At 51.0% G+C, this 60,948-nt stretch overlaps 1 protein-coding gene across 1 annotated transcript; it reads left to right on the forward strand.

The window, feature by feature from the left end:
• Positions 1-52,594: 52,594 nt before the first annotated feature.
• On the forward strand, positions 52,595-60,659 carry LOC542600 (ubiquitin-conjugating enzyme protein E2). Its single transcript, NM_001112135.1, has 6 exons — positions 52,595-52,666; positions 52,766-52,868; positions 59,207-59,304; positions 59,383-59,483; positions 59,852-59,929; positions 60,336-60,659. The coding sequence occupies exons 1-6, from the start codon at positions 52,615-52,617 to the stop codon at positions 60,411-60,413; spliced, it is 510 nt and encodes a 169-aa protein (NP_001105605.1). The 5' UTR covers positions 52,595-52,614; the 3' UTR covers positions 60,414-60,659.
• Positions 60,660-60,948: the final 289 nt, after the last annotated feature.

Consider the following 60,948-nt stretch of genomic DNA (forward strand, 5'->3'; position numbering starts at 1 on the left):
CCCGTTCAGAGGCCAGTCTACTTCGTCAGCGAGGTACTGTCCGAGACCAAGATCCGCTACCCACAAGTTCAGAAGCTGCTGTACGCGGTGATCCTGACGCGGCGGAAGCTGCGACACTACTTCGAGTCTCATCCGGTAACTGTGGTGTCATCCTTCCCCCTAGGGGAGATCATCCAGTGCCGAGAGGCCTCGGGTAGAATCGCAAAGTGGGCGGTGGAAATCATGGGCGAAGCAATCTCGTTCGCCCCTCGGAAGGCCATCAAGTCCTAGGTCCTGTCGGACTTTGTGGCTGAATGGGTCGACACCCAGCTCCCAACAACTCCGATCCAACCGGAGCTCTGGACCATGTTCTTCGACGGGTCGTTGATGAAGACAGGAGCCGGCGCAGGCCTACTCTTCATCTCGCCCCTCGGGAAGCACCTACGCTACGTGCTACACCTCCATTTACCGGCGTCCAACAATGTGGCTGAGTACGAGGCTCTGGTCAACGGGTTACGGATCACCATCGAGCTAGGGGTTCGACGCCTCGACGCTCGCGGTGACTCGCAGCTCGTCATCGACCAAGTCATGAAGAACTCCCACTACCGCGACCCGAAGATGGAGGCCTACTGCGATGAGGTTCGGTGCCTGGAAGACAAGTTCTACGGGCTCGAGCTCAACCACATCGCCCGGCGCTACAACGAGACTGCGGACGAGCTGGCTAAAATAGCCTCGGGGCGAACAACGGTTCCCCCGGACGTCTTCTCCCGAGACCTGCCGTGGCTCACCCCATGTCGAATGGGCAAGTAGAGCGTGCCAACGGCATGATTCTACAAGGACTCAAGCCTCGGATCTACAACGACCTCAACAAGTTCGGCAAGCGATGGATGAAGGAACTCCCCTCGGTGGTCTGGAGTCTGAGGACAACGCCGAGTCGAGCCACGGGCTTCACGCCGTTCTTTCTTGTCTATGGGGTCGATGCCATCTTGCCCACAGACTTAGAATACGGTTCCCCGAGGACGAGGGCCTACGCCGACCAAAGCAACCAAGCTAGTCGAGAAGACTCGCTGGACCAGCTGGAGGAGGCTCGGGACATGGCCTTACTACACTCGGCGCGGTACCAGCAGTCCATGCGACGCTACCACGCCCGAGGGGTCCGGTCCCGAGACCTCCAGGTGGGCGACCTGGTGCTTCGGCTGCGACAAGACGCCCGAGGGCGGCACAAGCTCACGCCCCCCTGGGAGGGGCCGTACGTCATCGCCAAAGTTCTGAAGCCCGAAACGTACAAGCTGGCCAACAGTCAAGGCGAGGTCTACAGCAACGCTTGGAACATCCAACAGCTACGTCGCTTCTACCCTTAAGATGTTTTCAAGTTGTTCATATACCTCGCTCCCACGCAAAGTTTAGTCATCAAGGAAGGGTCAGCCTTGCCTCGGCAAAGCCCGACCCTCCCTCGGGGGCTAAAAGGGGGGAACCCCCTCTGCGTCGAAATTTTCCTCAAAAAAAGATCTTTTCTGCTAGAATGTCTTTCGTGCTTTTCGACTACTTCGAAAGTGGATCCTGAAAACGACGGAGTACACGTAAGCAGCCAAGGCTGACCGAGCCGAGGGACTCCTACGCCTCCGGGATACGGATACCTCACTCATCACCTTCTGCGATAAGTAACTCACGTTCGGATAAGTGATTCCGCGGACCGAACAAGTCTTCACGTTCGAAAGCTCCTCTGCCGAAGCGATTCTTCGAGCCTTCTCGACTGCGTCGGTGGCAGAACCCTATGGACGGATAAGAGTGCGCGTAAGCGGCAAGGCCGACCGAGCCGAGGGATTCCTACGCCTCCGGGATACGGATACCTCACTCATCACCTTCCGTAAGAAGCAACTCTTGCTCGCACAGACAATTCTGTTACCGACGAAGAAGTTCAGATACTCGAAACAAGAGGAAAAGAAACACAGCTTTACAACACGGCGAGGGTGTGTTCGGGCCTCGGCGGCCGCAGAAAACACACGCTACAAGATAATCCGATCCTGCAGGCGCGGATCTTGACGGTTGAAGGGAGCAGCGGCACCCTCGGCGTCGACAACACCCTCGGCGAGGTCCGACCTAGCCTCGGACGGCGACGCGGTCCGAGGATCTCCACTCTGAAGGACGATTTCGTCATCACGCTCAGGCCATCGCCGCCCGGGTCTTCTCCGAGAATCCGGCCCGAGCAGGCGGCTCGGCTGGTCACCCCGAGGCCTCGGCCAGCTGTCCCCCGAAGACATCAGCCCGACCCGAGGCCTCGGCAGATCAACTCCGGCATCGGTCCCGCTAACGGACGACCCGGCCAGGCTCCGGCCGACCAAGTCTTCTTTTCGAGCCAACTCTGCCTCTGTCCATGCTGACACCACTACCCCTGGCCTCGGCTCATCGAAGAGCGGCCGAGGGGTTCCTTTAACTAAGCAAGAGAAGCCTCGGACAACAAGGCTGACTGAGCCGAGGGACTCCTACGCCTCCGGGATACTGATACCTCACTCGTCACCTTTACATGGGGCGACTCACGCTTGGTGAAGCGGTTCAGACAACCAACAGGCGAGACTTAGTGCTCGAAAATGAGGAAAAAACACGGCTCCGTACCTAAAATTACATACATGTTCAGGCCTCGACAGCCACAATGAACAAAAAGACCGGCATTCAAAGTGCCATTACAAACGGAACTCCGGTTCCACCTCCGCAGGTACGAACAACCCCACTCGACGGGGGGGGGGGGCTGCGGAGCAACAGAAGACCGACGAACGGCGCGCTGTCACCCGCTTCAGCAGCGGCGGCGACGACGACTTCTGCTCCGGGGGGCCGAACAGCGGCAGCGATGACCTCAGGGCGGATGCTGCTGCCGGGAGGCCCCCGCCCATGCCCAAACTCGTGAGGCAAGGACGGGCAGAAGGCCGTAGAGTTGGAGGTCGGTCCATAGGTGGCCCCGGCTATCTCGTCGGCGGAAGAACCTCTTCCAGCTGTCGTGGCGGGAGCCGGCGCCGAGAGCGGCTCCGAAGCCACTCGGGTCCGAGAGCCAGGCACGCGGCAGCTGCCAGCGCCACGGACGGCAACCGCCCTTCCCCCAATCACTGAGGGAATGAGCGGGCCACCGCCCACGCAGGGGCCGACCCCAACTCGGCACACTCCCCTCCCCAGCCCTGGTGATGAAAATCCTTGAGGCTGAGGGAGGGGCAGAGGCCACAGCCCGGCTTGCTTTCCCCCGCCATCGAACTGGAGGTCACCATCTTGGGTGACCGCCGGCGGAGGGGTGCAGCCGGGCTGCATGATGAAAATCCTTGAAGCCGAACGATGGCTGAAAGGTACCAACTCCCACGGAGTTGCGTTCCCCCAACGACAAGGCAGAAGGACTGCAGGCATCCCCCATCCGGGGGCTCGGAAGGTGGAAAGACACGATGCATAAGGGAGCACGAAGACATGGTCACCTTTCAAGGGGGTCACCCTCCTTTTAAAGGCGACTCTCCCTACTTGCGTCCCCAGCCGACGTGGGCTGAGTCTTCTCCAACACGCTCCAAGGTCCTCCCCCTGCGGCGCGGGGGCTGGGTCCCACGTGTCATGCAAGCGGACCCAGAGCAGAAGAAGTCGAACCGCCGCGCGCGGTGCATGCAACCGCCCAGCGGTTACAAGTGGCCCTCCACTTTTGCCCAGACCAACGGGCGAAAGGGCGGGCAGCTGTGCAGGCGGCATGCAAACCGCGCCAAGTGGGCGCACTTCTCCGACTTCCAACACGCCCAGCATGGAGGCCCAGGCCCACGCGTCATGCAACCGGCGCGCCGGATGCTGCGTGCGAGCAACTGCACCGCCGCCCGCGCCACTACCGTGCCTCCTCGACTGCGAAACCAATACCGCGACTCGAGGCGACCCAGCGCACGACCCAGCAGCGCCAGCCTGGCGCGACGGTCAATGCGACCAAAAATGGGCCGGCAGTAATGGCGGTGGCAGGCGGGCAGGAGCAGCGGTCACGTCGTCAAGCTTACGTCCCATCCGGGGGCAGCGAGAGAACCCTCTCTCATGGCGTGAAGACGGCCGCCCCGCGAACCACTCGCCCCGTCGCATTAACTCTGCGGCGGGACAGGCGGCGCCTCTGGCAGGGGAAGCGAGCGACGCTTCGCCTTCGCCATAATGACCGCGTCAAAAAATGTACGCCACGTCGTTCAAATTCCGCATCCTTTTTCTTTTCCTATTTCTCTCTCTTACAACAGGGACCGGGAAAGGGGGATACCCCGAAAAGGATCCTTCCCCGTGAAGGAACCAGGCTCCGAGCCTCTCTACTGATCAGAGGTTCGAAGGCTGGCCCCTCGGAGGGGTTCAACAGCCGCCTCAGAGCGCGTGGGCTCCACACCCACTACTGGTCAGAGGTTCGAAGGCCGGCCCCTCGGAAGGGTTCAACGACCGCCTCAGGCTACCCGGGCTCCGCGCCCACTACTGATCAGGGGTTCGAAGGCTGGCCCTCGAAGGGTTCACAGCCGCCTCAAACACAGAGCGAGGGATGGCCATGGGTACGTTCGATACATAACCAAGGCTCGGGCTGCGCTCCCGAGGTACCATAGGACATTTCCGAGACCAGCGGGAACGATCTTGTAACGGAATCCCATCAGAGGGAGGCATCGAGCCCTCGGACCCCGTCGACAGGGGACCGGGTCCGGCAGATCACCCGCAGGTACTTTTGGGCGCGCCTCTGGGCCTCTAGCCGACCCCTAGCAAATGGGGCACGGACGTCCGCTCGGATTACCCGCCAGCAGCTCACCGGAGACACCATGTTCGGCGCCCACCGAGGGCAACATGGCGCTTTCCCCCCCTCCTCCTTGCGGAAAGGCGACGCAGGGGCGTATGTAAAGAAGTCGAGTCTGTCCCTGATCGTCCTCTCGCCCTGTGCAGAGGCTCGGGGGCTGCTCTCGCAAACCCGGCTCCGGCCAAACCATTGACAGCGTCAACATACCAGCCCGAGAATTTGGGACCCGACCGTGCACCCGGGCTACGGCCAGCTCGCATGAGGGAACGACCAGACCAGCCAAGGCATTGCGCGAGGCATTAAGACCTCGGAGGAGTCAAACCACTCCTCCGAGGCCTCGGGGGCTACACCCGGCGGGTGCGCTCGCGCGCACCCACCGGAACAAAACGCAACCGAGAAAGGCTGGTCCCCTTGCAAAAAAGTGCGACAAAAGCCTCCAAGCGAGTGTTAACACTCCCTTCGAGGCTCGGGGGCTACTGTCGGGGACCATAATTAGGGGGTACCCTCAAGGCTCCTAATTCTCAGCTGGTAACCCCCATCAGCACAAAGCTGCAAAGGTCTAATGGGTGCGATTAAGTCAGGGATTGGTCCATTCGAGGGACTCGATCACGCCTCGCCCGAGCCTAGCCTCGGGCAAGGGCAGCCGACCCCGGAGGATCTCCGTCTCGCCCGAGGCCCCCCTCCAGCGACGAACATACTTCCGGCTTGCCCGAGGCCCTGTCTTCGCCAAGAAGCAACCCTGACCAAATTGCCGCACCGACCGACCAAATCGCAGGAGCATTTAATGCAAAGGTGGCCTAACACCTTTATCCTGACGCGCGTCCTTCAGTCGATAGAGCCGAAGTGACCGCAGTCACTTCGCCGCTCCACTGACCGACCTGACAGAAGGACGGCGCCGCCTGCGCCGCACCGACTGCAGTGCCACTTGATAGAGTGAGGCTGACAGGCAGTCAGGCCCGACCTCAAGCACCATAGGAAGCTCCGCTCCGCCCGACCCAGGGCTCGGACTTGGGCTCAGCCCCAGAAGACGACGAACTCCGCTCCGCCCGACCCAGGGCTCGGATTCGGGCTAAGCCCCGGAAGACGGCGAACTCCGCTCCGCCCGACCCAGGGCTCGGACTTGGGCTAAGCCCCGGAAGACGGCGAACTCCGCTCCGCCCGACCCAGGGCTCGGACTTGGGCTCAGCCCCAGAAGACGACGAACTCCGCTTCGCCCGACCCCAGGGCTCGGACTCAGCCCTGGCCTCAGCCGACGGTCTCCGCCTCGCCCGACCCAGGGGCTCGGACTCGACCACGGCCACGGAAGACAGACTCGACCTCGACCTCGGAGGAGCCTCCACATCGCCCAACCTAGGGCGCGGACCGACCACGTCGACAGCAGGCGCCATCATTACCCTACCCCAAGCTGGCTCAGGCTACGGGGAACAAGACCGGCGTCCCGTCTGGCTCGATCCGCCAGATAGGCAATGATGGCGCCCCGCACGCTCCCTGACGACGGCAGCTCTCCGCCCCCTTACGGAAGCAAGAGGACGTCAGCAAGGACTCGACAGCCCCGACAGCTGTCCTTCCGACAGGCTCTAGCGCTCCTCCGACGGCCACGACACCACACGAACCGGGTGCCAAAACCTCTCCGGCTGCCACGACGACATGTACTTAGGGCGCTAGCTCTCCCCCGCTAGACACGTAGCACTCTGCTGCACCCCCCCATTGTACACCTGGATCCTCTTCTTACGCCTATAAAAGGAAGGACCAGGGCCCTCTTACAGAGGGTTGGCCGCACTGGGACGAGGATGGGACAGGCGCTCGCGTGAGGTCGTTCGCTCCCTCTCCCGCGTGGACGCTTGTAACCCCCTACTGCAAGCGTACCCGACCTGGACGCGGGACGAACACGAAGGCCGCGGGATTTCCACCACTCTCACGCCCATCTCCGGCCACCTTACTTCCCCCTTCGCGCTCGGCCTCGCGCCGACCCATCTGGGCTGGGGCACGCGGCGACATTTCACTTGTCGGCCCAGGGACCCCCGGTCTCGAAACACCGACAATATATAGACAATATATACACACATATGTATTCTGTATTTGTAAAAAAAGGATATTAAAAAAATCAAATGGCACGCTCGATTTCATCCCAGTCCCACCCGTGCTCCCCTCATTTCTCTCACTTCTCTATATGACATGCAGGCCCCAACCGTCAGCAGTACTATTTATCTTCTTCATTGCTCGTCGTACGCTCTGTTTGTCGAATCGCGACTGTCACCTGCTCCATTCGCTGGCCATCCCGCCTCATCGCATCCCTGTCCCCTCGCCTGACGTCGTGGGAGCGCCATCAAGCTGCCGACCGTGAACCGTCCCTTCTTATTTCTCCCTCCACTCACACCATCTGTTTCCCCTCCACTGATCTGACTGTCATCAATGGAGTCCGCTGATGCTCACCCAGCAGCGTCCCTTGCATCCTCTCCTTGGCTAAGGGTATGTATAGTGGAGAGACATCAAAACGGTTCTCGAAGCACAAGAGACAACTAAGAGACTCTATTATATAATGGAGTGTCTATAAATATAGTCTGTTAATAAATACATAATTAAATGTATTTGTACAGCATCAGATCGATAGAACAGACAACAAATTCGTACACTGAGAAGTGATGCGTCTGTTGCTACTTAGTTTACGAGCCAAAGGCGTCTCTTCACGGAGAGACGGCTCTAAGATTGTTTCACAAATACCCCTTTAAAATACCTTAAGAGCCTCTACATTAAACACCATTGTACATGCCCTAATGTCTCGACGTCGCGCTTCTCTCCTTTCCCGATGCTGCTCTCTCTCTCTGCTCTGCCAGTGTTATTTGTCGTCGCCGCCACGCCCCCTCACTGGAGTTCAACGTTGTGACGTCGCCAGGGTCACTGCAGCATGTACCGCTGCTACTCACCCACACAGCGACGTCGTTGGTGAAAGGGAAATCATTTCTCGTAAACGATTTTGGTGTTTGATGTCCATCACAAACTACATGTACTAACTAGTTTGTCTAGTTATCATTTATCTCAGCTACATAAAATTCAATATAAACCAACAAAGAAGTTAAGTTGGGGACTCAACAAAGATTAGAGCATAGACTAGCAATGGTGCTTCCAGTGGCACACCGGACACACACTACACCAAAATCATACACTTCCTACGGTTTTTTAACTTCCTACAGCTTTTAAAACAAACCGTAGGAAATAAATAACTTCCGAGAGGCAAGTGATACCTCTAGGAAATAAACATAACTTCCTACGGTTTCTTATGAAAGCTGTCGGAAGTTAAAAAAAACCGTAGGAAGTTAACTAACTTCCTACGGCCTCCTCTAGGAAGTTAGGTTTCATCAGTTCACAATCCAATCGAATAGCTAACTTCCTACGGTTGGCTCTAGAAAGTTAGCTGCCCAGTTAACTTCCTACGGCCTCCTCTAGGAAGTTAGGTTTCAGATGTTGACCAGTCAAACAAAAATCTAACTTCCTACGACCTCCTCTAGGAAGTTAGCTGGGTAGCTAACTTTCTACGGCATCCTCTAGGAAGTTAGGTTTCAGTTGTTGACCAGTCAAACGAAAATCTAACATAAAATTTTTGAGAGCCAAACTTCCGACGGGATGGCTTAACTTCCGAGAGTTTCGCTAACTTCCTAGAGTTTAGGCCTAACTTCCTAGGGTTTAGGCTCTAGGAAGTTTACTATTTTGGTGTAGTGACACCACGAACTGGTCACTCTCGTGATTCTCTGAGAGACGCTCCACTATGCATCGGACATGTCCGGTGAGCCAACGGAGCAACGATTAGATGGGTCAACGGTCGACTATGGTGAACAAGAAAAGGTGAACAGTGCAGAAGTTAGAAGTCAGAACACACCGGATTGTCCGGTGTCGCAAGAGGACAAAGGACTTCAACGGTCAACCACTCCAAACTCCAACGATCTGCTGACGTGGTAGTCACGGACAATGAACAGTACCTTGTCCGGTGCACCACCGGACTGTCTGGTGGTGCCATTGACTGCAACAGCTAGAATAGTGGTAACCAACACATAGCTCACATAACCATTTTAAATCACAACAATGGTTGAGATAAATTAAGTGTTTTGTTCACCAAAACACATACATTCAAAGTGTAAGACCAAATACCACCACGGAATGGTTGAAGCTACCCAGGGACATCCATAATTTAAGAACCAAAAACAAATAAAAGTAGCATACTCATGGACAACCACTTGAATGGTTTGAGCTTTGGCTGCTGCCACCACTAGGAGGAGGGTATGTGAAGAAAGATTCAACAAAAGAAGTTCCCACTGGTTCAGTCCACTCCCACCTGCTCCAGGCGTAGCCTATGTAAGAATGCAAATATGAACAAGTTAAATTCAAATCTCGACAAAAATGTACAAAATAATCATAAGAATGTGTCGAGAGTTATAAAACGTACCCTATCTCCAGGTGCATGGATATGTGTGGGGTATTGAACTGTTGAGTCCCAGGTCCCTGTTTAATGGGTATTTGATTAAGTTTAGATATAGATAATGTTTTGCTACTACAATAACTAGATAAAATGCTAGGTTAGAAAATGTTATACGAGATTTTGCTAAAATTAGCGTACCTGAGCTGGTGTGGATGCAAACTGGCTCCATTGTGGCGGCGATGGAATGTTTGTTAGTATTGTGCCTTATTCATGCATTGACTGTTAAACATATGTGTTACTATTGAAGATGTTGTTTTAGAATATATGAACTTAGAGTTTGCATCATCTATACTTGAAACATCACTTATTGATGTTGCAAGTGAGTCTAGAAATATTCCCTTTGTCGTCTCATCCCCTCACACAATCTCATAATCTCCAACTCCTGCTCATTCGGTCGACGAGAGCACGAGCCATGGGACAATGAACCTGTCCTCTGAGCTCTCACCGACGACGAGTCAATCAATCTGTCGAATAGTGTGTCTCTACAAGTGGTTTGAAAAGTGTGCTTAGTGCATGATCAATTTATATCATCTGTGCAATTTTGTAAGTTAGAGATAATTGTCCATGCGCTTTCGCCACCACTAGCGTACACCACTGAGGGATCCAACAGTTCATGTTGCTAGTCGAAGTCAGGGCTATGACGTCGAACCATCTCCTCCCCATATGTTGCATATACATCATTTATGAACTTACAAATCCTTAATATTTTTATAATTTGAACTTCTATAATTTTTAGCCAAAACTCACCAGTCGATTCGTGGTCATCTAGCTGCACAACTGCTCGAGGTTACTAGGGTCTGTTTCTTTGTGGCCCTCTATGAACACCTCAATATCTCTAGGCTTTTGGCCACTCATAGCTTCATGTATAAACAAAAAAACTTCCATAAGTAAACATACTAATTGGTGATCAGCATAGCTACATCAATCTTACCATTCTTCTAGCTTTTCAGAGGTAGACGTCACCGTCGAATTTGTGGTTAGGATCGATGCTTCGACATTGCCTGTGATGCGTCGATGCTTTCTGAAAGCCTTGTGAAGTCTAGCATCTACACCAAGCATGGCAAGCATCTGGTCTGGGCGCCATCCATGGAACCATCACCTGCACATATAAGGTTACATATTATATCAATCACAACAATTAACAAAAAGAGTAAAACAAATTGAATACTAACCTCACAGTATTCTTCTCAGTTAGGTATATCTTTGAGGACCATTCCTTTCTGTTCAAGGGACCTTCTTCTTTTGGATGCAATTGAAAATAAAGATTTGTTGCCTGAATTCACGCATAGTATACTGCATGCTTCACCAACTTCTTTGCATTCCTTTGGAACACGCGTTCAACGTGCCCCATGTAATCCATGTCGTCAGGCAACCAATAATGAAGCGAGAACATAAATAATACAAATACAAGGTTATAAGTCAAAAAATAAAAATATTAAGAAATAGAACAAAAAATAGATAATTCATACCCAAAAGTTATGTTGCATCAGTCCCTGTCTGTCGGTGTGGTCCCCTTCTATTTTCAACTTGTACTTATCCTATTTTCTAATGAGCACCTCCTCCACGCCATCTTTGCCTAACACCTTCACTAGACCAGGGCAGTGAAGGCGGCAAAGGGCACCCAACACAAGGCTAACTTGTGTATGGTGCCCCTGGCCGGTAAAGGATAGGTCCTCCCATAGCCTGCATTACACAAAAAGCATTAACAATGCACATAATACTTATATGAGACAAGTTAACATATTTCACTCACTAATCTCCAAGAGGCCTGATTAAGGTCCTATTGGCCTCTCGGTCTATTGCGAGAGGACGCTTTACTGAGTGGCTCTTTCTAGAGTGATGTGTGTGTGTGGCATAGTAGAGCCTCCTAAAGTGAAAGGGAATTAGGCTTACACCTATTTCCTAATTGATTTTGGTGGTTGAATTGCCCAACACAAATAATTGGACTAACTAGTTTGCTCTAGTCTATAAGTTATACAGGTGCCAAAGGTTCACACTTAGCCAATAAAAGACCAAGAAATGGGTTCAACAAAGAGAGCAAGGGATAACCGAAGGCTGCCCTGGTCTGGCGCACCGGACTGTCCGGTGTGCCACCGGACATGTCCGGTGCACCAGGGGACTCCAAGCCAAACTTCGCACCTTCGGGAATTTTCAGAAGCGCTCCGCTATAGTTCACCGGATTGTCCGGTGCACCACCGGACAATGTCCGGTGCTCCAAAGGAGAGAGGCTCTGAACTCGCCAGCTTCGGATTTCTGCTCCGCTATAATTCACCGGACATGTCCGGTGAGCCAGCGGAGCAACGACTACTTCGCGCCAACGGTCGACTGCAACGCATTAAATGCGCGCCAGCACGCGCGGGTGGCACACCGGACAGTCTACAGGACATGTCCGGTGCACCACCGGACAGCCAGGTGGGCCCACACGTCAGAGCTCCAACGGTCGGAACCCAACGACCTGGTGACGTGGCTGGCGCACCGGACAGTGTCCGGTGGCGCACCGGACTGTCCGGTGCGCCATGCGACAGCAGCCTCCACCAAACGACTAGTTTGGTGGTTGGGGTTATAAATACCCCCAACCACCCCACATTCAAGTCATCCAAGTTTTCCAACTTCCAACCACTTACAAGAGCTAGGCATTCAATACAAGGCACACTCAAGTGATCAAATCCTCTCCCAATTCCACAAAAGCTTTAGTGTTGAGTGAGAGAGATTTGTTGTGTTCTTTTGAGCTCTTGCGCTTGGATTGCTTTCTTTCTCATTCTTTCTTGAGATCAAACTCACTTGTAATTGAGGCAAGAGACACCAATCGTGTGGTGGTCCTTGTGGGAACTTTGTGTTCCAAGTGATTGAGAAGAAAAAACTCACTCGGTTCGAGGGACCGTTTGAGAGAGGGAAAGGGTTGAAAGAGACCCGGTCTTTGTGACCACCTCAACGGGGAGTAGGTTTGCGAGAACCGAACCTCGGTAAAACAAATCCGCGTGTCACACTCTCTATTCGCTTGCGACTTGTTTTGCACCCTCTCTCTCGAACTCGATTATATTTCTAACGCTAACCCGGCTTGTAGTTGTGATTAATTTTGTAAATTTCAGTTTCGCCCTATTCACCCCCCTCTAGGCGACTTTCAATTGGTATCAGAGCCTGGTGCTTCATTAGAGCTTAACCGCTCGAAGTGATGTCGGGAGATCACGCCAAGAAGGAGATGGAGACCGACGACAAGCCCACTACAAGCCACGGGAAGGACACATCGGAAGAGTCCCGCAACAAAGGGAAGGGGAAGGAGAAGAAGGCCTCCTCCCACAAGTCGCATCGGAGTGGCGACAAGAAAAAGAAGATGAGGAAGGTGGTCTACTACGAGACCAACACTTCATCGCCTTCCACCTCCGGCTCCGACGCGCCCTCCATAACTTCTAAGCGCCATGAGCGCAAGAAGTTTAGTAAGATCCCCCTACGCTACCCTCGCATTCCTAAACATACACCTTTACTTTCCGTCCCATTAGGCAAACCACCAACTTTTGATGGTGAAGATTATGCAAGGTGGAGTGATTTAATGCGATTCCATCTAACCTCACTCCACAAAAGTATATGGGATGTCGTTGAGTTTGGTGTACAGGTACCATCCGTAGGGGATGAGGATTTTGATGAGGACGAAGTGGCCCAAATCGAGCACTTCAACTCCCAAGCCACAACTATACTCCTCGCCTCTCTAAGTCGAGAGGAGTATAACAAGGTGCAAGGATTAAAGAGCGCCAAGAAAGTTTGGGACGTGCTCAAGACCGCGCACGAGGGAGATGAACTAACCAAGATCACCAAGCGGGAGACAATCGAGGGGGAGCTCGGTCGCTTCCGGCTTCGCAAAGGAGAAGAGCCACAAGACATGTACAACCGGCTCAAAACCTTGGTGAACCAAGTGCGCAACCTCGGGAGCAAAAAGTGGGATGACCACGAGATGGTTAAGGTTATTCTTAGATCACTTATTTTTCTTAACCCTACTCAAGTTCAATTAATTCGTGGTAATCCTAGATATACACTAATGACTCCCGAGGAAGTAATCGGGAATTTTGTGAGCTTTGAGTATATGATCAAGGGCTCAAAGAAAATCAATGAGCTAGATGATCCCTCCACATTCGGAGCACAACCGGTCGCATTTAAGGCGACGGAGGAGAAGAAGGAGGAGTCTACACCAAGTAGACAACCAATCGACGCCTCAAAGCTCGACAACGAGGAAATGGCGCTCGTCATCAAGAGCTTCCGCCAAATCCTCAAGCAAAGGAGGGGGAAAGATTACAAGCCCCGCTCCAAGAAGGTTTGCTACAAGTGTGGTAAGCCCGGTCACTTTATAGCAAAATGTCCTATTTCTAGTGACAGTGATAGGGGCGACGACAAGAAGGGTAGAAAAAAGGAGAAGAAGAAATACTACAAGAAGAAGGGTGGCGACGCCTATGTATGCCACGAGTGGGACTCGGACGAGAGCTCCTCCGACTCCTCCTCCAACGAGGACGCCGCCAACATCTCCATCAACAAGGGCCTCCTCTTCCCCAACGTCGGCCACAAGTGCCTCATGGCAAAGGACGGCAAAAAGAAGAAGGTTAAAACCAAATCCTCCACTATATATGAGTCCTCTAGCGATGATAATGCTAGTGATGAGGAAGATAATTTGTGTACTCTTTTTGCCAACCTAAACATGCAACAAAAAGAAAAGCTAAATGAATTGATTAGTGCCATCCATGAGAAGGATGACCTCTTGGACACCCAAGAGGACTTCCTAATCAAGGAAAACAAAAAGCATGTTAAGGTTAAAAATGCTTATGCTCTAGAAGTTGAAAAATGTGAGAAATTAACTAGTGAGCTAAGCACATGCCATGATGTTATAAACAACCTTAGAAATGAAAATGCTAGTTTAATTGCTAAGGTTGATTCAAATGCTTGTGATGTTCCAATTCCCAATCTTAGAAATGATAATGATGATTTGCTTGCTAAGATTGAAGAATTGAACACATCTCTTGCTAGCCTTAGAAACGAAAATGAAAAATTAATTGCTAAAGCTAAAGATTTTGATGTTAGCAATGCTTCCATTTCCGACCTTAAAAGTAAAAATGATATATTACATGCTAAGGTTGTAGAATTAAAATCTTGCAAACCCTCTACATCTACCGTTAAACATACTTCTATTTGCACTAGATGTAGAGATGTTGATATCGATGCTATTCATGATTATATGGTATTAATTAAGCAACAAAATGATCATATAGCAAAATTAGATACAAAAATTGCCGAGCATGAACTTGAAAATGAAAAATTTAAATTTGCTCGTAGTATGCTTTATAATGGGAGACGCCCTGGCATCAAGGATGGCATTGGCTTCCAAAGGGGGGATAATGTCAAATTTAGTGCCCCTCCTAAGAAATTGTCTAATTTTGTTAAGGGCAAGGCTCCCATGCCTCAGGATAACGAGGGTTACATTTTGTACCCTGCCGGTTATCCTGAGAGCAAAATTAGGAGAATTCACTCTAGGAAGTCTCACTCTGGCCCTAACCATGCTTTTATGTATAAGGGTGAGACATCTAGTTCTAGGCAACCAACCCGTGCTAAGTTGCCTAAGAAGAAAACTCCTAGTGCATCAAATGATCATGACATTTCATTTAAAACTTTTGATGCATCATATGTGTTAACTAACAAATCCGGCAAGATAGTTGCCAAATATGTTGGGGGCAAGCACAAGGGGTCAAAAACTTGTGTTTGGGTACCCAAAGTTCTTGTGTCTAATGCCAAAGGAGCCAAAACTATTTGGGTACCTAAAGTCAAGAACTAAACTTGTTTTGTAGGTTTATGCATCCGGGGGCTCAAGTTGGATCATCGATAGCGGGTGCACAAACCACATGACAGGGGAGAAGAAGATGTTCTCCTCATATGAGAAAAACGAAGATCCCCAACGAGCTATCACATTCGGGGATGGAAACCAAGGTTTGGTCAAAGGATTGGGTAAAATAGCTATATCACCTGACCATTCCATTTCCAATGTTTTTCTTGTAGATTCTTTAGATTACAATTTGCTTTCTGTTTCTCAATTATGCAAAATGGGCTACAACTGTCTATTTACTGATGCAGGTGTCACTGTCTTTAGAAGAAGTGATGATTCAATAGCATTTAAGAGAGTGTTAGAGGGTCAGCTATACTTAGTAGATTTTGATAGAGCTGAACTCGACACTTGCTTAATTGCTAAGACTAACATGGGTTGGCTCTGGCACCGCCGACTAGCCCATGTTGGGATGAAGAATCTTCATAAGCTTCTAAAGGGAGAGCACATTTTAGGATTAACAAATGTTCATTTTGAGAAAGACAGGATTTGTAGCGCATGCCAAGCAGGGAAGCAAGTTGGTACTCACCATCCACATAAGAACATCATGACGACCGACAGGCCACTGGAGCTCCTACACATGGATCTATTCGGCCTGATTGCTTATATAAGCATCGGCGGGAGTAAGTACTATCTAGTTATTGTGGATGACTATTCTCGCTTCACTTGGGTATTCTTTTTACAGGAAAAATCTCATACCCAAGAGACCTTAAAGGGATTCTTGAGACGGGCTCAAAACGAGTTCGGCTTAAGGATCAAGAAAATTAGAAGCGACAACGGGACGGAGTTCAAGAACTCTCAAATTGAAGGCTTCCTTGAGGAGGAGGGCATCAAGCATGAGTTCTCTTCTCCCTACACCCCACAACAAAATGGTGTAGTGGAGAGGAAGAATAGAACTCTATTGGACATGGCAAGAACCATGCTTGATGAGTACAAGACTTCGGATCGGTTTTGGGCGGAGGCGGTCAACACCGCTTGCTACGCCATCAACCGGTTGTATCTACACCGAATCCTCAAGAAGACATCATACGAACTCCTAACCGGTAAAAAGCTCAATATTTCATATTTTAGAGTCTTTGGTAGCAAATGCTTTATACTTGTTAAAAGAGGTAGAAAATCTAAATTTGCTCCTAAGACTGTAGAAGGCTTTTTACTAGGATATGATTCAAACACAAGGGCATATAGAGTCTTTAACAAGTCCTCCGGACAAGTTGAAGTTTCTTGTGACGTTGTGTTTGATGAGACTAACGGCTCTCAAGTAGAGCAAGTTGATCTTGATGAGATAGGTATTGAAGAGGCTCCATGCATCGTGCTAAGGAACATGTCCATTGGGGATGTGTGTCCTAAGGAATCCGAAGAGCCTCCAAATGCACAAGATCAACTGTCCTCCTCCACGCAAGCATCTCCACCAACTCAAAATGAGGACGAGGCTCAAGTTGATGAAGAAGAAGATCAAATAGATGAGCCACCTCAAGATGACGGCAATGATCAAGGGGGAGATGCAAATGATCAAGACAAGGAGGATGGAACCCCAAGGCCGCCACACCCAAGAGTCCACCAAGCAATCCAACGAGATCACCCTGTCGACACCATCCTCGACGACATTCATAAGGGGGTAACTACTAGATCTCGTGTTGCACATTTTTGTGAGCATTACTCTTTTGTTTCCTCTATTGAGCCACACAGGGTAGAGAAAGCACTTCAAGATTTGGATTGGGTGGTGGCGATGCAAGATGAGCTCAACAACTTCACGAGGAATGAGGTATGGCATTTGGTTCCACGTCCTAATCAAAATGTTGTAGGGACCAAGTGGGTTTTCCGCAACAAGCAAGATGAGCATGGTGTGGTGACAAGGAACAAAGCCCGACTTGTGGCCAAGGGATATTCACAAGTCGAAGGTTTGGATTTCGGTGAAACCTATGCACCCGTAGCTAGGCTTGAGTCAATTCGCATATTATTGGCCTATGCTACTGTTGGGGACTTGTTCTCAAATGCTAAGAGTTGAGAACAAGGCAACATAAAAAGTGTTAAGTGTTAAAGTCCTTCGTCCTTCGAAGCATTATGTCCCCTTCGGGAAATAATGAGTCTGGGACGAAGGTCACAAGAGAAATACCTTCGCAAACATAACAGATAATGACGAAGGACTTATATAAAGCATGAAATATAATATAAGCATCATCGCAAAATCATTTCTATTTTATTAACATGGAAAAATAGAAATGATTTCAAATTACAAATGTACCTTCGGTCCTGAGAGAAGGTAGAAAGTACAAGCGTGACGCAAAAGCAAATGCCAAGTCAGCCGTGAACAGTACGGGAGTACTGTTCATCTATTTATAGACGCGGGACGCAGCCCACGTAAAATTACATCCATGTCCATTACATTTGTTAACGGCTTATGGAAATCTGTCGAGGCCCCCGAAGTCTTTTCATCTTTAAGTCGGTTCCCCCTTCTGCCATCGCGCCGAAGCTTCCCTGCGCACAGCTTCGGCTACACTCGACCTTCGTCTGGTTCAGGCTTCGTCCTGGCCGTGCTCCATATTCATAATTCTGGATCCGAAAATACCTGTTCACATAATCCACTCGGAAAACATTGTCAAATCATGTTTTTGAGGACCTTCGGAGGACGAAGGCCCCCAACAGTAGCCCCTCGCAATATTAATTTGTAAATAATAAATTCAGATTGTGATATGGACGAAGGCCTTGAGCCGAAGGTCCGAAAAAAACACCTTCCCTTTGCTAGAATAGCAACATCTACTGACAAGCGGGGCCTTTCAATTTTCAACGCCCTAGGCGTATAAATAAGATCACATCGCGAACTGATTTGGTACGCACACTTGCCCTCTGCTTCGGCCCACTAAAATTTTTAGCTCTTGTGCACTAAGATTTGCTGATCTTTTAGCTTTGAAGCTTCGGCTTTTAAAAACAGTTTTTAGCGCTTCCGAAGATGTCTGAAGCTGCTGAGAAGGCTGCTGCTGAGATGAAGCTGAGTCTTGATGAAGAGAAGAACCTAGGGTTTCTTATAGCGATGTCGAAGTCCAACACAGAAAAGATTACCAAGGAAATTCTGGAGGGGCTGTCTGAAGATACTGGTGACAGTGAAAGTTATGATATGGACAGTGGTGGCGAAGACTCCGAAGATCGCCCCTGGCGACCAAGCCATTCAGTTTATGGTAAATCGACTATCAAAGAGAATCATCTTGTTAATATGAGAGGAAGGTATTTCCGGGATCTGTCCATTGTGAGGGCGGACGAAGGGGAAAAAACTTGTCCACACCCTGAAGAAAATGAAGTTGTGGTGTACCGAAGCTTTTTGAAAGCTGGATTGCGATTCCCCTTGAGCAGCTTCGTCGTGGAGGTGTTGAAAATCTTCGAAGTCTATCTTCATCAACTTACTCCCGAGGCAATTATAAGGCTAAATATCTTCGTGTGGGCCGCGAGGAGCCAAGGTCTGAAGCCTGACGCAAGAAGCTTCTGTAATGTTCATGAATTATTATATGAAACAAAACCTTGGGGCAAAGAACAGTACCACAACAACTTTGGCTGCTACAGCTTCGTTTCTCGGTCCGGGGCAAGCTGTCCCGTACCAACCTTTCGGAAGAGATGGCCCGGGGATTGGATGACAGAATGGTTTTATGTGAAAAATGACTTATCAGCACGAGAAGACATCAAAGGTATAATTATGCGTCCTATTTGGCAAAGCTTCGGCCTTCGGAGGCCGAAGGTTGAAATGAACGAAGCCGCCGAAGAGTGCCAAAGAGCCTTCGGCGTTGTCTGTTCTTTTATAGGAACAAGGGACTTAGTACAAGAACATATCGCCTTCAGGGTGTGGCCGCTTGCTGAGAAATGGGAAATGCCACAAGAAACCATAAAAGAGGCCAACGAAGGTGAGCTTGTGAGACTGAAGTACACCTTCAAATTTGGAGATAAATTTATTGAGCCAGATGATGAGTGGTTGAAAAGTATTGACAATTTAAGTGATGAGCTACTCGGGACCTACTTGAAGGCTGAAGATAATGCAATGTCAGCAGCCTTCGGAGGCCGAAAAAAGAAGAGACTGAATCGGGTATTTGATGCCATTGGGTTTGTCTATCCTGATTACTGCTATCCCATTCGAAGGCAGAAGAGAAAAAACACAATCTCTGCAAAAGAAGAAGCTGCAGCTGCTCCTAGCGAGCCAGAACCGAAAAGGAAAAAGATAAAGGTTCTTACGCATCGGCCGCGTTATATTGAACCAGCTTCGGTGCCTGAGTTCACTGAACAGCCAACCTTGCTGCCAGAAACTGCAGAGATGGCCGAAGCACCATCCACAGAAAAAATGGAAGAAGCGAAAAAGCCGACTAAGGAAAAAACATTAGAAGTTTTGAGTCCTGCAGTAAATATTGAAACAGCAAAAAACCAAAAGGGGCCATCAGTGACCCCAAAAAGGAAAAGAATGGTAAATGTACTAGACGTCTTGGAGACAATTAAGTCTTCAAGCACAATTCCAAAAAAGAGTGTTGAAGTTGCTGAAGCTTCTACTGAAGCTTCGGCTCAACAAGCTGAAGCTGAAGCTGGGCCTTCAGAGCCCTACAAGGAGCAACCTTTTGAAGCCGAAGCAATAAAAATTCCAGAACCAGTATTAGTTGAAGAAACTGACACCGCCATCCCCGAAGCACCTGCCAGCATGCGTGATTACATGATACGACATGCTTCGGGGAAAAAGCTATCCGAAGAAGAAACTCATGAAGCCATCCATTATGCAAAGGAACTAAAATATCCGAAGGGGGCAGTAATATTCAATGGAACGAATGAAGATGACTTCTTATACTGCCTGCCTGACAACAAAGAGCTATCTGTCTGCCGAGAAATGGCCAGAAGTATTGGTTTCCCGAAGCTTGAATCTGGATTAAGCGCCATGACGAAAGAAGATCTCGCAGACAGTCTTGCGTACAACAGCCTGAAGGTATAGGAATTAAACACTTAAAAAACCCCCTTATTTTTACGCAACTCATTCCTTTTTTCTTATATGAATTCTTTTTCGTATAGGGCCTGATCCTAAGCAACGCACTAAGAGCCCAAAAGAGGGCCGAAGATGAAAGCTATGAAATTGCGTTTAATAATTTACGCTCCGAAGTTATCAGACTGAGAAACGAAGCTTTGGAAAAAGATAAAATTCTGCTTACACTGGTAGATAAAGTGAAAAAAGACGAAGCTGCTTCAAAGGCCCAGGCCGAAGCTCAAAAACGCGAGATTAAAGATCTTCAGAAACAGCTGGCTAGAGCTAAAGAGGAGCGCGCGCTTGAGGAAACGAAACGAGAACTTAGTGATTTTATGGTCAGCAAATTGGAATCAAAAGTTAAGGAGCTTCGCACATCTCAGGGGAAATGCTATGTCAAATCTGTAGAATGTGTGAATAAAATTAAATCCAGCTTCGCCAGCGTAGGCGCCTTTTCCAGCGAAGAGAATTTCTCTCGAGGCAATCCCGAAGGTCCGCTGGAATGGATTAGCCACGAAGCAGAGGCCTTCGAAGAGATTCTGAACAGTCGTGGCGACATATGCGCTTTTTCGGGCGCCAGAGGAATTGCTTCTGTCTTAGAGAAGAAAGGTTGCGGGCATGTAAAATTTTTAGCTCAATCCGAAGCTACCTTATCTTTCGAAGACGTCAAGGACCCCTCGGCCGAAGCAAGCGTGGTTGGTGGCAAATTTTTTACTGATATCTGGAACGACGGCGGCCGAGGAATGGCGCAAGAGATCATCCAAAGGAGCGAAAAAGGCATTCATGACGCCAGAAAAGTGGCAGAAGCTGCCGAAAGGAGTACAGAGCCCGAAAGGCAATTAGGTACCAATTAGTCGCTCTTATTGTGTTGTAATTTTTATTCCAAACTTTGCTCAAGGTTTGCAAAAGTAATGAAGAAGTGTTCTCTTCCCTCAGAAACTGCTGGATCAAATGTCGACGAAGAAATTAAACAAATGGCCGAAACTATCTTGGACAAGGTTGTTGACCAACTTCTAAATGAGACCGCCGAAGAAGTATTGAGAGAAAATTAGATGCTATTTGGAAAAATCATTTAAAGTGTAATCTATGTAACACTTTGTACATTTGAATGTAATATACAAATCTCCTTTCATTATTGAATTCTTTACGATGCATGAAACATTAAATACATACCATTTTTGAGCCTTTGGCGAAAAAACACCTTCCCTTCTTTTCATGCTTCGTGAAGAAGGCATTCTCCGTTAAAATTATTCTGATGAATCACATCCATGCTTCGTCAAAACATTCTTCGAAACTATACTCCGAAGCTATACAACTTCGATATTGATCTGATAAAGCTCGCCCATGTTTCGTAAAAATATTCTCCGAAGCTGTATTCCGAAGCTGTACAATTTCGATGTCACTTTCTCAAAGCATCCTTTCGAAGGTTGAGAGTATCTCCTTCTCTTGCCAAATGCAATATGATGTATGATGCTTATGCTATGCAAAATGATGTGATGATGTTATGTTATGCATGTGACATTTGTTCCGGAGATACACATAAAATATATTCGTAAGCTCTGCATTCCCTTGGGAACGTCTTTGGAGCTTCTTCGTCTTTTACTTAGACGGTATCAGCGTTGACTTTTCGCTGTAAGCCTCCCTTAGGAGCTTCTTCGCCTTTTACTTAGGCGGTATCAGCGTTGACTTTTCGCTGTAAGCCTCCCTTAGGAGCTTCTTCGCCTTTCACTTAGGCGGTATCAGCGTTGACTTTTCGCTGTAGGCTCTGCATTCCTTTAGGAACGACTTCTGAGCAGAAAACTTACACTGCGCTCCCTTTGGAACGGCTTTTTGTGACTTCATAAACTTACTCTGCGTTCCTTAGAACGACTTTCTGTTACTCCGAAGGATTTTTAATCCGAAGGTCCTCCTTGGTAACGGAAAAAGTTTTAGGCTTCAGCAACTTAGGCCTGTGGAGCAAATAGATTTTCCTCGTGGGAAACAACGAAATTATTACATGAAAACTATCAATGTTTTTTGCTTCACAGAAAATAAAACTCAATAGAAAAGACTGCTATCAAAGGTAGGATATGTCAATAAATGTGCTTCGACTCTGGCACAGTGCTGTTGACTGTGCGAGCTTCGGACTGTTCTCTGAAGTCCCTCTGATGTGGAGCGTATTGACTCCCTTCTGGCTGTTGACCTTGCTGCAATGGAGGTGGAGGCGGAAGCTGCTGCCAGGAAGCTTGAGGTTGACTTGCCGAAGCTACAGAAGCCGCAGGGTGGTTGTCTATGTATTGTGGGACATAAGGCGGATGAAACGAAGCAGTATGCATAACCTGCTTCGACTGAGCTTGTTGAGATGCAGCTTCGGCTAGTTCCTTTTGCTTCTGGATTGTAACATGGCACGTCCTAGTGGTGTGGCCCTTGCCCTCTCCACAGAATAGGCAAAACAGTCTCCTTGGCTGATCTCCGAATCTTCCGCCGAAGCCCCTGGCGCCTCTGCCTCTTGGAGCTGGTGGCCGAAAGAAAGTTTGTTGTTGCCCCGAAGCCTGTGAGGAGCACTGCGGCCTGTTTTGCTGACTCCCCTTATCATCATTCTGAGTGTTGTGAATGGAACGGACATGCCTCGGGTAGTATCTTCCTCCGAAGCCCCTGGTCATCTCAGAAAATCTGAAGGCCTCCTCCCTTCTTTGGCGAAAGTCATTGTCAGCACGAATGTACTCATCCATCTTTTGGAGCAATTTCTCCAAGGTCTGAGGAGGCTTCCGAGCAAAGTATTGAGCTGCAGGTCCAGGACGGAGCCCCTTGATCATGGCTTCGATAACGATTTCATTGGGCACCGTTGGTGCCTGCGCCCTCAATCGTAAGAACCTTCGGACATACGCCTGAAGGTATTCTTCGTTATCCTGAATACACTGGAAGAGGGCTTGAGCTGTAACCGGCTTCGTTTGAAATCCTTGAAAGCTGGTCAATAACATATCCTTCAGCTTCTGCCATGAAGTGATTGTTCCTGGCCGAAGGGAGGAATACCAGGTCTGAGCAACATTCCTGACGGCCATGACGAAAGACTTCGCCATGATTGCAGCGTTGCCCCCGTACGAAGACACTGTTGCTTCGTAGCTCATCAAGAATTGCTTCGGGTCGGAGTGCCCGTCAAACATGGGGAGCTGGGGTGGCTTATAGGATGGAGGCCAAGGTGTAGCCTGCAGCTCAGCAGACAGAGGAGAAGCATCATCAAAAACAAAATTTCCCTGATGGAAATTATCATACCAGTCGTCTTCGTTGACGAAGCCCTCCTGATGGAGGTCTTTCTGATGAGGCCTTCTGTTCTGTTCATCGTGAGTGAGATGGCGAACTTCCTCAGAAGCTTCGTCAATTTGCCTTTGCAACTCAGCTAGGCGGGCCATCTTCTCCTTCTTCCTCTGCACTTGTTGATGCAGCATCTCCATTTCTCTGATTTCTTGGTCTAGCTCTTCTTCCTCAAGCGTCGGGCTAACAGCTTTTCTCTTCTGACTTCTGGCCTCCCGAAGAGAGACGGTCTCCTGGTTGTGGTCCAGCGGTTGTAGTGCTGCAGCCCCAGCCGCTGAAGCTTTCTTCGGCGCCATAGCGAAGGTCTATAGCTTCCGAGGGTGTTCACGAAGACTCGAGGTGGAAGTGAGTTCACCGGAGGTGGGCGCCAATGTTGGGGACTTGTTCTCAAATGCTAAGAGTTGAGAACAAGGCAACATAAAAAGTGTTAAGTGTTAAAGTCCTTCGTCCTTCGAAGCATTATGTCCCCTTCGGGAAATAATGAGTCTGGGACGAAGGTCACAAGAGAAATACCTTCGCAAACATAACAGATAATGACGAAGGACTTATATAAAGCATGAAATATAATATAAGCATCATCGCAAAATCATTTCTATTTTATTAACATGGAAAAATAGAAATGATTTCAAATTACAAATGTACCTTCGGTCCTGAGAGAAGGTAGAAAGTACAAGCGTGACGCAAAAGCAAATGCCAAGTCAGCCGTGAACAGTACGGGAGTACTGTTCATCTATTTATAGACGCGGGACGCAGCCCACGTAAAATTACATCCATGTCCATTACATTTGTTAACGGCTTATGGAAATCTGTCGAGGCCCCCGAAGTCTTTTCATCTTTAAGTCGGTTCCCCCTTCTGCCATCGCGCCGAAGCTTCCCTGCGCACAGCTTCGGCTACACTCGACCTTCGTCTGGTTCAGGCTTCGTCCTGGCCGTGCTCCATATTCATAATTCTGGATCCGAAAATACCTGTTCACATAATCCACTCGGAAAACATTGTCAAATCATGTTTTTGAGGACCTTCGGAGGACGAAGGCCCCCAACAGCTACTTACCATGTCTTCAAGTTTTATCAAATGGACGTGAAGAGTGCCTTCCTCAATGGACCAATCAAGGAAGAGGTCTACGTTGAGCAACCTCCCGGCTTTGAAGATAGTGAGTACCCTAACCATGTCTATAAACTCTCTAAGGCGCTTTATGGGCTCAAGCAAGCCCCAAGAGCATGGTATGAATGCCTAAGAGATTTTTTTATCACTAATGGCTTCAAAGTCGGAAAGGCCGATCCTACACTCTTTACCAAAACGCTTGAAAATGATTTGTTTGTATGCCAAATTTATGTTGATGATATCATATTTGGGTCTACTAACGGATCTACATGTGAAGAGTCTAGTAGGATCATGACACAAAAATTCGAGATGTCTATGATGGGGGAGTTGAAGTATTTCTTAGGATTTCAAGTGAAGCAACTCCAAGAGGGCACCTTCCTAAGCCAAACAAAGTATACTCAAGATATTCTAAGCAAGTTTGGGATGAAGGATGCCAAACCCATCAAGACGCCCATGGGAACCAATGGGCATCTCGACCTCGACGAGGGAGGTAAGTCCGTGGATCAAAAGGTATATCGGTCGATGATAGGTTCTTTACTCTACTTATGTGCATCTCGACCGGATATTATGCTTTCCGTATGCATGTGTGCAAGATTCCAAGCCGACCCTAAGGAAGCTCACCTTACGGCCGTAAAACGAATCTTGAGATATTTAGTTTATACTCCTAAGTTTGGGCTTTGGTATCCTAGGGGATCCACATTTGATTTGATTGGTTATTCGAATGCCGATTGGGCGGGGTGTAAGATTAATAGAAAGAGCACATCGGGGACTTGCCAGTTCTTGGGAAGATCCTTGGTGTCTTGGGCTTCAAAGAAGCAAAATTCCGTAGCTCTTTCTACCGCCGAGGCCGAGTACATTGCCGCAGGCCATTGTTGCGCGCAACTACTTTGGATGAGGCAAACCCTCAGGGACTACGGTTACAAATTAACCAAAGTTCCTCTTCTATGTGATAATGAGAGTGCTATCCGCATGGCGGATAATCCCGTTGAGCATAGCCGCACTAAACACATAGCCATTCAGTATCATTTTCTAAGGGATCACCAACAAAAGGGAGATATTGAGATTGCATATATTAACACTAAGGATCAATTAGCCGATATCTTTACCAAGCCACTTGATGAACAAACTTTTAACAAACTTAGGCATGAGCTAAATATTCTTGATTCTAGGAACTTCTTTTGTTGATTTGCACACATAGCTCATTCATATACCTTTGATCATGTCTCTTTCATATGCTATGACTAATGTGTTTTCAAGTCCATTTCAAACCAAGTCATAGGTGTATTGAAAGGAAATTGGAGTCTTCGGTGAAGACAAAGGCTTCCACTCCGTAACTCATCCTTCGCCGTCGCTCCGAGCATCTCTCCGTTTTGGTATAATCTTCACTCATATCTTATTTGCCAAAGGGTAGAAAGTAATTTGAAAGGGCTCTAATGATTCCGTTTTTGGCGATTTATGCCAAAGGGGGAGAGAGCATGAGCCCAAAGCAAAAGGACCGCACCACCACCTATAATTTAAAACTAATGATTTTCAATTGGCAATTTCAAATTGGTATCTTATTGTGTTCAAAAGAGGAAGAAGTTAGTATTTTCAAAAGTGATATCTTAAAACCCTCTTGAACACTAAGAGGAGAATTTCATTTAGGGGGAGTTTTGTTTAAGTCAAAGGAAAAGCATTTGAAACAGGGGGAGAAAATTTTCAAATCTTGAAAATGCTTCGCAAAATTTTATTCATTTACCTTTGACTATTTGCAAAAGAACTTTGAAAAGGATTTACAAAAGAATTTGCAAAAACAAAACATGTGGTGCAAGCGTGGTCCAAAATGTCAAAAATTAAAGAAACAATCCATGCATATCTTATAAGTATTTATATTGGCTCAATTCCAAGTAATCTTTGTACTTACATTATGCAAACTAGTTCAATTATGCACTTCTACATTTGCTTTGGTTTGTGTTGGCATCAATCACCAAAAAGGGGAGATTGAAAGGGAATTAGGCTTACACCTATTTCCTAATTGATCTTGGTGGTTGAATTGCCCAACACAAATAATTGGACTAACTAGTTTGCTCTAGTCTATAAGTTATACAAGTGCCAAAGGTTCACACTTAGCCAATAAAAAGACCAAGAAATGGGTTCAACAAAGAGAGCAAGGGATAACCGAAGGCTGCCCTGGTCTGGCGCACTGGACTGTCCGGTGTGCCACCGGACATGTCCGGTGGTCCGGTGCACCAGGGGACTCCAAGCCAAACTTCGCACCTTCGGGAATTTTTAGAAGCGCTCCGCTATAATTCACCGGACTGTCCGGTGCACCACCGGACAGTGTCCGGTGCTCCAAAGGAGAGAGGCTCTGAACTCGCCAGCTTCGGATTTCTGCTCCGCTATAATTCACCGGACATGTCCGGTGCACACCGGACTGTCCGGTGAGCCAGCGGAGCAACGGCTACTTCGCGCCAACGGTCGACTGCAACGCATTAAATGCGCGCCAGCGCGCGCAGAGGAGCAGAGCACGCGCGGGTGGCATACCGGACAGTCTACAGGACATGTCCGGTGCACCACCGGACAGCCAGGCGGGCCTACACGTCAGAGCTCCAACGGTCGGAACCCAACGGCCTGGTGACGTGGCTGGCGCACCGGACAGTCCGGTGCGCCATGCGACAGCAGCCTCCACCAAACGGCTAGTTTGGTGGTTGGGGTTATAAATACCCCCAACCACCCCACATTCAAGTCATCCAAGTTTTCCAACTTCCAACCACTTACAAGAGCTAGACATTCAATACAAGACACACTCAAGTGATCAAATCCTCTCCCAATTCCACAAAAGCTTTAGTGTTGAGTGAGAGAGATTTGTTGTGTTCTTTTGAGCTCTTGCGCTTGGATTGCTTTCTTTCTCATTCTTTCTTGAGATCAAACTCACTTGTAATTGAGGCAAGAGACACCAATCGTGTGGTGGTCGTTGTGGGAACTTTGTGTTCCAAGTGATTGAGAAGAAAAAGCTCACTCGGTCCGAGGGACCGTTTGAGAGAGGGAAAGGGTTGAAAGAGACCCGGTCTTTGTGACCACCTCAACGGGGAGTAGGTTTGCGAGAACCGAACCTCGGTAAAACAAATCCGTGTGTCACACTCTCTATTCGCTTGCGATTTGTTTTGCACCCTCTCTCTCGGACTCGATTATATTTCTAACGCTAACCCGGCTTGTAGTTGTGATTAATTTTGTAAATTTCAGTTTCGCCCTATTCACCCCCCCTCTAGGCGACTTTCATAAAGCATCATCCATAGGATTGTCATTCTGCTAGGTAGGGGCCTCATGTTGCTGCTTGCTAATGTCTTTGGTGCTCCCACTGGTCCTAGGGCTAGTGCTGCTACACGACCTGGTCCCATGTCGCCTGCTGCACCTCCTCTTAGTGGTGCATCTCCTTCTTGTGCTACTCTTCCTAGTACATCCAACTCAAGATTTATATATATATATATGTGTGTGTAAACAAATTCATTGGTAAGAAATATGTTACCTCGTTTCTATGTTTAGCGCTCAACAACTCTCAACATCTGCTACTACTCGAAGAACTGCCCTAAAATAGGCCTTATCATTGTATTTCATTTTACCTAGAAAATTCATGCATGTATTTATGAGGGCTTAGCAAAAGTTACTCTCTTGGTGTATGACGTCGATGTTGTGCATCAGAATCAATGACTTAACATAAGGAAGCTCCCACAGGCCACATATATGAGTCTAGTTATGCTCCTCACCAAAACCTTGAAACCTTTTTCCCATTCTCGTCTATGATAAGTTTGCTAAGATCTTATGCAATTTCTATCCTACTATATATGTCGCTTGGGCGGTCCCTTCGTGACGATGGTGCCCTTCCTAACTCCTTTCTCCACTTTCTAAAGTGGTGATTCAAGGGTAGAAAACATCTGGCAATCAAAGTAACATATCTTCCCACCGGCACTAAGACAAGAACAATATGTATCTTTAGCACAAATAGGACATGTCAATATTCCATGCACACTCCACCTAGAAAATTATCGTACACTGGAAAATCATGAACTGAGAACAAATACGTAACCCAGAGATTGAATTTCTGCTTCTTGAAGCAGTCATAGGCTTCCACTCCTTCCCATAACTTCTTTAACTCTTCAATCAATGGTTGAAGCATCACATTGAGGTGTATGCCAGGATGCTCAGGCTTAGGTATAACAAGACATAGGAACATAAACTCATATTTAATGCAAGTAGCAGGGGAAGGTTGTATGGGATAGCAAAGACATGCCGACATGAGTAGGACACACCGATCACATTGAAAGGCGTGAAGTTGTTAGTTGTCAAGCTGATATGAACATTTCTTGCATCGCTGGCGAACTTTGGATCACAGTTCTCAAGATACTTCCATGCATCACCATCTAATGGGTGCACCATTAACCCATCTTTTTTGTTTGTACAATCTTTATGTCACCTCATGTGCATAGCGGTCTTCCTCAAGAGAAACAAATGTTTCACTCAAGGAGTGAGAGGCATGTACCGAAGTTTTTTACGTGCAACCTTTGTCACCACCTTCTCCCCATCTTCATTTACAAGCTCCACATACCTTGACTTGCCACATTTTAAGCACTTCTCTTCCTTGCCATGTTCCTTCCAAAAGAGCATGTAGTTGTCTTGGCAAACATCAATCTTCTTGATATGGCCCAGCCGCATAGAGTTTATTTTAGGAAACACTGAGTTGATTGGTTGTGATTATTTGGTAGCAAATAGTCCCTTTTTGTAATGGTAGCATTAGTTACCTTATTGAGCATTATACGGCTCTATAGTTTCTATGTTTAGGAAAGAGATTGTGGGGAAATAAAAGGGAGAAAGGCAGAAGAGAAAAGGGACATTCTTGTTCCACAAATTCCAGTCTCAGGCATCGCCGACGATAAACGGCCGGTGGTTCCGTCAACCGCTACCATAGGTCGCCGGCGAGCTATCCCGGTGCCGCCCTAGCCTACTCGATCTGGGCTGCGGCCTGGAACTCGTTCCTATCAACGGGAACACCCATATCAACTGGTATCGGATTCAGGCGGTTCTGGTGCATCCCTTCCCATGGCTTCCACTGAGGATCGCGTGGGGCATCTGGAGGCATCGGTCGCGCAACTGGCGGTTGCTGTGCAGGACATCCAGCCCAACATAGCAGAGCTCGCCAAGGTTGTCGCCGACTCAGTGCAGCTGACGGGTGGCGAGGCGTCGGGGGTGGATGGCCGGCACCGTCCTCAACAGCAGGGACACCGGGACGGGCGAGACGCCGACGCGATGGGCGGTGAGCGTGGCGGTCGTCGCGGGTTTCCACACGCGCCCCGTTACGACTTGCCGCTGTTCGATGGATCGGAGGACCCATTGATGTGGCTGCGTCAGTGCGAGCGGTATGGGCGGTTGCATGACATTCCAAGGGAGGAGTGGGTGCAAATGGCCGGCATGCATCTGCGCGGCGAGGCTTAGGAGGTTTTGGACAATTGGGAAACCGAGGATCAATTCATTTCTTGGCCGGAGTTCTATGACACCTTCTTGCAGCGCTTCACACGGCATTCAACCTCGGGACCGCTGGGAGATCTGGCCAATTTGAAACAGCACAACAGCCGAGCAGACGTATATGCAAGGGAGTTTCAGCGACTTCTTGCCCGCACACCAAGGTTGTCTCGGTAGGATCAGATCGAGCTCTTTACCGCGGGGTTATCGTCCACCCTCGCGGCCGAGGTCCGTCGGGATCGCCCTCGGGACTTGGCTGACGCCATGGGTTTGGCTCGTGAAGCAGAACGGCGGGAAGATCTCTTTCTTGCCAAGGTGGCCCAGGCCACGCGGTCACGCGGGTCTCGTAGCACATCTTGGGCATCGGGCACCGATCCATCGGCAAGTAATCGGGCGACGGCGCCGTCATCCAGTGCCCTCCCGGTGGCGCCTGGGGGATCCAAGCTGGAAGGGGGTCGAGCGTTGACGACGGCTTCACAGACTTCAGGGACTGTTCCCACTGCTCCACCATATCGTCGTCGTCTTAGTCCTGCAAAAATGTCTGACCGAAGGGAGAAGGGTCTCTGTTATAACTGTGATGAGGTTTACTCGCGTGGACATCGTTGTCAGCGCCTGTTCCATTTGGAAGTGCTCAGCGAGGGTGAAGAGGATGATTCACTGGAGGAGGAACCAACCCTATCTGCTATAGCCATGAAGGGTCTGAAGGCCAGTCGCACTATGCAGGTCATTGTAGTCATGGGTGGACAACGTCTGGTGGGCTTAGTGGATAGTGGTAGCACCCATAGCTTTATTAGTAGCCATGCTGCTTCTGTGGTGCAGATCACACAATCGTCAGGGACTGGACAGCAGGTGCAGGTAGCCAATGGCGCTCGGTTGCCATGTCTTGGGCGGTTGAAAGATGTCCAGTTCTGCATTCAAACTCACATCTTCTCAGACTCCTTTTTGGTGATTCCCTTGGAAGGTTTTGATGTTGTTTTGGGGGTGCAGTGGCTGCAGAAATTGGGTGATATCAACTAGAATTTTGATTCCCTCCAAATGGCCTTCTCTTTGGATGGGGGCCACGTGAGTTTGCAGGGCATCACACCTCATGGGCGGCTAGTACATCTGAACAGTCTTGTAGTGGGTAGAGACCCTCGGTTGCAGGAGATCTTGACTGCATTTGATGATCTGTTTCAAGAACCGCAGGGCCTGCCACCCTCTCGTCAGTGTGATCATCACATCTGTTTGAAGGAAGGGTCTGACCCAGTGGTGGTAAGGCTGTATCGCTATCCCCACCGCCAGAAGGATGAAATTGAGCGTCAGTGCACCGACATGTTGGCACAAGGTATTATTCGGCCCAGTCGTTCTCCATTCTCTTCACCTGTGCTTCTAGTTCGCAAGGCAGATGGTTCTTGGCGGTTTTGTGTGGATTATCGTGAACTGAATGCCACAACTATCAAACACAAATTCCCAATTCCGGTAGTGGAAGAACTGCTTGACGAGTTGCATGGGGCTATATTTTTCACCAAACTTGATTTAAGATCGGGTTATCATCAAGTCAGTATGCATGCTGCAGATGTGGAGAAGACGGCATTCCGCACTCACCGTGGGCATTTTGAATTTCTGGTTATGGCATTTGGCTTGTGTAATGCCCCTTCTACCTTTCAAGCCTTAATGAATGAGGTGCTCTCTAAGTTCCTTCGCAAATTCGTGTTGGTTTTCTTCGATGATATTCTTGTATACAGCCCCTCCTAGGAGGATCATCTGCAACATCTTTCTTCAGTTTTGGCTCAACTCCGTCATCATCAATTATATCTGAAACAGTCCAAGTGTGCTTTTGCTCAAGCAATAGTGGGTTATCTGGGACATGTCATTTCAGCAAAAGGCGTGGAAGCTGACCCAAACAAGATTCAGGATGTGGAGCGATGGCCTATTCCCATGTCAGTGGCAGATATACGGAGTTTCTTGGGTTTAGCGGGGTATTATCGGCGCTTCATTCATCATTATGCATCGATTGCAGAACCTCTCACTACTCTTCTTCGCCGTCAACAATTCCACTGGTCTGATGAGGCGGCAGCAGCCTTCCAGCGCCTGAAGCATGCTCTCCAAACTGCTCCCGTCCTCCGTCTTCCAGACTTCAATATTCTTTTTGTGGTTGAATGTGACGCCTCTAGTACGGGGATTGGAGCAGTGCTACAACAAGAAGGGCATCCAGTGGCTTATTACAGCCGTAAACTAGCAGATCGACATGTGAAGCTTGCAGCTTATGAAAGGGAATTAATTGGGTTATCGAAGGCTATTCGTCATTGGCGACCATATTTGTGGGGGCGCCCCTTTGTTGTTCGCACTGATCATGCAAGTCTGAAATTTTTACTTGATCAAGCTTTGGTGACTCCGCCGCAACAACACTGGCTCAGCAAGTTAATGGGGTTTGATTTCTCGGTGGAATACAAACCAGGACGGGCTAATGTGGTCGCGGATGCGCTGTCTCGCATCCATGACCCACTGGGCACATGTGCCGCTATTTCATCCCCTACTGTGCTGTCAAGGGAGGTATGGGAATCAGAACTGAGGAAGGATCCGACCATTCAGCAGCGTGCTGCTCAACTTCTCACCACAGACCGGGGTCTTGAGGGAGTGCCCAATGGTAGTCTCTGGTCAACCCATGGGGGTCTTGTCTTTCGCAAAGATCGGTTGTTTATTCCAGCAACATCACCTCTTCGGCCCCAAGTGGTGGCTGCTTATCATGATGTGACTCATGAGGGAGTGCATAAAACATTACATCGTATTAAGCAAAGTTTCTTTTGGGAGAATCTACGTCGGTCTGTAGAAGAGTATGTACAGAATTGTCTTGTTTGTCAGCAGCATAAAGCAAGCACTCTAGCGCCAGCTGGCCTTCTGCAACCCTTGCCAATACCTCATCATATTTGGGCTGATATCTCAATGGATTTTGTGGTTGGTCTCCCAAAGTCTCAGGGGAAGACGACTTTGTTGGTGGTGGTGGATCGATTATCAAAATATGGCCATTTTATTGCCTTCAAGCGGCCTGCTACAGCCTCGGTGGTTGCCGATATTTTCTTTGACCAGATTGTGAGACTACATTGGATGCCAGAGTCAATCGTCTCCGATCGGGATCCAGTGTTCACTAGTTCCTTTTGGCAGAATCTTTTCAAGCGTTGCAGCACACAGCTCCTCACTTCTTCCTCTTATCACCCTCAGACGGATGGCCAGACAGAGGTGGTTAATCGTATTATTGAGATGTATCTTTGCTGCCTAGCTGCCGAGAGGCCCTCCACTTGGGTCCACTGGTTACCATGGGCTGAATTTTGTTACAACTCCTCCTATCATTCTGCTCTCAGACTGACTCCCTTCGAATTGGTGTATGGCCGCAAACCCCCTCTAGTGGTTCCTTACAGCCAAGGATCTACCCTTATGGATGCGGTTGATAGCCAACTGGTGGATCGTGATGCCTTATTGGATAGAGCTCGTCATCACTTGTTGACTACCCAGAACAGGATGAAACAGCGTTATGATCTCCATCACCGTGAGGTCTCTTATGCTGTGGGTGATTGGGTGTGGTTAAAGCTCCCAAGTCATCGTCAACTCTCGGTTCGCCCGGATCACTATCACAAGTTGGCGCCCAGATTTTTTGGACCTTACCAGGTGGTCAGTCAAGTGGGCAACGTGGCATATCGTCTCGCCTTACCAGCAACAGCTAAAATACATGATGTATTTCACGTCTCCATGCTGAAACCTTTCAAAGGGCCTCCTCCATCCACCACACCAGACCTTCCTGAAGATGTATCCTATCCCTCTCCAGAATCTGCACAACCAACTCCTCACAAGATACTGGCTCAACGCTTTGTTCACGGGCACCGGCAGTTCTTGATTCAGTGGACCGGACAGGATCTTGAAGAAGCTACTTGGGAGGATGCTCTGGACTTCCGTCGGGCGCACCCAGATTTCAAGCTTGAGGACAAGCTTGCTGTCGAGGGGGGGAGTATTGATATGGTCCAGCCGCATAGAGTTTATTTTAGGAAACACTGAGTTGATTGGCTGTGATTATTTGGTAGCAAATAGTCCCTTTTTGTAATGGTAGCATTAGTTACCTTATTGAGCATTATACGGCTCTATAGTTTCTATGTTTAGGAAAGAGATTGTGGGGAAATAAAAGGGAGAAAGGCAGAAGAGAAAAGGGACATTCTTGTTCCACAAATTCCAGTCTCAGGCGTCGCCGACGATAAACGGCCGGTGGTTCCGTCAACCGCTACCATAGGTCGCCGGCGAGCTATCCCGGTGCCGCCCTAGCCTACTCGATCTGGGCTGCGGCCTGGAACTCGTTCCTATCAACGGGAACACCCATATCACTTCTCATACTCCATACCGAGACCTTCAAGCATTTTTTTAGACTGGTACATGTCTTTGGGCATCTTGTGACCTATCGAAAGAACCTCACTAATCAAATCCATGAGTTCCTTGTAACAATTGATTAAGAATGCAAACTTGGACTTGGTTGACATTATGTAGTTCATGAATTTGAGAACAGTCACATCGGTATGCCTGTGTAGAGGCTCTTCTGATGCTTTGAGGTCAAAGAACTTCTGAACCTCGGGTGTAGGTGAATCATGATGATCTGAGTCTAATTCATGCTGATCCTCAAACATCTTGTCCATCCTATCAATGTCTTCACTGTCATCAACTTCTAGTTGTGCCGCTCATTCATAGCGTGACTCCCGAGGATATACTAGACCTCATAGCCTAGCACAAAACCGTGGGAGCACAAGTGTCGTGTGACTTGACTCTTGGTGTGGTTCAACATACTTCTGCATTTGTTGCATGGACACCTAATATAATCTATTTGTGACAAAGCAGTTGCACGGTCCACAAACTATTGAGTGTTGACAAACCATTCACGTGAGTGATACCCACCCTTCTTGAAGCTAACATACATTCAATCTCGATTATCACCCATTGCAACTATGTACGAGTAAGAAGTACACAACTACACATGAGTTTTTCACGTTTCTACATATCACGACCTACATATATAGGTAATTGATAAGTCTTATACCCACCCGAAGATGACCAACAAAGTGCGGTATTAATGACCACTATTATGTGCTCGAATGAAATTTTGGCAACATAATCTCGCTACTCTCCACTGCATGCTCAGATTGGTGCAGCAGAGAACAATGAGGTTACACAACCAAAATTCCATACAAGCACATCATGGTGGTCACAAATACCACACTCTGTCGGTCATGCCAAGGTTGTCCATAAAAGGAACAATTCCTGACCGCCACACATAACATGGGCGATGCATGTGACACATAGCGGTCCGAAACAAGTGACACATAGATTTCGAAACCCTAACCATGTAATGGTTCGATTAAAGTAAGTAGTAAAACTATATATATACTATCGCAGCAATAATATAATAGATTTAATACTTACATAACATCACATTCATCAATTAACAATAATCAAAATAATTAATATTTGCAACAATTAATATTTACATAACATCATATTCACTATCAATTCATTAACTAATAACATGAAGCCACACAGTTCATATTTGCAACATCAAATTAAAAATAGCAAGTATAATGCATAAAGTCATATTAAGGCTGATAACACTATCAATTAACAAATTTAAACTAACTCTAATCACATAAAAGTTAACTCTCATTGACCACAAAAAAACAAAAAAAAATATCTTCATATACATATTTAACTACTCTAATCACACTCGCATTTTACATTGCATAGGTCAGGGATTTATACCTCGATGACTCGAACGGTATTACGTGAAGAAGAGGTGGCATGAGTGATGTCCCAGGGGAGGTGACGATGGTAGTGGGTTCCTGGGGCAAAGAGGCGGTGCGATGGCTACTGCTCGGCACGACGGTTCCTAAGGGCAAGGCCTGGGGCGAACAGGCGGTGGCTCCTCGGGGCGACGACTGCTAGGGACGAGGCCCGTGACCCGGCAGTGGCACCTCCTCGAGGCGGTGATGGCGACCCGGTGGCTCTGAGGCTCAGTCGAAGGTGGGGGCAGCGAGCCAATGACGTCGTCCCATCGGCTAAAATAATCCCTGTCGACGTTATAAAAAACTGACAGGGATAAACTAATCCACGTTAGTCGTAAGGGAGCCGACGAAAGTTAAGTTAATTCTCGTCGACCCAGAGGTCAGCCGATGGAGAGTAAATAACTCTCGTCGACCATTTAAAATACCCACGAGAATAAAGTAACTCCCGTCGGCCCTTGAACCTGGTCGATAGGGATTAGTGTGGACCCGACAAAATATCCCCCGCAAGCGCGAGACTTAATAACTCTCGTCGGCCCTTGATCCTAGCTCACAGGGTTTCACGCTTTATGAGCCCCCTGCCCTAATTTTCACCAGCACGTGCTCACGCTCCACTGCACTCGTTTCTCTACGCTTCCTACGCCGCAGCCATCTACGCTCTCCTGATTCCTGTTGTGCCAGTGCTCCCCGGCCACCGATAACTCTAGGATTTAGCACATGCAGACTTGGATGGAGTGACCGCCATACAACTTCGAGTGGTTGTATTTTAATGAGTTTAGTCAAGGAGTAATGACAAATTTGTCCTTATACAAGACGTAACAATCATTTTTGCTCACACCTAACTTGGCTAAGCCAAGTACTCTTTGCCCCCCGCTACCGTGGAGTCTTGACCATCCCGCTCATGGTAGTGATGGTGATAACTGTTCACTTACCTGGGTTTTCATAAAGCCTTTTTCCTTCCCTTTCCCCCTTTTCAAAAGAAACCTTTTCACCCCTAATTCCTTAGTATAGTAGAGCAATAAATAAGCAGTGCAGATCTTTTGCCTCTCACATAAATGCAATGATCTTTCCTTTAACCAGATTAGGACAAATCATAAAACTGGGAAATTTATATATCAAGGGCAAAGCGAACTTGTCTTCATTGAAGTTCTCATGGCACTGAATTTATACCTTGGAGGAGTCGGCCTCCTCCCCTTTTTCTAGGACTAGGACTATGATTTCTGGAACATCGGTCTCCACTTCGTCTATGAACACAAATAGTGAAAATATTACATCAAACATTATCATAGGAATGTTGCCCTATTTTGATCCCCTTTTAGGAATCAGGACCAACATGCTCTATAATTTTTATAAAATTTACTTTTTATAAAAATTTATATAATAAGACACTAATAGAGTTATTTTTATGAGTTAAACCCTATCTCTACTACTTATTAAAGCGGTAAGGGGTAAGCTGTCATTCCCATTCCCGCATTGTCTTTCTCATTCTCCTGGCTGCCATTCCGTGTTCTGTCAGTATTATGCCATTCCCATTACCCCCTCTCCGCACTGTCTTTCTCATTCCCCCCTCCCCGCAAATCTCATTCTCATTCCCACGTGCATCCCACACCTAGCTAAAATTAAATTAAAAAAACACAAATGTGGCTCTAATGGGATTCGAACCTGCGACCTCTCAAGCAAATATGCTCGTAGCTACCACTACACCACATGTGTGTTTATGTCAATATTTGTTACAGTAAAAATATATACTACATCTCTCTCAAAGCCCACCTGCTACCTTTGCACAATGTGTAGTAGTAGATAATTATCAACGAGATTCCTGAATTATATTTTTGGATGGAGGGAGTAGTATTTAAAAATGAGCCTTGCATGCAATTTCTTTTGTTTGAATAATGTTTTCAACTTAAATTCTTTTTTATATGTGTGACATTTATTCTCCGTAATATTTTTCCATGGCTCTGACTTGTGAGTCATTTTCATAAACCAACGCCAAAGATGAATCCATGTTTCTTACTTGGAAACCCCGAACAAACACCACTGGCAGGGGTGCTCGCGTTGGCGTCGCTCATCGACGACGAAAAGAAGCTTGGCGACTGCCAGTTCGACCTCTGGAAGCAGTACTACGTGACCGCATGCGTCGCTGTGTTCGGCAAGCTCCGGCGCAGCCGCCGCTTGGACGCGGTCTAGAGCGGCTGCACCGCGCTGTCCATCTTCAAATAGGGGGACCTCATGATCGTCGCCAACATCGGCGACTCTCGGTTGTTCTGGACACCGCATCCGACAACGGCGCCGTCACACCGTCCAGCTCATCATCCACCTGAAGCTCAACCTCCCACGTAAGTCACTACTGACCGGCCATGAATTCTTGTTGCGCTGGGACGATGATCGTTGCTGACGTTGTGTGAGTGTCCTCGAACAAGATTTATGTAGAGGAGTAGTACATCCGGTGGTGCAACGGCTAGGTGTACTACCTCGCTGATGAGCCCGGGGTGCACTTCGTTTGACAGCCCAGCCAAGAGTCATCGGTACTCGCCACGTCGTGCACGTTCGACGACTACTATATCAAGGACTATGACGTCATCTTGGCACTAGAGGTGACGCAGAGGAGGACCGACAACAATGATCACTCACCATCGTCGGGGTAGCTTTTGTGCCGGGCTGCCTTTAATTCTCTTCGCAAACACATACACTTGCTTTTTTGTTTAAGCAAGCATGTATGGTGGTGCGTACCTGATGACTGATAATGTACGAGGGAACTTCTACCGGCAAGTGTGACACGTGCTATTTGTCGGGGACCATAATTAGGGGTACCCTCAAGACGCCTAATTCTCAGCTGGTAACCCCCATCAGCATAAAGCTGCAGAGGCCTGATGGGTGCGATTAAGTCAGGGATCAGTCCATACGAGTGACTCGATCACGCTTCGCCCGAGCCTAGCCTCGGCCAAGGGCAGCCGACCTCGAGGGACTTCCGTCTCGCCCGAGGCCCCCCTTTTAACGGCGGACGCATCTCCGGCTCGCCCGAGGCCTTGGCTTCGCTAAGAAGCAACCCTGACTAAATCGCCGCACCGACTGACCGAGTTGCAGGAGCATTTAACGCAAAGGTGGCCTGACACCTTTATCCTGACGCGCGCCCCCCGGCAGAGCCGAAGTGACCGCCGTCACTCCGCCGCACCACTGACCGGTCTGACAGAAGGACAGCGCCGCCTGCGCCACTCCGACTGCAGTGCCACTCGACAGAGTGAGTCTGACAGGCAGTCAGGCCTTGCCAAAGGCGCCATAGGAAGCTCCGCTCCGCCAGACCCAGGGCTCGGACTCGGGCTCAGCCCCGAAAGACGACGAACTCCGCTCCGCCCGACCCCAGGGCTCGGACTCGGGCTAAGGCCCGGAAGACGGCGAACTCCGCTCCGCTCGACCCCAGGGCTCGGACTCGGGCTAAGACCCGGAAGACGGCGAACTCCGCTCCGCCCGACCCCAGGGCTCGGACTCGGGCTAAGACCCGGAAGACGACGAACTCCGCTCCGCCCGACCCCAGAGCTCGGACTCGGGCTGAGACCCGGAAGACGACGAACTCCGCTTCGCCCGACCCCAGGGCTCGGACTCCGCCCTGGCCTCTGCCGAACGACCTCCGCCTCGCCCGACCCAGGGGCTCGGGCTCGGCCTCGGCCACGGAAGACAGATTCGACCTCGGCTTCGGAGGAGCCCCCACGTCGCCCGACCTAGGGCACAGGCCCGCCACGTCAACGGGAAGCGCCATCATCATCCTACCCCGAGCCGACTCGGGTCACGAAGAACAAGACCGGTGTCCCCTCTGGCTAGCTCCGCCAGATGGGCAATGATGGCGCCCCACAAGCTCTGTGACGACGGCGGCTCTCAGCTCTCTTACGGAAGCAGGGGGACGTCAGCAAGGACTCGACCGCTCCGACAGCTGTCCCTCCGCCAGGCTCCGTTGCTCCTCCAACAGCCACGACATCACGCCAGCAGGGTGCCAAGATCTCTCCGGCTGCCACATTGGCATGTACTTAGGGCGCTAGCTCTCCCTCCGCTAGACACATAGCACTCTGCTACACCTGGATCCTCTCCTTACGCCTATAAAAGGAAGGACCAGGGCCTTCTTAGAGAAGGTTGGCCGCGCGGGGACGAGGACGGGACAGGCGCTCTCTTGGGGCCGCTCGCTTCCCTCACCCGCGTGGACGCTTGTAACCCCCTACTGCAAGCGCACCCGACCTGGGCGCGGGACGAACACGAAGGCCGCGGGATCTCCACCTCTCTCACGCCCGTCTCCGGACACCTCGCCTCTCCCCCCTTCGCGCTCACCCACGCGCTCGACCCATCTAGGCTGGGGCACGCGGCACACTCACTCGTCGGCTCGGGGACCCCCCGGTCTCAAAACGCCGACAGTTGGCGCGCCAGGTAGGGGCCTGCTGCGTGCTGACGAACAGCTTCCCGTCAAGCTCCAGATGGGCAGTCTCCAGCAACCTCTCCGGCCCGGGACGGTGCTCCGTTTCGGGAGTCTTGAGTTCATGTCCTTCGACGGCAGCTACGACATGATACTCCTTCCACCGCCGCGCGACAACGACAATGGCGGCCGACATCCCGCCCGCCGGCGGCGGAACCGACGACATCTTCCCCGCGCGGTGGAAGAACAACATTCGAGCTCGCCCCGTCCTCTCCCCCGCCAACGGAGGAGGAGGCGGGGCAACCAAGGCCAAGCGGGAGGCCGCGCTTCGTCGGCTGTCGAGCGAATCGACGTCCCCAGCGCCCCGACGGAGGGCACGCCGGGCGTCGACCTCGCGTTCGAGACGAAGGCAAGCGTCGTCCCCCCGCGACACGCTGATCCCGAGCAAGAAGACGACGCCAGCACGCTCGCGGAAAGCCTGCAGGACGTCGCCCTCGTACCTGAGATGACGGCGCAACCAGTCCCCGATGTGACTACGTCGCTCCGCGTCGACCAAAAGGTACTAACTAACTCCCATCTTACGTCATTTCGACTCGGCCTCGACCCGCCAAGCGACCTCGCTTTGGCGGGCGCTCTCATTGAGGCGAGTGCAACCCCACTAGGGTTTCGTATGCGGTCGCCTTGGGACCGATTGACGGACGTCTCGACCTACGGGCCCTCTGGGTCCGAGGAAGATGACGATCCCAGCATCTGTTGGGGTTTCTCTGGACTTGGCAACCCCAGTGTCATGCGGGACTTCATGACCGCATGTGACTACTGCCTCTCCGACTGTTCCGACGGAAGCCGCAGCCTTGACGACGAGGACTGCGGCCCAAGCCGCGAATGTTTCCACGTCGAGCTAGGGGATCCCTCCGAAGGCAACCATCTTGGCATGCCGGAGGACGGTGATTGGCCGGTGCCTCGCGCTGACATCCCGCGGGAGCTAGCTGTGGTCCCCGTTCCGGCGGGGGGTCACGACCCACAGCTCGAGCAAGTCCGCGGGGCGCAGGCCAGGCTCGACGAGGGAACAGGGGCGCTTGAGACGATCCACCGGGACGTCGGGCAGGTATGGGCGGGCCAACCCCCGACCGGAGAAATATGTCACCTGCCCCAAGGTCTCCAGCACCGCGTCGCCAACGATGTCAGGCTCAGGCCGCCGCCCGCATCCAGCGGGGTTGGTCAGAACCTGGCAGCCGCAGCGATGCTCCTCCGCACGATGCCGGAGCCATCAACCACCGAGGGTCGGCGAATCCAGGGAGAGCTCAAGAATCTCCTGGAAGGCGCTGCGGCCCGACGGGCCGAGAGCACTGCCTCCCGGAGGCAGGGATACCCCTCGGAACCTCACGCCGCGACTTCCCGATTTATGCGGGAAGCCTCGGTCTACACCGGACGCACGCGCAACACCGCGCCTGCGGCCCCGGGCCACCTCGGCAACGAGCACCATCGACGCGATCGTCGGGCCCACCTCGATGAAAGGGTGCGCCGAGGCTACCACCCCAGGCGTGGGGGGCGCTACGACAGCGGAGAGGATCAGAGTCCCTCGCCCGAACCACCCGGTCCGCAAGCCTTCAGTCGGGCCATCCGACGGGCGCCGTTCCCGACCCGGTTCCGACCCCCGACTACTATCACGAAGTATTCGGGGGAAACGAGACCGGAACTGTGGCTCGCGGACTACCGCCTGGCCTGCCAACTGGGTGGAACGGACGACGACAACCTCATCATCCGTAACCTCCCCCTGTTCCTCTCCGACACTGCTCGCGCCTGGTTGGAGCACCTGCCTCCGGGGCAGATCTCCAACTGGGACGACTTAGTCCAAGCCTTCGCCGGCAATTTCCAGGGCACGTACGTGCGCCCCGGAAATTCCTGGGACCTTCGGAGCTGCTGGCAACAGCCAGGAGAGTCGCTCCGGGACTACATCCGACGATTCTCGAAGCAGCGCACCGAGCTGCCCAACATCACCGACTCGGATGTCATCGGCGCGTTCCTTGCCGGCACCACCTGCCGCGACCTGGTGAGTAAGTTGGGTCGCAAGACCCCCACCAGGGCGAGCGAGCTGGTGGACATCGCCACCAAGTTCGCCTCTGGTCAGGAGGCGGTTGAGGCTATCTTCCGAAAGGACAAGCAGCCCCAGGGCCGCCCATCGGAAGAGGCTCCCGAGGCGTCTACTCCGCGCGGCGCCAAGAAGAAGGGCAAGAAGAAGTCGCAATCGAAACGCGACGCCGCTGACGCGGACCTTGTCGCCGCCGCCGAGTACAAGAACCCTCGGAAGCCCCCCGGAGGTGCTAACCTCTTCGACAAGATGCTCAAGGAGTCGTGCCCCTACCATCAGGGGCCCGTCAAGCACACCCTCGAGGAGTGCGTCATGCTTCGGCGCCACTTCCACAGGGCCGGGCCACCCGTGGAGGGTGGCAGGGCCCACGACGACGACAAGAAAGAAGATCACCAAGCAGGAGAATACCCCGAGGTCCGCGACTGCTTCATGATCTACGGTGGGCATGCGACGAATGCCTCGGCTCGGCATCGCAAGCAAGAGCGCCGGGAGGTCTGCTCGATGAAGGTGGCGGCGCCAGTCTACCTAAACTGGTCTGACAAGCCCATCACCTTCGACCAGGCCGACCACCCCGACCATGTGCCGAGCCCGGGGAAATACCCGCTCGTCGTCGACCCCATCGTCGGCGACGTCAGGCTCACCAAGGTCCTGATGGATGGGGCAGCTGCCTCAACATCATCTACGCCGAGACCCTCAAGCTCCTGCGCGTCGATCTGTCCTCCGTCCGGGCAGGCGCTGCGCCCTTCCACGGGATCATCCCTGGGAAGCACGTCCAGCCCCTCGGACGACTCGACCTCCCCGTCTGCTTCGGAACGCCCTCCAACTTCCGAAGGGAGACCTTGACGTTCGAGGTGGTCGGGTTCCGAGGAACCTACCACGCGGTACTGGGAAGGCCATGCTACGCGAAGTTCATGGCCGTCCCCAACTACACCTACCTGAAGCTCAAGATGCCGGGCCCCAACGGGGTCATCACCGTCGACCCCACGTACAAACACGCGTTCGAATGCGACGTGGAGTGCGTGGAGTACGCCGAGGCCCTCGCCGAGTCCGAGGCCCTCATCGCCGACCTGGAGAACCTCTCCAAAGAGGTGCCGGACGTGAAGCGTCATGCCGACAACTTCGAGCCAACGGAGACGGTTAAGGCCGTCCCTCTCGACCCCAGTGGCGACACCTCCAAGCAGATCCGGATCGGTTCCGGGCTCGACCCCAAATAGGAAGCAGTGCTCGTCGACTTTCTCCGCGCAAACGCCGACGTCTTTGTGTGGAGTCCCTCGGACATGCCCGTCATACCGAGGGAGGTCGCCGAGCACTCGCTGGATATTCGGGCCGGAGCCCGACCCGTCAGGCAGCCTCTGCGCCGATTCGACGAGGAGAAGCGCAGAGTGATAGGCGAGGAGATCCACAAGCTAATGGCAGCAGGGTTCATCAAAGAGGTATTCCATCCCGAATGGCTTGCCAACCCTGTGCTTGTGAGGAAGAAAGGGGGGAAATGGCGGATGTGTGTAGACTACACTGGTCTCAACAAAGCATGTCCGAAGGTTCCCTACCCTCTGCCTCGCATCGATCAAATCGTGGATTCCACTGCTGGGTGCGAAACCCTGTCCTTCCTCGATGCCTACTCAGGGTATCACCAAATCCGGATGAAAGAGTCCGACCAGCTCGCGACTTCTTTCATCACGCCGTTCGGCATGTACTGCTATGTCACCATGCCGTTCGGTTTGAGGAATGCGGGCGCGACGTACCAGCGGTGCATGAACCATGTGTTCGGCGAACACATCTGTCGCACAGTCGAGGCCTACGTCGATGACATCGTAGTCAAGACAAGAAAGGCTTCCAACCTCCTCTCCGACCTTGAAGTGACATTCCGATGTCTCAAGGCGAAAGGAGTCAAGCTCAATCCTGAGAAGTGTGTCTTCGGGGTGCCCCGGGGCATGCTCCTGGGGTTCATCGTCTCCGAGCGAGGCATCGAAGCCAACCCGGAGAAGATCGCAGCTATCACCAGCATGGGACCCATCAAGGACTTAAAAGGCGTACAGAGGGTCATGGGATGCCTCGCGGCCCTGAGCCGCTTCATCTCACGCCTCGGCGAAAGAGGTCTGCCTCTGTACCGCCTCTTAAGGAAGACCGAGTGTTTCGCTTGGACCCTTGAGGCCGAGGAAGCCCTCGGGAACCTGAAGGCGCTCCTTACAAAGGCGCCTGTCTTGGTGCCCCCTGCTGATGGAGAAGCCCTCTTGGTCTACGTCGCCGCTACCACTCAGGTGGTTAGCGCCGCGATTGTAGTCGAGAGGCAAGAAGAAGGGCATGCATTGCCCGTTCAGAGGCCAGTCTACTTCGTCAGCGAGGTACTGTCCGAGACCAAGATCCGCTACCCACAAGTTTAGAAGCTGCTGTATGCTGTGATCCTGACGAGGCGGAAGTTACGACACTACTTCGAGTCTCATCCGGTAACTGTGGTGTCATCCTTCCCCCTGGGGGAGATCATCCAGTGCCGAGAGGCCTCGGACAGGATCGCAAAGTGGGCAGTGGAAATCATGGGCGAAACAATCTCGTTCGCCCCTCGGAAGGCCATCAAGTCCCAGGTGTTAGCGGACTTCATAGCCGAATGGGTCGACACCCAGCTACCGACGGCTCCGATCCAACCGGAGCTCTGGACCATGTTTTTCGACGGGTCGCTGATGAAGACGGGAGCCGGCGCGGGCCTGCTCTTCATCTCGCCCCTCGGGAAGCACCTGCGCTACGTGCTACGCCTCCATTTCCCGGCGTCCAACAATGTGGCTGAGTACGAGGCTCTGGTCAACGGGTTGCGGATCGCCATCGAGCTAGGGGTCAGACGCCTCGACGCCCGCGGTGACTCGCAGCCCGTCATTGACCAAGTCATGAAGAACTCCCACTGCCGCGACCCGAAGATGGAGGCCTACTGCGATGAGGTTCGGCGCCTGGAAGACAAGTTCTACGGGCTCGAGCTCAACCACATCGCTCAGCGCTACAACGAGACTGCGGACGAGCTGGCTAAAATAGCCTCGGGGCGAACAACGGTTCCCCCGGACGTCTTCTCCCGGGATCTGCATCGACCCTCCGTCAAGATCGACGACGCTCCAGAGCCCGAGGCACCCTCGGCACAGCCCAAGGCGCCCTCGGCACAGCCCGAGGCACCCTCGGCTCAACCCGAGGCACCCTCGGCTCAGCCCGAGGCGTCCGCGGTTCAGCCCGAGGTACCCTCGGCCCCCGAGGGTGAGGCACTGGATATCGAGGAGAAGCAGAGCGGGGCCACGCCTGATCGAAATTGGCAGGCCCCGTACCTGCGATATCTCCGCCAGGGAGAGCTACCCCTCGACCAAGCCGAGGCTCGGCGGGTAGCTCGACGCGCAAAGTCGTTCGTCTTGCTGGGCGATGAGGAGGAGCTCTACCACCGGAGCCCCTCGGGCGTCCTCCAGCGATGCATCTCCATCGCCGAAGGTCAGGAACTCCTGCAAGAAATACACTCGGGGGCTTGCGGCCATCATGCAGCGCCTCGAGCCCTTGTCGGGAATGCTTTCCGGCAAGGCTTCTACTGGCCAACGGCGGTGGCTGACGCCACTAGAATTGTCCGCACCTGCGAAGGGTGCCAATTCTATGTGAAGCAGACCCACCTGCCCGCTCAGGCTCTGCAGACGATACCCATCACCTGGCCCTTTGCTGTATGGGGTCTGGACCTTGTCGGTCCCTTGCAGAAGGCGCCCGGGGGCTACACGCACCTGCTGGTCGCCATCGACAAATTCTCCAAGTGGATCGAGGTCCGACCCCTGAACAACATCAGGTCCGAGCAGGCGGTGGCGTTCTTCACCAACATCATCCATCGCTTCGGGGTCCCAAACTCCATCATCACCGACAACGGTACCCAGTTCACCGGCAAAAAATTCCTGGATTTTTGCGAGGATCACCACATCCGGGTGGACTGGGCTGCCGTGGCTCATCCCATGTCGAATGGGCAAGTAGAGCGTGCCAACGGCATGATTCTACAAGGGCTCAAGCCTCGGATTTACAACGGCCTCAACAAGTTCGGCAAGCGATGGATGAAGGAGCTCCCCTCGGTGGTCTGGAGCCTGAGGACGACGCCGAGCCGAGCCACGGGTTTCACGCCGTTCTTCCTGGTCTACGGGGCCGAGGCCATCTTGCCCACTGACCTGGAATACGGCTCCCCGAGGACGAGGGCCTACAACGATCAAAGCAACCAAGCTAGCCGAGAAGAATCGCTGGACCAGCTGGAGGAGGCTCGGGACAAGGCCTTACTACACTCGGCGCGGTACCAGCAGTCCCTGCGACGCTACCACGCCCGAGGGGTCCGGCCCCGAGACCTCCAGGTGGGTGACTTGGTGCTTCGGCTGCGGCAAGACGCCCGAGGGAGGCACAAGCTCACGCCCCCCTGGGAGGGGCCATTCGTCATCGCCAAAGTTCTGAAGCCCGGAACATACAAGCTGGTCAACAATCAAGGCGAGATCTACAGCAACGCTTGGAACATCAAACAACTACGTCGCTTCTACCCTTAAGATGTTTTCAAGTTGTTCATATACCTCGCACCCACGCAAAGTTTAGTCATCAAGGAAGGGTCGGCCTCGCCTCGGCAAAGCCCGACCCTCCCTCGGGGGCTAAAAGGGGGGAGACCCCCTCTGCGTCGAAATTTTCCTCGAAAAAGGATCTCTTTTTAGCAGAACTTCTTTCGTGCTTTTTGACTACTTCGAAAAGCGGATCCTGGAAACGACGGAGTACACGTAAGCAGACAAGGCTGACCGAGCCGAGGGACTCCTACGCCTCTGGGATACGGATACCTCACTCATCACCTTCTGTGATAAGTAACTCGCGTTCGGATAAAGCGACTCCGTGGACCGAACAAGTCTTCACGTTCGGAAGCTCTTCTGCCAAAGCGGTCCTTCAAGCTTTCTCGACTAAGTCGGAGACAGGGCCTCATGGACGGGCGAAAGTACGTGTAAGCGGCAAGGCCGACCGAGCCGAGGGACTCCCACGCCTCTGGGATATGGATACCTCACTCATCACCTTCCGCGAGAAGCAACTCTCGCCCACACAAACATCCCTGTTACCGACGGAAAGTCCAGATGCTCGGAACAAGAGGAAAAGAGACGCGGCTTTACAACGCAGCGAGGGTGTGTTTTCTGGCCTCGGCGGCCGCAGAAGGCACACGCTACAAGATAATCTGATCCTGCAGGCTCGGGTCTTCACGCTGGAAGGGGGCTGCAGCACCCTCGGCATCGACGACACCTTCAGCGAGGTCCGACCCAGCCTCGGACGGCGACGCGGTCCAGGGACTTCTCCGGGAATCCGGCCCGAGCAGGCGGCTCGGCCGGTTACCCCTGGGGCCTCGGCCAACCATCTTCCAAGGGCGCCAGCCCGACCCGAGGCCTCGGCTAATCGACTCCGGCGTTGGCCCCGCTGACGGGCAACCCGGCTAGGCTCCGGCCAACCAGGTTCCCATTTTCGAGCCAACTCCGCCTCTGTTCATACTGATATCGCTACCCCTGGCCTCGGCTCATTGAAGAGCGGCCAAGGGGTCCCTTTAACTAAGCTAGAGGAGCCTCAGACAACAAGGCCGATCGAGCCGAGGGACTCCTACGCCTCTGGGATACGGATACCTCACTCGTCACCTTGACACGGGGCGACTCATGCTTGGTGAAGCGGTTCAGATAATCGACAGGCGAGACTTAGTGCTCGAAAATAAGGAAAAAACACGGCTCCGTGCCGAAATTACATACATGTTCAGGCCTCGACAGCCACAATGAACAAAAACACTGGCATTCGAAGTGCCATTACAAACGGAACTCCGGTTCCCCCTCCGCAGGTACGAACAACCCCACTCCGAGGGGGAAGGCCTGTGGAGCAACGGAAGGCCGACGAACGGCGCGCCGTCACCTGCTCCAGCAGTGGCGACGACGACGACTTCTGCTCCGGGGGGTCGAACAGCGGCAGCACTGACCTCAGGGCGGGTGCTGCTGCCAGAAGGCCCCCGCCCACGCCAAAACTTGTGAGGCAAGGGCGGGCAGAAGTCCGCAGAGTTGAAGGTCGGTCCGTGGCCAGCCTTGGCTATCTCACCGGCAGAAGAACCTCTTCAAGCTGCCGTGGCGGACGCCGGCGCCGCGAGCGGCTCCGAAGCCACTCGCGTCCGAGAGCCAGGCACGGTGCAGCTGCCAGCGCCGCGGACGACGACCGCCCTTCCCTCTGATCACTGAGTGAAGGAGCGGGCCGCCGCCCACGTAGGGGCCGACTCCAACTCGGCACTCTCCCCTCCCCAGCCTTGGTGATGAAAATCCTTGAGGCTGAGGGAGGGGCAGAGGCCGCAGCCCGGCTCGCTTTCCCCCACCATCAAGCCGGAGGTCACCATCCGGGGTGACCGCCGGTGGAGGGGTGCGGCCGGGCTGCATGATGAAAATCCTTGAAGCCGAACGATGGCTGAAAGGTACCAACTCCCACGGAGTTGCGTTCCTCCAACGAGGAGGCGGAAAGACGGCGGATACCCCCCATCCGGGGGCTTGGAAGATGGAAAGACACGACACATAAGGGAGGAAGAAGACATGGTTGCCTTCCGAAAGGGGTCGCCCTCTTTTTAAAGGCGACTCTCCCTACGTGCGCCCCCAAACGCCACGGGCCGAGTCTTCTCCAACACGCTCCAAGGCCCTTCCCTACGGCGCGGGGGCTGGGTCCCGCATGTCATGCAAACCGGCTCAGAGCAGAAGAAGCCAAACCGCCGCGCGTGGTGCACGTAACCGCCCAGCGGTTACAAGCGACCCCCCACTTTTGCCCAGACCAACGGGCGGAAGGGGCGGGCAGCCATGCAGGCGGCGTGCAACCGCGCCACGTGGATGCGCTTCTCCGACTTCGGACACGCCAGCTTGGAGGCCCAGGCCCACGCGTCACGCAACCAGCGCGCCAGTTGCTGCATGCAAGCAACCGCACCGCCACTTGTACCACCGTCGCACCTCTTCGGTTGCGGAGCCTATGCCGCGACTTGAGGCGACCCAGCGCACGACCCAGCAGCGCCAGCCTGGCGCAACGGTCAATGCGGCCGAAAGTGGGCCGGCAGTAATGACGGTGGCAGGCGGGCGGGAGTAGCGGTCACGTCGTCAGCCAGGCTCACGTCCCATCCAGGGACAGCAAGAGAGCCTCCTCCCACGGCGTGAAGACGATGCGCCCGTGACCCGTTCCTCGAACGGCTCGCGCACGCGAAACGGCCGCCCCGCCAACCACTCGCCTCGTCGCATTAACTCCGCGGCGGGACAGGCGGCGCCTCTGGCAGGAGAAGCGGACGACGCTTCGCCTTCGCCGTAATAACCGCGCCGAAAAAGGTACGCCACATCGTTCGATTTCGTATCCTTTTCCTTTTTCCTCTTTCTCTATCTCTTGCAACAGGGACCGAGAAAGGGGGATACCCCGAAAAGGATCCTTCTCTGCGAAGGAACCGGGCTCCGAGCCCCCCCTACTGATCAGAGGTTCGAAGGCTGGCCCTCCGAAGGGTTCAACAGTCGCCTCAGATCGCGTGGGCCCGACACCCACTACTGGTCAGGGGTTCGAAGGCCAGCCCCCCGAAGGGCTCCATGGTCGCCTCAGGCTACTCGGGCTCCGCGCCCATTACTGATCAGGGGTTCGAAGGCTGGCCCCCGAAGGGTTCACAGTCGCCTCAGACGCCGAGCGAGGGATGACCGGGGGTACGTTCGATACATAACCCAGGCTCGGGCTGCGCTCCCGAGGTACCCTAGGACATTTCCGAGACCAGCGGGAACGATCTTGTAACGGAATCCCATCGGAGGGAGGCATCGAGCCCTCGGACCCCGTCGCCAGGGGACCGGGTCCGGCAGATCACCCGCAGGTACTTTTGGGCGTGCCTCTGGGCCCCTAGCCGACCCCCAACGAACGGGGCACGGACGTCCACTCGGATCACCCGCTTGCAGCTCACCGGAGACACCATGTTCGGTGCCCATCGAGGGTAACATGGCGCTCTCCCCCCCTTCTCCTTGCGGAAAGGCGACGCAGGGGCGTATGTAAAAAAGCCGAGTCTGTCCCTGATCGTCCTCTCGCCCTGTGCGGAGGCTCGGGGGCTGCTCTCGCAAACCCGGCTCCGGCCAGACCGTTGACAGCGTCAACATACCAGCCCGAGAGCTTGGGCCCCGACCGTGCACCCGGGCTACGACCAGTTCGCATGAGGGAACAACCAGACCAGCCGAAGCATTACGCAAGGCATTAAGACCTCGAAGGAGTGAAACCACTCCTCCGAGGCCTCGGGGGCTACACCCGGCGGGTGCGCTCGCGCGCACCCACCGGAACAAAATGCAACCGAGAAAGGCTGGTCCCCTTGCAAAAAAGTGCGACGAAAGCTCCAAGCGAGTGCTAACACTCCCTTCGAGGCTCGGGGGCTACTGTCGGGGACCATAATTAGGGGTACCCTCAAGACGCCTAATTCTCAGCTGGTAACCCCCATCAGCATAAAGCTGCAGAGGCCTGATGGGTGCGATTAAGTCAGGGATCAGTCCATACGAGTGACTCAATCACACTTCGCCCGAGCCTAGCCTCGGCCAAGGGCAGCCGACCTCGAGGGACTTCCGTCTCGCCTGAGGCCCCCCTTTTAACGGCGGACGCATCTCCGGCTCGCCCGAGGCCTTGGCTTCGCTAAGAAGCAACCCTGACTAAATCGCCGCACCGACTGACCGAGTTGCAGGAGCATTTAACGCAAAGGTGGCCTGACACCTTTATCCTGACGCGCGCCCCCCGGCAGAGCCGAAGTGACCGCCGTCACTCCGCCGCACCACTGACCGGTCTGACAGAAGGACAGCGCCGCCTGCCCCACTCCGACTGCAGTGCCACTCGACAGAGTGAGTCTGACAGGCAGTCAGGCCTTGCCAAAGGCGCCATAGGAAGCTCCGCTCCGCCCGACCCAGGGCTCGGACTCAGGCTCAGCCCCGGAAGACGACGAACTCCGCTCCGCCCGACCCCAGGGCTCGGACTCGGGCTAAGGCCCGGAAGGCGGCGAACTCCGCTCCGCCCGACCCCAGGGCTCGGACTCGGGCTAAGACCCGGAAGGCGGCGAACTCCGCTCCGCCCGACCCCAGGGCTCGGACTCGGGCTAAGACCCGGAAGACGACGAACTCCGCTCCGCCCGACCCCAGAGCTCGGACTCGGGCTGAGACCCGGAAGACGACGAACTCCGCTTCGCCCGACCCCAGGGCTCGGACTCCGCCCTGGCCTCTGCCGAACGACCTCCGCCTCGCCCGACCCAGGGGCTCGGCCTCGGCCTCGGCCACGGAAGACAGATTCGACCTCGGCTTCGGAGGAGCCCCCACGTCGCCCGACCTAGGGCACAGGCCCGCCACGTCAACGGGAAGCGCCATCATCATCCTACCCCGAGCCGACTCGGGTCACGAAGAACAAGACCAGTGTCCCCTCTGGCTAGCTCCGCCAGATGGGCAATGATGGCGCCCCACAAGCTCTGTGACGACGGCGGCTCTCAGCTCTCTTACGGAAGCAGGGGGACGTCAGCAAGGACTCGACCGCTCCGACAGCTGTCCATCCGCCAGGCTCCGTTGCTCCTCCGACAGCCACGACATCACGCCAGCAGGGTGCCAAGATCTCTCCGGCTGCCACATTGGCATGTACTTAGGGCGCTAGCTCTCCCTCCGCTAGACACGTAGCACTCTGCTACACCCCCATTGTACACCTGGATCCTCTCCTTACGCCTATAAAAGGAAGGACCAGGGCCTTCTTAGAGAAGGTTGGCCGCGCGGGGACGAGGACGGGACAGGCGCTCTCTTGGGGCCGCTCGCTTCCCTCACCCGCGTGGACGCTTGTAACCCCCTACTGCAAGCGCACCCGACCTGGGCGCGGGACGAACACGAAGGCCGCGGGATCTCCACCTCTCTCACGCCCGTCTCCGGACACCTCGCCTCTCCCCCCTTCGCGCTCGCCCACGCGCTCGACCCATCTGGGCTGGGGCACGCGGCACACTCACTCGTCGGCTCGAGGACCCCCCGGTCTCGAAACGCCGACACTATTCAATAACGAGACCATGCAAATCGTGGCATATATCGAAGTCTGCATGATACTGATGGTTGCAATGGAGTAGTGAAGTTAAAATAACAAAATTTATGTATGACTAGGATTACAAATGAATTATGAAATATTTTTTATAGCAATATAAGACACATTTTGTATATAAGTTATTATGTTATTATATGTTCCCGTTGCAACGTATGGGTACTCACATAGTATTTTATAAGATAAAAGTATTGTTGGAGTGCTCTAACCACTCGCTTAAGCTTTTTATAAATCTCCAGCCTGTTGCCTTCTTCCAAAGCTGCTCTCGCCCCCATAAATAAAGCAGCTCCTCCGGGGGCGGCGAACTACTCCTCGTCGCCAAAACCCTAGCCCTGCTTCTTTGCCATGGCGAGCAGCGCTAGCCAGGCGAGCCTCCTGCTCCAGAAGCAGCTCAAGGGTACGGATCCGAACGGTCTTCTGCTCTCCCCTCCTTTTTCGCCTCGATTTGCCGCGATCGGCTCCTGATATCTCGAACGTTCTTTGTTGCTTGTCACAGATCTTGCGAAGAACCCCGTGGATGGGTTCTCCGCCGGGCTTGTAGACGACAGCAACATCTTCGAGTGGCAGGTCACCATCATCGGACCGCCTGACACCCTATAGTGAGTTCGAATTTTGCCTGCTCTATACTGACTGCACAATTGCTCTTGGGATATAGATTGTATGCTTGATGGGTGCGCAAAGTCGTTTCAGGTTCAGGTTGTTTGATTTGCATGGTGTATACTGTTGGAATTCTGTGCTGTGATGTCGATCTGCAACCCATATTGATAAATTGTGGTGTCACGAGCTGATTCTGCATTTTGATGCCGATTCTATATAATTTGTGTGTCTGCCTCTGGTTCTGATTGCTTGGTCTCTATGGTGTTACATCAGAATTCTGTGTTGCGATGTTGATCCACAGCCCTTATTAATGAACTATGCTGTAACCAAGCGGATTCTGTGTCTTGATGCTGATCTGTACCACTTGTGCATAGTCATCACCGCATCTGAGTTTGGTTTCCATGGTGTACACTATGGGCATCCTGTGTTGTGAACTTGTGATATCGATTAGCAGTCTATGGTTGAATTGTAGTGTAACCAACCAGATTTCTTATTTCGATGCTGATTCATATGAGATGCTGATGAATCAAATTGCTGCCGGCATTTTCTGCAGACACCATGTACGTTTGTATGGATCTGTTATACTACTTAGCTGTGTGTTTTAGGTAGATCCATAGATGTGATCCAGTTTGTTTTCATTCAAATGCCCCATGCACCTGCAGTTGTGGTTTATTTTCTTGCAAATGTCCCACACCTACAATAATAGTTTATTTTCTGGCAAATGTTTGGCCAATTCACAGGTTGCCAAATTGATTATCAATTTTTGGCAGGGTTTTGGTGTCAAATAGGAACCAAAAGCTGTTTTTGTGATCTTGTCATACAATATAACATCACTTTGGAAAAGGTTGAGGAACTAGGTATATTTTTGAAATGAACCAGACAAAGCTTGCCGATTATATTAAAAAGGAGAAACCTAGACTGGGCAACACAATACAGGGCGCACAAACAACCTAGACAACAGCAACCCCCCACACACAATACCCATCCCGAGTCATCATTGCCAAGCTCAACACAAGTGACGAGCAGCTAACTCCTCAAGACGGGCAGCACATGGCCAACAGAAACCACAACGACGGCTACAAACACCGGCATAGGAGAAGGAAGACTGCAACACGCTGTCGTTGCCAAGCCACGAGACGTCCCACTCGAGACAACTCTGATTCTTCACCAGCAAGACTTCCAAAACCTTGATCCTCCGCCCCGCCTCCGCCAACAGCCTCAACTTCAAAGCAAACCAGCCCACAAAGGAGGGGGGCTTGCCCCACGTCATCGTTGCCGAGCCACATCCCCTGACGTAGCAGCTTTGACTCCCCGATGCAAGACCCCACCTCCACACGCAAACCGGGCCTGAAAGACAAAAGCAACCACCGATGGCGACGACGTAGCCGAGACGAACTTCAGTAGCGACGCCTTCAGGAAAGGAGTGACGTCGAGGACGCCACCGTCGCCGGTCCGAGATGGACCAGGCTTTCGCCCACAAAAGACAATGATGGGGGACACAATGTCCTCAACAGGGGAAGCGACGCCTAGGGTCGTTGTCGTCGCCAAGGCTTTCGCCCAAGAAAACCCCGAACGCAACTCCTGGCCAGGACCCCGAGACAAAATGTGTCGCACCACCGCATACGCCGCTGGGGCCGCTGCTGTCCACTTGCCGGTGCCACACACCACCACCGAGGAGCCAGATCCGGCGACCGCAGCCCCAAAGGCCACACCGCCCACAACTCACAGCACCTTGAGTGGGTGGCCGTTGTCGCCGTGGGGAGCCTAGCAGTCGCGTCGCTCCCGTCGAGGCCGAGAGGCTGCCATGGAGCTTGACGGGGACCTCCTCCATGGAGGCACACCAGATTTGGCCAAGGACATGCCCGATCCAGCCATGGGTTCGCGGGATTTGGCCTCCGACGACCCACAACGACGATCCGACCGCCATGAACGGGAGCAACCCATGGGGAAGCCAACTGCATAGAGGAGGGCCCCGCCGCCGCCGTCCTTGCATCAGCGCGAGCTTCCCGGTGCATGCTCGGTCGGCGGCGAGGCGGAGTGAGGCCGGGGGGGGGAGGCGGGTGGGGCGGCAGTGCTTTCGCCCGAGCCGCCCCTAGGGAGCGACGCGGATGGGCGGGGGCTTTTTCTATGCTCTGGGTATATGTTTTGGAAACATAGTTGACCTACTTCCTTTTGGAAAAGAAAAGAGTAGTTCTCTCAGATTTTGAAGTTATTGATCCACTGAGGGTAGGGCATTGTTGGGCCCAAAAAGAATTGTGAAGACACATCTTTGTTTGCTTGCAGTTTACTTAACAATGCTGAAACAATTCTTCTTGTTTTAGGGCCTTAAAAATATTGAGCATGTCGTACAATAATGTTGTAGTCATACAACTGTCTGGTGTGTTGATATGTTGGATTTCTGTCAGATGAAATAAGTTACTCAAGTATGATCAAACCTAGGGGCTAGAATTCTTGTTTTCTGATATACTTGAAGATAATTATTCGTGTTGGTCTGCATTGCATTATAATATGTTATTAATTCTAGCTCCAAAATTGAGTCTTGTGATAGGCTCTTTTTACCCTTTTTGTTTAAGGTTGGGTCCATGGACCAAGTTAACCATTTTTAATATAGTAGATAACACTGCAGTGGCATCTTTGTTTTAAGAGATTGTATTTTTTTTGGGCAGTTTCATTTCTTTGTTATAGTGAAATAATGGTTTCAAAGGCATCGTCTAGGCGTCCGGGCGCCGAAAATTTTTGGGTGTCGGTGACGCCATGACCTGGACGCTTAGGGCGTCCGCCTTGGCATTCTAGGCATTGCCTAGGCGCATTAGGTGTCAAAGGCGTCGACTTTGATCGCCTAGTGGGTGCCTTAAGCCCCAAAAATCTGGGTGTGGGGCTGGCCCTTTTTCACGCCTATTTCCTTTGATGTGCGAGAAGAGTAAGGAAGGGAAAGATTAGGAAAGAGGAGAGAGGGGCACTTTCCTCTTGTTCTTGGTGGCGCGACATTGAGCACAAGTAGGCGGTGCAATCGCGGTACAAGCAGGCGGCGTGCGTGGTACCACGAGGGCGGCGCAGCGCGGGCTCGACACCAGCATGGCGTCGCGGGTGTGGCTCTGAGGTCCTTTGTTTTTCTCTTCTCCCTCGCTTCCTCTCTTCTCAATCTCCCGTGCTTTCTCTTCTCTTAATCACCCTGTTTCCTCTCCTAGATGTTGGTACGACCCTGCTTCAATCTCCTCAACCCCTCTGCTTCTCTCCTCTCAATCTCTCCTGCTTCCTCTTCTCGTAATGTTTCCTGCTTGTATGGTTTCTGAAGACTGCATAGAGCCAACGACAGCACAATGGCATCTCCAAATGCAACTGCAACTTCTGTTGGTGGTGACTATAATCCCAAGATTGATCAAGACAGGAAGCTGCGGAAGTCAACTGATCCAGGGTGGAAATATGGATTTTGGCCAGACCTTCAAAACAAAGATAAGGTGGAATGCATCTTGTGTGGTCAAGTTTGTTAGTGGGGGATAAAAAGGTTGAAGAAACATTTGACAGGGGCATATGGAGATGCAAAATTATTGTCCCAAAGCAAGCAGTGAGTTAAGGAAGGAGACAAGTTATTTGGATACAAACAAGAGAAAAAGACCAATCTTCTTAGATAAAGATGAAGAAGGTGATGAAGTGGTGGAGGTGGCTGTAGCCGATGGGGAGAATAATGCTTCTATTGTAGTGGAGTCTCAAGCCTCCAAGGTGCACCCTAAGCCCAGTTCAGGTACAACAGCCAAAAAAAGACAATCCACCTTACAATTGAAGCCAAATAGTTAAAGCGCAACAAAAGGCAACCAAGTCTGTAGTTGAGGTGTTGCAGAAAACACTAGAAGAGGTGGTGGATGAATTTTTAGGCTCTTATCAGCCCACAATCTTGGCTAGTGCAAAAGGCAAGGAAGATGTGGACATGTAGTGGACTTTATTCTTTTATGAGTGTGGTGTACCTTTCAATGCAACAGCAGCCAGACAATTTCAGATTATAATTGAGGCCACAACACAATTTGGTTCAGGGTATAAAGCCTCCAACACCTTACCAACTTGGTGAACCATTGATTCAAGAGGTTGTGAAGTCAACAAAGACAATGAGGGAGGAACATCAGCGTGCATGGAAACACTATGGCTGGACAGTCATGTCCAATGGATGGTCTGATAGGAGGGGATATCATCTGATTAACTTTTTAGTGAACAACTTAGAGGGCATTTACTTTTTAGAGTCCATTGATGCATCAAGTGAAGTCCAATTGATGATATTGGGAGAGACACGATGGTTCAAGTTGTTACTGATAATAGTGCCAATTACAAGGCAACAGACAAGCTTCTAATGGAGAGGATTCCTACATTATTTTAGAGTCCATGTGCTGCACATTGCTTGGAGGGCATAGGAAACTTGAAGGAATTCAAGAAACCAATTGCGTGTGCAAGGCGTGTGATAACTTCCATATACAAACATGGGTGGGGTTGATCTTGTGTGGCCCGCTGCCACTCATTTTGCTTCTTCGTTTCTCACATTGAAGAGCTTATACAAGCACAAGGATGCTTTGAAGTCTTTATTTTTACAAGTGTTGTTTGGACCGAGAACAGATTGGTAAGGACTAGAGCTAGATTGGATGTGTATAACATTGTCTTCTCCACACAATTTTAGAATTCAGTAGAAGATTTGCTTTAGAGCTTCGTGGCCACTACTTATTGTACTTAGGGTGGTAGATGGAGATGAGAGAACAGCGATACTGGAGGTCTAAGCATTGATGAAACATGCAAATGAAAAGATCAATCAAAGCTTTCTTCTCCAAAACAAGAAGAGTTTACTCAAGAGCAACATGACTATAATTGAACGATGTTGGGAGAAACAAATGGGTCACCCACTTGCGGGGCTACAATGTATTTGAACCCAGGAAAGCTGCATCCTCTCATAAGAAATAATGATGATGCTACTATTGGGCAGCTAAGAGGTTGCTTTCTTGATGTGCTTGGAAGAATGGTAGATGATGATGAAACAAGAGACAAGATTAATTCTCAAGCAATGGATTATGATTTTGAGTATCTTAGAGGAGCAGTTTTTTCAAATAAGATGGCCAAACTATGACCCCTCGTAAGTGCACGACTGCTATTGCATTTTAATTTCAGCAAGTAGCAGGCTTTATTTTCAGTCCTAGCTCCTAATATATTGCTGCATTTGTTATGTTGTTATTCTAGTTGAGTGGTGGCGTTCGTATGGTGGTCATGCTATTGAGTTTTATAGCAATTTGCTATGCGTTTGGTGAGTCTTTGTACGTCATCATCTGGTTGTGAACGCAATTGGAGTACCTTTGAATTTGTAAGCGACAATGTGCCTCTTCAAGTCTTCATCTGCCTACTTTTGTAACAAATATTTCAACAATTAGTGACTAGGTGTTTTTTGATTTTGTAGGTACATACAAAGAAAAGAAACCGATTGTTGCATGAGAGGTTGAATTCTATCGTCTTCATTTTTACAACCGGAAGATGAAAGCTAGGTTCCAAAACTACATCAGAAGGGGAAAAACTTTGATCCTTTGGTTAATGAGGACTTCAACTGGGACAATGAGTAGGTTGACTCATTGCATGGAGGCCCTGAAGGTGAGCGTGGGTGTGACCTTACGTGGGAACTTGTGGATAATGCCATTTGAGCATCAGAAGCACTTCGTGTCCGAAACTTTCCAAGAAGAGCCCATAATGTGTATTGAAGAAATTCTGCTGCTGCATAGAATGCGTCAGAGGCTAAAGAGGAAGATGAAGAGGAAGAAAAATGATGCAGAAATCACAGATTCTGAAGATGAACCTGATGGTGGCGATGATGGTGAAGAGGAGGCAATCAATATCCTAGGAGTGTTTGATGATGATTTTTGAGAGATGAGGGAGTTTAGAAATGAGAACTAGACAACTAGCTAGTAGCTATTGCTAGAATGCATTAGCATATTTGCTGCATTAGCAGCTAGTTACCATTAATTATGCCATTAGAAACTATGTGGCTATTTCAGATTTGCTATTGTGCTGTTTTATATTTTGTGACTTGCTATTATGCAATTAGAGACTACTTTGTGGCTATTTCAGATCAACTATTGTGTGCAGAATTTATGGCTGCTATCTATATTAGTTAGTTGTATGGAGTCACCTAACTCGCCTAGGCGTCCAGGCAGTGGCTGAGCGCCTAGTTCCGCCTTACCACCTTTAAAACCATGAGTGAAACTGAGTAGTTCATATGGAATGTGTCTGCTCAGTGAATGGAAATTTAAATTTACTGCCACACTTCATTTTTCATGTATATTTTCATGAAATTAAGAGGGTCAACATTTTACTTTTGCAGTGATGGAGGCTACTTCAATGCAATAATGACCTTCCCCCAGAACTATCCCAACAGCCCGCCATCAGTAAGATTTACTTCTGAGATGTGGCATCCGAATGGTAAGCATCGCTATCATGTCTTGTCTACTATTTGATCATGCCAAAGTTCTGACAATTCTTTTTGTTTTGAATTCTCAGTTTATCCTGATGGACGTGTTTGCATTTCTATTCTTCATCCACCTGGTGAAGATCCCAATGGTTATGAGCTTGCAAGCGAACGATGGACACCAGTGCACACGGTGGGGCTTGTTCAAAGCTATTACTATTTACTATTTAACTCATACAATTATTCTTGCATACTGTGGTGTGTCTGTGCGTTGGTTTTTTCTGTGTGAGGCCTTGTTTGGATACCAATACATCCACCTCAACTGAAGTCCACACCAAACTATCCAACACAGATGAATTGAGGCGGATATATGGGTATCCAAACAAGCCCAGAGTGTATGTCACTATTTGACTATGTGTGTATGTCTCTCTCTCACTAGCTAAAATACTGCAACTGATTTTTTTTATGTATACTCTAGCCCATTATTTTTTGTTTACATCAGTATAAACTAGACAATGTGCATGTTGTTTTCCCCAACTTATCCTGCTTTCGTAAATGCAGGTTGAAAGTATAGTTCTGAGCATCATTTCGATGCTCTCTAGTCCAAATGACGAGTCTCCAGCGAATATCGAAGCTGCCGTAAGTGCACACGGCATTATTCTCTCTCTCTCTCTCTCTCTCTCTCTCATAGGAAAACATAATTGCAGAAGTTCTTTTGTGCAGCTTCCAGTGCAATGCCAAAAGTTTTGCTGCTGGGTAAATAATTAAGTACAGTATTGGGTCCTTTAAAATACAGTACTTGAGTAATTATTTGCTTATTCACCGGATAAATATTTATCATGATTATTTTCTGTTAAGTACATAGTGTTTCTGCTATTGTCAAGATAGTTTACTTTATGCACTTCTGATGTTATTTAATCATTTATTTAGTCTTAGCCACACATGTTTGGGAATTTTCTGGCATTTGTTAAAACACTGAAATGTGAGTTTTTGATCTTATCAGATACCTTTGATTTCTGAAGTTTTATACATGAATGTCTTGCAGAAGGATTGGAGAGAAAAGCGGGATGAGTTCAAGAAAAAGGTAAGGCAATGTGTCCGCAAATCTCAGGAAATGCTCTGAAGGAGAAACATATGGGGAGTTGAACGAGTGCTGCAACTTCACAACCAGTTACCTAGCCAGCATTCTTTTGCTTTTCCCCTGTATATTTTCCATTCAGTGTCATTCGTATGGTGGTGTTGGGTCTCTTTAGACAAACTGGGGACTGTTGCTTATCCTAAAAATTCGATTGTATTGTGTGGCATGAAATGATCGATGTCAAAGAATATTTTGAACATGCTGCCACCTAATTATACTTTTCATATGAACATCATAAAGAAGTGATGTTTGCATTATGTGTTCTGCCCTCGGAAAAGGCCCTGGTTCCCAAACTGCTCCCCTGACATTGATAACGATCGATCAATCCCTCTAGTTTGAGAAGCTTTTAAATTTTCCTCGTCTCTTTGTGACTGACTGAAAAGAACTAAAATACTTGGATCTGTTTGGATCGTCTTCTGGGCAGCTAAGGATTAATTTTAATTGTGTTTGGGCAGCTAACTAAGGATTAATGCCAACTGGATCTACCTGGGGTGGTAATGAGATCTAGATTTTATACTAT

This window comes from Zea mays, chromosome 6 (genome assembly GCF_902167145.1).
Source record: "Zea mays cultivar B73 chromosome 6, Zm-B73-REFERENCE-NAM-5.0, whole genome shotgun sequence".
In the NCBI taxonomy this organism is placed as follows: Eukaryota; Viridiplantae; Streptophyta; class Magnoliopsida; order Poales; family Poaceae; genus Zea; species Zea mays.

What these genes read in the sequence shown, in the direction of transcription:
- LOC542600 (NM_001112135.1), top strand. Translation starts at nt 52,615, where the DNA reads ATGGCGAGCAGCGCTAGCCAGGCGAGCCTCCTGCTCCAGAAGCAGCTC. An exon ending in GCTCCAGAAGCAGCTCAAGG is followed by an intron (nt 52,667 to 52,765) that starts GTACGGATCCGA and finishes TGCTTGTCACAG; the next exon opens with ATCTTGCGAAGAACCCCGTG. An exon ending in GGACCGCCTGACACCCTATA is followed by an intron (nt 52,869 to 59,206) that starts GTGAGTTCGAAT and finishes TTACTTTTGCAG; the next exon opens with TGATGGAGGCTACTTCAATG.